The sequence below is a fragment of the Bufo gargarizans genome, chromosome 5 (genome assembly GCF_014858855.1).
Source record: "Bufo gargarizans isolate SCDJY-AF-19 chromosome 5, ASM1485885v1, whole genome shotgun sequence".
Classification (NCBI taxonomy): Eukaryota; Metazoa; Chordata; class Amphibia; order Anura; family Bufonidae; genus Bufo; species Bufo gargarizans.
This window is the reverse complement of record NC_058084.1, coordinates 308,260,344-308,332,432: the sequence shown is the minus strand read 5'-3', so window position 1 is coordinate 308,332,432 and position 72,089 is coordinate 308,260,344. Positions and strand designations below refer to the sequence as shown.

The window sequence follows — 72,089 nt, the reverse complement described above, 5'->3', positions numbered from 1 at the left end:
AGGCCTGATCCTGACGGATTTTCATCAATACCCTCGGAATCATGGAAAGGGGAGGGAAGATGTACGCCAGCCTGAACCTCCACGGTGTTGTCAGAGCGCCTATCGCCAGGGGGTTGTCCTCCCTGTCTAGGGAACAAAGCCTCTGTACCTTGGCGTTGAACTCGGTTGCCATGAGATACTCCTATGGCATCCCCCATCTGAGGACTAACTATTTGAAGATCTCCGGATGTAGTGACCATTCCATGGTCGATAGGCCGCAATTTAGGCGGTGCGTGATGACGTTGAAGGAGCCTCAGATGTGAGTGGCGGATAGATGGGATAAGTTCAGCTCTGGCCACCGCAGAATTACCCCGATCACAGACGGAAGGGGTAAGAATCTTGTGCCTCCCTGCTTGTCTATATAAAGCACGACAGTCCTGTTGTCTAACGGGACTTTCACTGCTTTGCCCCGAATCTGAGGGGCGAAGTGAAGGAGGGCTAGCCGGATAGCACACATCTCGTGGAGATTTGAAAAAAGATGCCACTCCTGAGGAGACCAGGATCCCCGAACTGGGGACCCGTCTATATGAGCGTCCCAGCCTACTAGGGACGCGTCCATGGTCAATATGAGCCAAGCTGGTTGGGTCATAGACTTCCCCTGTGGTAGATAAAACCACCCTGTGGGGGAAAGTTGGGACTGGTTGAATAGGGGGCACAGGGAATCTAGCCCCAGGGGGCTGCCGTTCCGTTTGTTTAAGACCTCCGACTAAAGGGGCCGGAGGTGCTATAAAGCTCAAGGGACTGCATCCACAGTCGCTGACACGAGCCCCACCATCTTCATGAGGGTCCATATGGAGACTCGTTGTGGTACATAAGGGACCCTTACTAGGTCCTGTATCCGCATTCTTCTTTCTGGTGTCAACTGGAGGGACATCTCCAGAGAGTCGACTAAGAATCCTAGATGACGGATAGAAGTCGAAGGGCTCACGTTCGACTTCAGCCAGTTGACAATCCAACCTAGGTGGAGCAGAAGAAAAAATGCGACATGAAGAAGATGGGAAAGTAGAGGCCAGATGTCCAAGTAAGGGACAATGGTCAGATCTTGGAGTCTCAATGCTGCCACTACCGATACTATGACCTTGGTGAAGGTCAGGGGGGCAGACGAGATTCCGAAGGGAGGGGCGGCAAACTGGAGATGTCTGCCTACTCCTAGTATCTGGACCGTGATCGTGAAAAATTTCCCAGCCTTGAGGTCCAGAATGGCCATCACCTCCCCAGAGCTGAGGAGGTGGCTGACCGACCTTATAGTTTCCGTGTGGAATCTGGTCCTCCTTAAAAAGGGATTGAGAAGTATTCAATCTATGATCGTCCGAAGATCTCCCGTCTTCTTGGGAACCAGGTATACTGGAGAATAAATCCCTAGACCCTTCTCCCCTGCCGGTACCTCCTCCAGGGTTCCCTTGGAAAGGTAGTCTTGAACATAGACCTCCAAGATTCTTTGTCTGGCCGGCAAAAAACTGCGAGTAGCAATGAGTCTTCCTGGGGGGAGAAAAACAAGGTCTATTAGATTGCCTATGGCAACGATATTTTGGACCCAAGGATGCGGGATTTCTTGGGCCCATAAGAGTCTGGATAAAAGACGCCCCCTTAGAGGGAGGTGGAGAAGGGGTACGGGAAAAACCAGAAGTGTAACGACAGGGATAGCAGGGCTTATCCAAGAGCCTCAGAGAGGCCCATAGTCAGGAGGTTTGTTTTGCCTCCCTGGTGGGTTTACGGGAGCGCCTAGAAAATTTTCTAGGCGGCCCCCCCCAATCTCTGCGTCCAACCTGCTGTCCTGGCCGGCCCCCGCGGGCTTGTCTACCCCTGCCTCGAAAGGATTGTTGGGGGAGACTCTTCCCCTTTTTATCTGAAAGACCCTCCATAATGGTGTCTAATTCAGATCCGAATAGACGGCCAGGTTCAAAGGGGAGCCCACAGAGGTTATACTTGGACGCATTATCTGCGTTCCAAGGTTTCAGCCACAGAGGTCTCCTAGCGGCAGATACTAAAGCCATTGTTTTGGCTGCCAACTTTAACTGAAGTTGGGCTGTGTCACATAGGAAGTCCATGGCCAAATTGACGGACTTGAAGGCAGCGAGGATATCATCGCGAGAGACACTCTGGTCGACATCCGTCTGGATCTGATTCAACCTGGCTCTGAGGAAGGACGAGACCTCTGTGGCAGCAATGGAAGTTGAGGCGGAAGCGGCGGCAGCCGAGTAACCTCGTCTAAGGGTGCACTCTGTCCTTCTATCTAGAGGGTCCTGCAGGCTAGACCCATCGTCTGCAGGAACCAGAGTGCGCCTGGACAACTTGGCAATTGCCATGTCCACCTTAGGAATGGAACCCCACGATTCCACTAAGGGTTTAGCCATTGGGAACATTTGTTTGAATTTCCTGGTAAGGACTGGGCCTTTTTCCGGCTTTTTCCACTCTGTGCGCATCACAGAGAGAAGGGTCTCATCTGCCCTAAAGACCCGCTGGGTCCGGTAGGCGGGATCGGAAGACTCCCCTACGTCAACATCATGGTCCCCCGACCTGATGGACCTCAGAAGCTTCTGAGTCTTTTCCGGTGGAAAAAAGCCAGAAGTCGATTCTTCTTCCTCAGAAGAAGATGACCCCACAGAAAGGGGTAAAGGCCTATCGGGGCCCCCGCTCACCTCCATAGGAGCTTGGGAGGGAACAGGTAGCCTCTCATTAAGGAGACGTACGACCCCTTGAATGGAATCGTCAACATAAGTTTTGGCCCACTGGTACATGTCCTGCATCGAAGGCTCAGTAGCAGTGGTGGAACGACAACTGTCACACCTGGAGAAAGGGCAGCTCTCATCAAGAGGCGTATTGCAGTCATAGCAAGCCAGGTGTTTCCTCTTGGTAGCTGTTTTCCGTAGCTGATTGGGCTCTTGGGGAGAGGCCATAGCTGAAAATAGAAAGGGAAAACAATTAAAAAATCAAAACATCCTAAAAGAAATAAGGGAAAAACCCTCCATGATTTTTAGGAGCACGAACCAGAGGAGTCAGTAATAAGCTCTGAAAGGCAAAAAAATCCCGTCTGGATAGAGAAATATCACAGAAATGCAGGAGACTCTGGAGCTTGCTTGTAAGAGCAGCGCAGCCAGAGACCGACTGAATGGAAGCAGGGAGCTTAAATAGAGTAGCTCCGCCCAGGGGAGTGGTCTTTGTTAAAATATTCCTCCCCCTAACGATACTGCCATTCATCAGCTGTAGCCTTCCCTAAAAGAGAAGGTTAATGAATAAGTGGTGATCACCACCACACCTCCATCCCCCCTGGAGAAAGAAAAAAACCGGCCGGTACTTTATCCTGAATTTCTGCAGTCAGGACCGAACGGCCGGCCGAGGGACCGGAAGTGACGCCGCGGCTAGGCCCGCGTCACTTCCGGTCATGGCGGCGCCCACCTGTCCAAAGGACAGAAAAAAACACGGTGGGCTGGGGGATGAACCCCTCCCTTTAAGGGAGCTGGAGTTCTTTTATTGGTTTATTCTTTGGGCTCATTAAACATTCCGCCGGTCCTACCAGTCCACGGGGGGCAGTTAACCCCCATCTGTGCTGCTGGTAGGACGTAAGGGAATGAGCACTTCCATAATAGAAGTACTCATTATTATTCGCTTTATAAGACACACTGCCTCTTTTCCCAAATACACTAGGTCTTAGGTGCACCAAACTGCGAACCCGAGTCCCTTACTGCATCTCTTGCTACTCCCCCACATCCCCTACAGGTAGGGCCTGTAATCTCACACCTGTGCCATTATCTACGCTATCGGGACATGTGCAGTGCACTGCACTCTGCTTCCTCAGCAGCACAGATGAGGATATCCTCCTCCACCTAGAAGATGAGACACTTGGCTTAGTTCTGGTGGAGGATGATGTCTTTGGATTGTGCACAGTATTTATCGGTGCTACAGGGGAAGAAGAGTCCGATGCATTGCACATGATCCAATAGTGTAGACAATGACACAGGCACATGGTCAGTCATGCAAAAGGACAAAGGAACTCTGGTGCTGCAAGGTACTCAGGCCCGCCACCCAAGTGCACTAAATACCTAATTTACATATCTCTAAAAGTAAAATATTTTGAAAACCACACAAACAGACACATAAGGTATCATTTTACCCATCAGGGTAAGGACTCATGCACACAGCCGTAGCCATTTTTGCGGTCCGCAAATTGCAGATCTGCAAAACACAGACACAGATACCGGCCATGTGTTCTGCATTTTGTAGAATGGTATGTCCTGCCCACTGTGCTATCCTTGTCCTCAAAACAAACAAGAATAGGACATGTTCTATTTTTATTTTATTTTTTGCAGGGCAGTGGCATGGAAATACGGATGCGGACAGGACACGGTGTGCTGTCCATATCGTTTGTGGCCCTAATTGAAATTAAAGGGCCTGCATCTGACCCGCAAAAACTGGATCGGCTGTCGACAAAAAACACAGTTGTGGGCAGAAGCCCTAAACCCTATCGGGCATTATATCTGGCTCTTTAAAGGCGTTATCCGGGAAAAGATAATGGTGACCTATTCTCCACTGATCGGCTGTTTGATTGGCTCCTGGGACCTTTCTAAGCACAGCGCCTTACATTGTATAGTGGCAGTGCTTGGTATTGCAGCTCAGTCTCATTCACTTCAATGGGGCTGAACTGCAACTAGGCCATGGGACTGATGTACGGTGAGGTCACATGGCCTAGCAAGAGGCTGTAACGCTCACGGAGCACCGGCCTCTTCTAACAGCTGATCGGCGGGGGTCCTGGTTTTCAGACTCCAACAGAGCTGATATTGATGATCTATACTGCTGTAATGGTTGGGATGGTAAATCTATCATTTTTATCTTTGTGCTGACTTGCCTTACTCGCAGTAAACCAGCCATCAGTTTGTGTGTCTTAGGCCTCTTGCACACGACCGTATGGCTTTTTCAGTATTTTGCGGTCCGCAAAAAACTGATCCGCAATTAATACAGATGACGTCCGTGTGCATTCTGTTTTTTGCGGAACGGAACAGCTGGCCCCTGATAGAATAGTACTTCAGTTTTTTTTGGGCGGATCCAATGACCACTTGCATGCTTACTGCGGGGGAATGAAACTTTGCACAAAGATATAAAAAGAGATTGGTGACAGGCTTAGCATTCTGTATTAAAGAATGCTACTATTTTCCATTATAACCATGTCATAATGGAAAATAATAAAATCTACAGAACACCGAACCCAAACTTCAGTGAAGAAGTCCTGGTTTGGGTCTGGGTACCACATTAAATTTTTTTATCAAAACGCATTGCACTTGCGTGGAAAAAAAAAAAAACGGAAGAACACAACACACCCTTAACAAACCCGCATCCTATCCGGCCCTCACCCGCGAGACGCCTTAGGCCCCTTTCACACGAGTGAGTTTTCCACGCTGGTGCATTGCGTGACATGAACGCATAGCACCCACACTGAATTCTGACCCATTCATTTCAATGGGTCTGTGTACATGAGCGTTGTTTTTCATGCATCAGTTCTGCGTTGCGTGGAAAACGCTGCATGTTCTATATTCTGTGTTTTTCACGCAGCCCTGGCCCCATAGAAGTGAATGGGGCTTCAGTGAAAAACGCATTGCATCCGGAAGCAGGTGCGGATGCAATGCATTTTTCACTGAGGGTTGCTAAGAGATGTTTGTAAACCTTCAGTATTTTATTAAAACGCATTGCACCCGCGCGGAAAAAACTGAACGCAATCGCAGACAAAACTGACTGAACTTGTTTGCAAAATGGTGGCAGTTTCACTGAACGAATCCGGAGCCAATACGTCACGCTCGTGTGAAAGAGGCCTTAGGGTCCCCAATGCACGGGCAACATCGGTGCGGATTCTACAGACGGATCCAGACCCATTCAACTTGAATGTGTGAGCATTTGGCCGGTGCCCCCATATTGCGAACCTGCTGCGTGCTGGCCGCAATACTGGCAGGGCCGGGCAATGGCTGTGTGCATGAGCCCTTAGGCCTCATGCAGACAAACGTATTTTCTTTCTGTGTCCGTTCCAATTTTTTGCGGACCGTATACGGAACCATTCATTTCAATGGGTCTGCAAAAAAATAAAATAAACGGAAGGTACTCTGTATGCATTTTGTTTCCGTATTTCCTTTCCGCCAAAAAATAGAACATGTCCTATTATTGTCAGCATTACGGACAAAGATAGTACTGTTCCTTTCCACAAAATACGGAAGTCACACGGATGTCATCCGTATCTTTTCCAGATCCGTTTTTTTGCAGACCACAAAATACATACGGTCGTGTGCATGAGGCCTTAGGTCGAGGGAGGGATCTGCTAAAAAACTATGGCGGGCCATACAAATACCAGCAAAATAGTTGGGATCTGCACGCAAAAATCCAGTTTCTTTTGCCACTGTTACCAGACATAGGGATAGGCACGTTTGATTAGTGGCACCTCCCCCTGCTGCAGCTTCTGTGCTAATAAACCACATATCCCTTCTTGATTCGGTTAAAAAAAAGAATCATGCAGAAATCATCCAAAAATTTAGGCTACTTTCACACTTGCATTCGGGGCTCCGCTTGTGAGTTCCGTTTGAAGGCTCTCACAAGCGGCCCCGAACGGATCCGTCCAGCCCGTTTTTGACGCGCATTTTTATGCGCGTTTTTGTAATAGTAAACGCGCGTTTGACGCGCGTTTGTGTGATTCACTACAGTGTCCTATGGCCACAAACGCCCCAAAAGTCGCTCATGTACTTTTTGGAGCGTCGGGCGTTTTACAGCGCGATCGTACGCGCTGTAAAACGCCCAAGTGTGAACCATTCCCATAGGGAATCATTGGTTTCTCCTTGTTGAGCGTTTTACAGCGCGTAGGAACGCGCTGTAAAACGCTCAGGTGTGAACCCAGCCTTATGCATTCTGAGTGGACGCGGATCCGCTCAGAATGCATCAGTCTGGCAGCGTTCAGCCTCTGCTCCGCTCAGCAAGCGGACACCCGAACGCTGCTTGCAGCGTTCGGGTGTCCGCCTGGCCGTGTGAAGGGAAACGGATCCGTCCAGAATTACAATGTAAGTCAATGGGGGCGGATCCGTTTGAAGTTGACACAGTATGGCTAAATTTTCAAACGGATCCGTCCCCCATTGACTTTCAATGTAAAGTCTGGACGGATCCGTTTGCATTATCATGAACATTATCATTTTTTTTGTTCATGGTAATGCAAACGGATCCGTTCTGAACGGATCTAAGCGTTTGCATTATAGGTGCGGATCCGTCTGTGCAGATACCAGACGGATCCGCACCTAAACGCAGGTGTGAAAGTAGCCTTTAAGGGTTTCTGTCAGCAGGAAAATGGTTATTAACCTGGCTGACATTAGTGATGTACTAATGTCAGCTGAACATAACTATATTAGTGCCACCTCACTGCGTGCCGCCGTTCTTGAGAAAAAGCAGGGGGGCGTTGCTCCTGCTCCTAGAGGCGTCGTTCTCCCACCCCTGGCCACGCCCTGCTACACTTGATTGACAGGGCCAGGCACCATTGGTCTCCTCTTGCCGGCCCTGTCTGCCGTGGAAATTTCGCACCTGTGCCGCCCTGTTTAGTGTTCGGCACAGGCGCAATGAGTGAAGCCGGCGAGCGTCCTTCACTCACTGCGCCTGTGCCGAATACTAAACGGGGCGGCGCAGGCTGGCCCTGTCAATCAAGTGTAGCAGGGCGTGGCCAGAGGTGGGAGAACGGAGCCTCTAGGAGCAACGCCCCCCTGCTCCTAGAGGCTCATTTGCATATTATAAAAGTTCTTTTTTTCTCAAGAATGGCGGCAGACAGTGAGATGACAATAATATAGTTATGTTCAGCTGACATTAGTACATCACTAATGTCAGCCAGGTTAATAACCATGTTCCTGCTGACAGAAACCCTTTAAGTGCATAATCGTTATGGAAAGCTGTGCAAAAAAATGCACCGTGTGAACATGCCCTGACAGAGCACAACGAATGAGCTTATTTTTTTGACTCGGCTACGTTGCGACTTCTGTTGCGACACACGACACACAACCAAAGATCGTTGTGTAGCACTGCAGCCTTTTATAATGAATGTTAATGGGGTTTTGTTGTGACCCATGAGTTGTCATTACCTGACAGTTGCCCAAAATTCAGTGCTGGATTTTTGGCAACTGTTGTTGCAGAAATTTAGATTACTTGTAATACCAAAGTCGTCATGTAGAGCCAGCCTTAGAGCCCCTGCAGCTCCCGGCCTGACCTCCCAGCACTGCCGGGGTCACATAGCATTATATTGATTTATGATGCTAAACCCTTCCCGTTCTGGAATGTATTACCGTAGATGACACTGACATAATGCTGCCAGTGTTATCCAATACATTCCAGAACTCTAAGGGCTGTTTCACACGAGCGGATGCCGTGCGTGGCATCCGCTCCGTGAAAGACAGCCAAGCCCCGTTCCTGACTGCAGAGGCACGGAGCAGTAACATGATTGATAATGCTCCGTGCCTCTCTGTGATCTCTTTACTACGAAATCACGGTGACAACTTTATCTCAATGTGATTTTGTAGTAAAGAGGTCACAGAGAGGCACGGAGCATTATCAATGTTACTGCTCCGTGTCTCTGCTGTCCAGTGCGGGGATTGGCTGTCATTCATGCAGTGGATTACCCACATGGCATCCGCTCGTGTGAAAGAGCCCTAAGGGTTACATAGCATCATAAATCAATATAATGCTATGTGACCCCGGCAGTGAAAAAAGGCGCAAATACATAAATTGCACTATCCCTCAGACAAAACACTTAGGCTGGGTTCACACTTGAGAGTATTTGATATGCACGTTTAACGCGCGTTTTTGTGTGATTGACAGCAGTGTTGTCCAATGAAAATACAGCCCTGTCTATATGAAAGGTGTCTAATCAGAGAGAAATGCAGGTGGGAAATTTCATGTGTGTTGGGAGAGTGGATTGTTTGCAGTCATGGAATTCTCCAGAAGGCGACCAATTGCGGCAATTGTTGCATCTTGGTCAGGCTAGACATTTGCCTCTCACTAGGGTGTGGCCTTTTATTGCCTGTTGCTATGTGCCAAACACGCGTTCGTACGCGCGTTTTTCTGGTCACAAACGCGCAAAGGAACATATTTGCGCATTCCTATGCAATCCTATGGCCGCAAACGCGCGACAAAACGCCCCAAAGAAGCTCAAGAACTTTTTTGAGCGTAGGGCGTTTTTTAGTGCGTTCAAACGCGCTGTAAAACGCTCAAGTGAGAACCAGGGCCATAGGGAAGCATTGGTTTTCATGTGTTGAGCGTTTTACAGCGCGTTTGAACGCGCTGTAAAACGCTCAAGTGTGAACCCAGACTTAGGCCTCTTGCACACGAATGTAGTTTCTTTCTGTGTCTGTTCTGGTTTTTTTGCGGACTGTATGCGGAACCATTCACTTCAATGGGGTCACAAAAAAAACGGAAGTGCATTCCGTTTCCGTATGTCCGTGTTTTCGTTCCGCAAAGGATAGAACATGTCCCATTATTGTCCACATTACAGACAAGAATAGTACTGTTCTATGAAGGGGCAGCTATTCCGTTCCGCAAAATGCGGAATGCACATGGATGTCATCCGTATTTTTCTGCGGACCGCAAAATACATACGGTCGTGTGCAAGAGGCCGTAGACCTATCTGCAAAACAGACGGAAAATACCATGTAAAATCTTAGACAAGGCGCAAACATAATAATCAAATGCGACTACATTAAAATGTTTGCCCAAAACAGGCGCAAATCTTCATGATAAATGTGCTCCAAAGTCTTTGGACATGGAAAAAATATGTTTGTGTGCGTGAGCCCTTGGTTGCTTTTACTAATGAAATTGTGCCTGTTTTGGAGGCTGTTTTTCGCCTATTTTATACTATTTTTTACACTAAAAGTACTTTCACACTTGTGGCAGAGGATTCCATATGCAAACTGACGACATTTGTCAGACGGATCAGGATCCTGATCCATATGACAAATGCATTGAAATGCCGGATCCGTCTCTCCGGTGTCATCCGGAAAAAACGGATCTGGCATTTATTTATTTTTCATATATTTTGCAGTCTGAGCATGCGCAGACCGCAAAAACTGATCTGTTTTTCCAGAACACTCGGGGCCGGATCCGGCATTAATGCATTTCAATGGCAAGTGTTTCGGAATTTTGGACGGAGATAAAACCGCAGCATGCTGCGGTATTTTCTCCGTCCTGAAAAGTCAAAAAGACTGAACTGAAGACATCCTGATGCATCCTGAACGGAATGCTCTCCATTCAGAATGCATAGGGATAAAACTGATCAAAGCCCCTAGGACGGAACTCAGTGCCGGAAAAGAATAACGCTAGTGTGAAAGTACCCTAATTCAGTTTTCTAAGGCTAGTTTCACACTTGCATTTTTGCCTGATCCGTCATGGATCAGCAAAAACGTTTCTGTTATGATAATACAACCGTCTGCATCCGTTCTGAACGGATCTGGTTGTATTATCTCTAAAATAGCCATGACGGATCCATCACTGAAACCATTGTAAGGCCTCTTGCACACGAACGTTGTGAGCCTGGGGCCGTATTGCGGCCCGCATATGGCCGCTTGCAGCGTTTTTCTGTCAGGTATGGGAATACAACCAAACGGAACAGAATGCATTCTGGTACACTCCATTCCCTTCAGTTCAGTTTTGTCCCCATTGACAATGAATAGGGACAAAATGGAAGCGTTTTTCTCCAGTATTGAGATCCTCTGCCAGATCTCAATACCGGAAAAGAAAAACGCAGATGTGAAAGTAGCCTTAATTTTGTGATTTTTTGGGACCTATTGATGTAGGTGCGCCTTTTTTTTTTTGCAAACAGTTTAATTTCTACTCCATCCCAGAGCTGGCCTACCTTTCTTCGTCTGTTTTCAATGGTGAAGTACGACTTCTTTTTTTTTTCATTAACAGTCACACTTTCCGTGAGACATGAGACTTTTCTCCTCAATGATCCAACTTTTTGTGTGCGCAAAAAAATTAGACCTGTCTAATTGATAAATAACCACCAGAGGTCGGACTAAGGGCTCATGCAGTCCGCAATGCACGGGCACGACTGTGGGGCAGCCGCATACGGATCGCGGACCCATCCACTTGAATGGGGTCCATAATCCGCATGCACCACTTTTTTGCGGTGCGGAGCCACTGCCAGAAACACCACGGAAGCACTCCGTAATGTTTCCATTGGGATTCCGATCCGTGCCGTGCCTCCGTTCCGCATCTCCATGGTTGCGGACCCATTGAAGTGAATGGGTCCGCAATCTGTGGTGCGTTGTGCACACAGCCAATGCCCGTGTATTGCGGACCCCCTGTATACGAGACGCAATACGGCCACGGCCGTGTGCATGAGCCCTAATAGTAATACGCCTCTTCTAACTCATCAACTGATTTGCGACTTTTAATAAATACTCGTCAAAAGAAACACAGCCAAATGAAATACGCCTAATTTTATGGTCAAAAACAGACGAGCTTAATAAATGCGCCCCAATTTACTATCCAGAAAAAATGGTAGCACGTGGATGAAAAATACAGTTGTGTGCATGAGGCCTTATCGAGTTCTTCAAAATGGGTTTTACAAGATAAGGCCTCATTCACACTTTAGGGTTTGGTCAGTAATTTCCATCAGTGATTGTGAGTAAAAACCAGGCACAACATTTCAATTGATAAAATTGGGGCATATATGCCCTGCCCCTAAACGCCCCAAACCCGCCCAGAAACACCTACTTATGTGTGGATTTGTGTTAGCCCTGCCCATTTTCATCCCAGGACATAACAGATTGGCCGGGACTGTCTCTAAAAATCAGGCTTCACACACATAAGGTATAAGGGCGATTGCACACGGCCGTGAGCTGTCCGTAGTAACCCGGCCTGGCATCCTGCTGAGAGCAGGAGCGCACGGCGTCATTGGTTGCTATTACGCCGTGTGCTTTATTCCGCCGCTGCACTACAGTAATACACTCTTATAGATCATACAAGTGTATTACTGTAGTGCAGCGGCGGCATGAAGCGCACGGCGTCATAGCAACCAATGACGCCGTGCGCTCCTGCTCTCAGCAGGATGCCAGGCCCGGGATACCACGGACCGCTCACGGCCGTGGAACACGGACATGTGCATTCGGCCTTATACCTTATGTGTGTGAAGCCTCCACTCCTAGTTTTGGCCTCATGCACATGACTGTATGCATTTTGCGGGCCGCAAAAAATACGGATGACGTCCGTGTGCATTTCGTATTTTGCGGAACGGAAAAGCTGGCCCCTGATAGAACAGTCCTATCCTTGTCCGTAATGTGGACAATAATAGGACATGTTCTAAATTTTTGCAGAACTGAAATACAGACATAGGCTACATGCACACGAACGTTGTTTTCGTGTCCGTTCCGTTTTTGTTTTTTTCAGTATGTCCATTCCATAGCCCAGCCCAAAAAAATAGAACAGTTTTAGGCATGGTTACAATGGATCCACAAAAAAAAAAAAAAAAGGATGGCATACGGATATCATGTTTTTTTTGCAGACCGCAAAAAACGCAAAACCCATTCGGTCGTGTGCATGTAACCATACTGAAACAGAATGCACACTGAGTAACTTCAGATTTTTTTGAGGACTCATTGAAATGAATGGTTCCGTATACAATCTGAAAAAAAACCACCGGAATGGACACGGAAAGAAAATACGTTCATGTGCATGAGGCCTTTTGCTCTCAATCACTGATGGAAATCGAAAGTGTGCACTAGGCCTAACCCCTTACTGTTTTGATGTACATTTGCAGTGATCCGCCACTGGAGGGCGACATACGATCTCCCAGAAGCTTGGGAGTGCACAGAGCCCTCTTTCCTGTGGAGAATATAAACAGGAAGAAGGGTGCTGTGGGCGGGGCCTGTGCGGGACTCTGCTCGGGGTGCACGCTGTCACCAGCTTCCAGTCTCGCCGGAGCGCAGCCCCTTGACTGGCACCTTTCATTGCTTCCCTGTGAGGCTGCTGTTTCCTCTGTCCGTGTGCCCGCCTTTCTTCAGGCTGGACTCCCTCACGCAGTCAGTCATGCTGCTGCTGGCCGCCGCCTTCTTAGTGGCGTTTGTACTGCTGCTGTACATGGTGTCTCCGCTCATCAGTCCCAAACCCCTGAAGCTGGCAGGTGCCCATGTTGTGGTGAGTGCAGGCCGAGCTGTGGGTGCCATGATGGTACATAGAGTATAACGTTATACAAAGTAGTGCAGAGCCTGAGGGGAGTAGTAGTCTACTGCCTAGCCGATGATGGCTTCATTTCCTTCCTTACTGTTGTGGGCAGTAATGGAGCAGTCACTACGCCTGACCTGTTTTAGTGAATACTTACATGGAAATGGTCTCTGCAGGCAGTTCGGGCGATGGATCTGGCAGTCTGGACGCAAACTGATGGCATTTGTCAGACCAATCTGGATGTGGATCTGTCTGACAAATGCATTGAAATACCGTCTCTCCGGTGTCATCTGGAAAAAACGGATCTGGTATTTTTTTTATTTTATTTTTTTGCATTTTTAAAGGTCTGTGCATGTCCTGATCGGAAAACCGGATCCGTTTTGCTGCAACACTTAATGCCGGATCCGGCGTTAATACATTTTAATAGAAATTAATGCCGGATCTGGCATTCTGGCAAGTGTTCAGGATTTTTGGCCGGAGAGAACTGCAGCATGCTGTGGTATTTTCTCCAGCCAAAAAACGTAAGGGGAACTGAACTGATGCGTCCTGAACAGAATGTTCTCCATCCATTCAGAATGCATTAGGATAAAATGAATCTAATTTTTTCTGGTATAGAGCCCCTAGGACGGAACACAACACCGGAACAGAAAATCGCTAGTGTGAAAGTACCCTTAGAACTGTATCGTTCCTCAGTTACTCCTACTGGCAGTCTGTGAATACATTGAAAACTGGGTCAGTAAGGTGTGTTCCTACATAGTCTGACGCTGTCAGCGCTGATCCGATAATATCAGACTGAGTAGAGACACGTTAAAGGGAATCTGTCACCTGCTTTTACCATTTTAAGCTGTCACCATCGCTATGTTCACTTAAGTACCTTATTTCCAGCAGTCCTCCGCACGTCATAGTCTACCTTCTAGAAATGCCCCGTCCTTCCTGTCGGCGGCCAGAAAACCCGCGCAGGCGCAGTACCGCCTGCTGCCTGCGCGATCATCAACCTCCTGAGGGCAACAGCGCTCAGGTCACATCACTAGGCTCAGCGCATGCCCAGTGAGACTTTTGAGGCTGTTGCCCTCAGGAGGTTGATGATCGCGCAGGCGTTACTGCGCCTGCGCAAGTTTTCTGGCCACCGACAGGAAGAAGGATGGGGCATTTCTAGAAGGTAGACTATGACGTGGGGAGGGGGCGGAACGGTTTGCCCGGGCTGTGGGAGGTTATTTGAGGATCAGGAGGCGTTCTTGGGCACTGCAGGGAGGTGTCGCTGGGCAGAAGGAAAAAAACGCCCCTCTAGGCACCGTGGAGCCTCATTGGCATATCATAAAAAGCGCTTTTATATCATTTATTTTATGTATAGTGTAGACGTAACCGCGGTTTCAAATGCGTTATTTTCACATCCAGTTAAATAGGTTAGACAGGCCCAGGTTCGATCCATGCAGGGCCCCAATACAGTAAAAAAATTAAAATAAAAATCTATATAATAGCTGGTACAGTATATTGATTTTTAAATAACTGACAGCACCACCTTTTAAAGCAAGAGCTAGTGGGTGCAAAGTCCAAGTACGGCAACTGGATCTTACCCCCTTCAATATGATAAAAAATTGGACTGCACTCCAGACGGTTCCTTGTAGTAAAACGAGTGAAGTTTATTCACACATGTGATGGCAGCAAAAAAGCGACGTTTCGGCTCAACATGAGCCTTTCTCAAGCATTGATACAAGTGTTACAAACCAACATATATAGGTGAACCAATCAAATCATTAAACATATCCACATAATTGATACTTAGTACAAAACTGTGTATAATTTCATATATAAGTTAAAAAGGGACATATCCCAGTGATCATGGATAAAGTGACTAGTGCTATCAGAAAAACAAATATATAATAAGGCTGGCTGTTGCATATAAATACATTTAAAGCCATAAATATGGCCAGCTATTCTTAATATTTTCACTAGATTTATTAATCCATTGATTGTGCACATGTGTTACGGGGTACAATGATGAGCTTCTACCTGGCGGAATGATGTAGCCCACATATGCCATCGTGTTGCTGAGCGCGTCTCTCGGGAGTCATTGCGCATGTCTGGATCGCATACTTGTCATCACTAAGCGTCCTCGCAACTCCAGCTGATTTCCATGCCGTCCGTTCCTTGTTACGTAGCAGACGCACATTGATGACTCGTATCAACTCACGCTAGCTATCCATAATGAAAGGAGCGCATGCGTGCTCGCATGTTTGAGACTATGTCTCCATCTTTATAAAGGGAATTTGGCCAGTATATGTTCTCTTTACTGAATTAAAGTTCCTGCATTTATTATCAGGTCACAGTGGATGGTTTCCACTCAATTCAGCCACGGAGATCGTTCCCACTTTTCCAAGTCGGAAAACTATCCCCTACACTGAGACCCAATGCTGTGAGCACGTCAGTGCCCCCAGCATCATGGGTCGCATACAGGCTGCAACTCGTGACCAAGAGGGTTCTCCTCAAAACTATATATTATAGGCAGTCAAAATGGCCAATCCATATATTCCCATGCCTTGTATGCGATCGAGACATGAAAAGCAGTCTCAGAGAGAAGAGCACAAACAATTACCGTATTTTTCGCCGTATAAGACGCACCGGCGTATAAGACGCACCGGCGTATAAGACGCACCTAGGTTTTTGGGGAGGAAAATAAGAAAAAAAATATTTTTAACCAAAAGGTGTGCTGTGGGTTTGGAACTAGGTGGTCTGTGGATGGCACTATTACTGGGGATCTGTGGATGACGGACACTGTTATGGGGGGATCTGTGGATGACGGACACTGTTATGGGGGGATCTGTGGATGACGGACACTGTTATGGGGGGATCTGTGGATGACGGACACTGTTATGGGGGGATCTGTGGATGACGGACACTGTTATGGGGGGATCTGTGGATGACGGACACTGTTATGGGGGGATCTGTGGATGACGGACACTGTTATGGGGGGATCTGTGGATGACGGACACTGTTATGGGGGGATCTGTGGATGACGGACACTGTTATGGGGGGATCTGTGGATGACGGACACTGTTATGGGGGGATCTGTGGATGACGGACACTGTTATGGGGGCAACTGTGGATGACGGACACTGTTATGGGGGGGGATCTGTGGCTGGCACTGTTATACATGTGTCATCCACAGACCCTCCCAGCCCATAACTGTGCCATCCACAGATCCCCCGCCGCTCCAGTATACTAATATAATATGTCTGATTTAATTAATGGTTATTAAATATGCATCTTTATTCCTAATAGTACCTTAAATCCTAAGCGCTTCAGTAAAATGCCGGCAGGCCGGGCAGCCGGCGCGGCTCGTCACTCACTGACGTCACTTGCCTGCGCCGCCTGCTTCATTCATAAAGTAGGCGGCGCAGGCACGTGACATCAGGGAGTTACGCTGCCGCCCGCCCGGCCTGCATTGTACGGATGCGCTTAGGATTTAAGGTACTATTAGGCATAAAGGGGCATATTTATTAACCATTAATTGAATATGACATATTTTATTAGTACACCGGAGCGGCGGGGCGGGCCTTTAGTACAGTGACTGCACCGCCCCGCCGCTATTGCCGGCCCCAGCTCCTCCTCCCAGTCCCTCCCAGAGTCCTCGCTCGCTTTACATCGCTGCCAGCGATGTAAAACTGACTGCATTCGCCGTATAAGACGCAGGGTCATTTTCCCCCCATTTTGGGGGAAGAAAAAGTGCGTCTTATACGGCGAAAAATACGGTATATCATCAAATGGAAAAAATATATAAATATATATACACTGCGGAACATTGTGGGCTCCTCATCCACCATCAAGGCTCATCATTGCTCTTCCATTTCTTTCCCCGGAATCCCAGTGGATCTGTAACAATACACAAAATTAGTGATAATAGTGACACTCAAAAAAAACATTAACTTTGTTTTACTGATTTTTGTTAATTTTATAATCTTTTTCATTTTTTTTTATATATTTTTTTTTTATCAATGAACTTATCTTCAGTAAGAGAATACTCGACACAATCTAAACAGCGTATCTTAGGCAAACTTATTTCCTCACAGCCCACCTCCATGTCTATAATCAATATTTAAACCGTTAGGTTGCCTAAGATACGCTGTTGTTTAGATTGTGTCGAGTATTCTCTTACTGAAGATAAGTTCATTGATAAAAAAATATATATAAAAAAATGAAAGATTATAAAATTAACAAAAATCAGTAAAACAAAGTTAATGTTTTTTTTGAGTGTCACTATTATCACTAATTTTGTGTATTGTTACAGATCCACTGGGATTCCGGGGAAAGAAATGGAAGAGCAATGATGAGCCTTGATGGTGGATGCGGAGCCCACAATGTTCCGCAGTGTATATATATTTATATCTTTTTTCCATTTGATGATATAATTGTTTGTGCTCTTCTCTCTGAGACTGCTTTTCATGTCTCGATCGCATACAAGGCATGGGAATATATGGATTGGCCATTTTGACTGCCTATAATATATAGTTTTGAGGAGAACCCTCTTGGTCACGAGTTGCAGCCTGTATGCGACCCATGATGCTGGGGGCACTGACGTGCTCACAGCATTGGGTCTCAGTGTAGGGGATAGTTTTCCGACTTGGAAAAGTGGGAACGATCTCCGTGGCTGAATTGAGTGGAAACCATCCACTGTGACCTGATAATAAATGCAGGAACTTTAATTCAGTAAAGAGAACATATACTGGCCAAATTCCCTTTATAAAGATGGAGACATAGTCTCAAACATGCGAGCACGCATGCGCTCCTTTCATTATGGATAGCTAGCGTGAGTTGATACGAGTCATCAATGTGCGTCTGCTACGTAACAAGGAACGGACGGCATGGAAATCAGCTGGAGTTGCGAGGACGCTTAGTGATGACAAGTATGCGATCCAGACATGCGCAATGACTCCCGAGAGACGCGCTCAGCAACACGATGGCATATGTGGTCTACATCATTCCGCCAGGTAGAAGCTCATCATTGTACCCCGTAACACATGTGCACAATCAATGGATTAATAAATCTAGTGAAAATATTAAGAATAGCTGGCCATATTTATGGCTTTAAATGTATTTATATGCAACAGCCAGCCTTATTATATATTTGTTTTTCTGATAGCACTAGTCACTTTATCCATGATCACTGGGATATGTCCCTTTTTAACTTATATATGAAATTATACACAGTTTTGTACTAAGTATCAATTATGTGGATATGTTTAATGATTTGATTGGTTCACTTATATATGTTGGTTTGTAACACTTGTATCAATGCTTGAGAAAGGCTCATGTTGAGCCGAAACGTCGCTTTTTTGCTGCCATCACATGTGTGAATAAACTTCACTCGTTTTACTACAAGGAACCGTCTGGAGTGCAGTCCAATTTTTTATTTTGTGCTCAGGCTGCTCCTCCTCCAGTAAGTGCTGCGGCATTCTCAGTGCTCACCGAGCACAGCGCCGTACATTGTACTCAGCCCATTCACTTAATTGAGCTGCTCCTAGGAACATAGGCCATGTGATCGATGAATGTGTTGTCACTTGGCCTAGGAAAAGCAGAGAGGAGGTTGCAGTGCTACTGCTGATCGGCGGGGGTCCCCGGTGTCAGACCCCCCACAAATCGTGTCTGACACCGTGTTTTAGTATCTAAAACCTGTAATACCCCTTTAACTAGTAACATTTGTCTAGTTAGACAGTTCCACATGAAATGAGACTTTTTCAGCATTGCAGTTTGCGCCAAAGGCTTCAGGAAGATTTCCAAATGGAAGACTCTGGTGCATGGGCTTGGTGGATGAAACTGAATGGTATCTGTCCCCAATTAGCATCCATACCAAAAAAAAGTGTACCCCACCCATCTGTCCGCGCTTCCGCCTCTGCTCCATTCTTGGCTGCTTCCAGTACCTTCAAGACCAGGAGGCGTCTTGGTCCCTTGACCGCTGCAGCCAGTCACACGTGACTTTGGTCCCATTTGGCTTGGAATACCACATCATGGCAGTCATGTACTATTCAAGCTGCTGTGAACGCCGATCATGGAAATTTAACTCCTTAAATGCCGTGGTCAATTGTGGCAGTATTCCCCAGGAGAGCTGAACTGTTCTCCCACGCAGCAATCATGGGGGAGCAGTTTGTTCCTTGTGATTGCCTCAGGTCCTTCAGAGGGACTGAAGCAATCACAGCAGTAGATCCTGTGGAGGCCTGCAGGCTCCCTAGAATCATAGGCTGCAATGATAATTTGGACAAGTGAAAGAAGGGGAAAAAATAAATAAATTGCGAAAATTTACATACAAGGATTCATGTTTCGTGACGACCGGCTCAGGTTTCTCAGGTATTGCTTGTTAAATTTGATTTTGAGGTTCTCTTTGGAGCCAATATGGAACCGTATAGGCAATAATTTCCCTACAGGCATTTGCATACCATAGAAAAGAGTTGGACCCGGACAGTGTCAGATGAATAAGGTTAAATTCACACGTTCGGTGTTTTGTTTTTTGTTTTTTTTATGCAGTTTTTGAAGCCAAAAGCAGGAGTGGGTCAAAAAAAGAGTAGAATTAGTTTGTGTCCTTTTTTTATTTCTAAACCTGACTTTTGACTTCAAAAACTGAATTAAAAAAAAAAACCTGATCAAAACCTGTATGTGGGAATATACCCCTGAGTATCCACAGTCGCCAGCCCTGTATCTAATTCCCGGTCGCTATGAGGCACTCCACATTTTGAACTAGTTTTGATGAATGGCACCTAATGTGCTTGACTGTCATTTTGCATATTGTATACGGTAGTTAACCGCCCTTTTCTTTCTCCAAAATAGGTGACCGGTGGGTCCAGTGGTATTGGCAAATGTGTTGCAATTGAATGTTTCAAGCAAGGTGCTTTTATTACTTTGGTTGCTCGTGATGAGGTAAGATGAAGGTACAAATCTGGAGCGTTATATGTTCTTTATGTGCACTTACAGGCATGTTGTGAGCTTAAAGGGAGTAACACAGAGCTCCCACGGTGGAGATCATACCTAGGCCCCTTGCAGATGAGCGTGTCCGGTAGGGCTGCAACGATTAATCGATGTAATCGATTATATTCGATAACTGGATTCGTTGTCGACGAATCCAGTTATCGAATAATCGCCGATTCGTTGCTATTCGGGCGGGCGGTCGCTGCATCTTTATTTTACCTTTTTACAATGACGCTCCCGCTCCTGTAACAGCCAGGCAGAGCGGACGGCGGCGTAACGTCACTCACTCACGTGACACGCCTGCTCCGCCTCCTTCATTCATGAAGTGGGCGGAGCAGGCGCGTCACGTGATTGAGTGACGTTACGCCGCCGTCCGCTCTGCCTGGCTGTTACAGGAGCGGGAGCGTCATTGTAAAAAGGTAAAATAAAGATGCAAGCATCGGGGCCGGGGCTGTTAGGGGGAAGGGGGAATCTGTCTATGGCACTGCTATGGGAAGGGGGGGAGGATCTGTCTATGGCACTGCTATGGGGAGGGGGGTCTGTGCACTGTTATGAGGAAAGGGATCTGTGCACTGTTATGAGGAAAGGGATCTGTGCACTGTTATGAGGAAAGGGATCTGTGCACTGTTATGAGGAAAGGGATCTGTGCACTGTTATGAGGAAAGGGATCTGTGCACTGTTATGAGGAAAGGGATCTGTGCACTGTTAGGAAAGGGATCTGTGCACTGTTATGAGGAAAGGGATCTGTGCACTGTTATGAGGAAAGGGATCTGTGCACTGTTATGAGGAAAGGGATCTGTGCACTGTTATGAGGAAAGGGATCTGTGCACTGTTATGAGGAAAGGGATCTGTGCACTGTTATGAGGAAAGGGATCTGTGCACTGTTATGAGGAAAGGGATCTGTGCACTGTTATGAGGAAAGGGATCTGTGCACTGTTATGAGGAAAGGGATCTGTGCACTGTTATGAGGAAAGGGATCTGTGCACTGTTATGAGGAAGGGATCTGTGCACTGTTATGAGGAAAGGGATCTGTGCACTGTTATGAGGAAAGGGATCTGTGCACTGTTATGAGGAAAGGGATCTGTGCACTGTTATGAGGAAAGGGATCTGTGCACTGTTATGAGGAAAGGGATCTGTGCACTGTTATGAGGAAAGGGATCTGTGCACTGTTATGAGGAAAGGGATCTGTGCACTGTTATGAGGAAAGGGATCTGTGCACTGTTATGAGGAAGGGATCTGTGCACTGTTATGAGGAAAGGGATCTGTGCACTGTTATGAGGAAAGGGATCTGTGCACTGTTATGAGGAAAGGGATCTGTGCACTGTTATGAGGAAAGGGATCTGTGCACTGTTATGAGAAAGGGATCTGTGCACTGTTATGAGGAAAGGGATCTGTGCACTGTTATGAGGAAAGGGATCTGTGCACTGTTATGAGGAAAGGGATCTGTGCACTGTTATGAGGAAAGGGATCTGTGCACTGTTATGAGGAAAGGGATCTGTGCACTGTTATGAGGAAAGGGATCTGTGCACTGTTATGAGGAAAGGGATCTGTGCACTGTTATGAGGAAAGGGATCTGTGCACTGTTATGAGGAAAGGGATCTGTGCACTGTTATGAGGAAAGGGATCTGTGCACTGTTATGAGGAAAGGGATCTGTGCACTGTTATGAGGAAAGGGATCTGTGCACTGTTATGAGGAAAGGGATCTGTGCACTGTTATGAGGAAAGGGATCTGTGCACTGTTATGAGGAAAGGGATCTGTGCACTGTTATGAGGAAAGGGATCTGTGCACTGTTATGAGGAAAGGGATCTGTGCACTGTTATGAGGAAAGGGATCTGTGCACTGTTATGAGGAAGGGATCTGTGCACTGTTATGAGGAAAGGGATCTGTGCACTGTTATGGAAGGGATCTGTGCACTGTTATGAGGAAAGGGATCTGTGCACTGTTATGAGGAAAGGGATCTGTGCACTGTTATGAGGAAAGGGATCTGTGCACTGTTATGAGGAAAGGGATCTGTGCACTGTTATGAGGAAAGGGATCTGTGCACTGTTATGAGGAAAGGGATCTGTGCACTGTTATGAGGAAAGGGATCTGTGCACTGTTATGAGGAAAGGGATCTGTGCACTGTTATGAGGAAAGGGATCTGTGCACTGTTATGAGGAAAGGGATCTGTGCACTGTTATGAGGAAAGGGATCTGTGCACTGTTATGAGGAAAGGGATCTGTGCACTGTTATGAGGAAAGGGATCTGTGCACTGTTATGAGGAAAGGGATCTGTGCACTGTTATGAGGAAAGGGATCTGTGCACTGTTATGAGGAAAGGGATCTGTGCACTGTTATGAGGAAAGGGATCTGTGCACTGTTATGAGGAAAGGGATCTGTGCACTGTTATGAGGAAAGGGATCTGTGCACTGTTATGAGGAAAGGGATCTGTGCACTGTTATGAGGAAAGGGATCTGTGCACTGTTATGAGGAAAGGGATCTGTGCACTGTTATGAGGAAAGGGATCTGTGCACTGTTATGAGGAAAGGGATCTGTGCACTGTTATGCCCATAACAGTGCACAGATCCCCCTCTCCATAACTACGCCGTCCACAGATCCCCCTCTCCATAACTACGCCGTCCACAGATCCCCCTCTCCATAACTACGCCGTCCACAGATCCCCCTCTCCATAACTACGCCGTCCACAGATCCCCCTCTCCATAACTACGCCGTCCACAGATCCCCCTCTCCATAACTACGCCGTCCACAGATCCCCCATAATAGTGTCGTCCACAATTTGTTTTAATATGGCCTTTGAACATAATTTTTCAAGTAAGATCATATAAACCTCTCTGTTTGGTAATTTTGTCGTTTTTTCCGATTAATCGATTAATCGTAGAAATTAATCGGCAACTAATCGATTATTCAAATAATCGTTAGCTGCAGCCCTAGTGTCCGGATTAGGTCTGGATGCGTTGCATCTGTGTTCAGTTAAAACTGAGCGAGTTCGCTGGCAGTCATTCAGTTTTGACTGCATTCGCGTTCAGTTGTTCCGTTTTTATCGCGCGGATGCAATGCATTTTGCACGCGTGTGATAAAAAACTGAATGTGGTACCCAGACCCGAACCCGGACTTCTTCACTGCAGTTCGGTGTTCTGTAGATTTTATTTTCCATTATAAAAGTTATAATGGAAAATAATAGCATTCTTAATAGAGAATGCGAAGTATGTCCATTGAGGGTAAAAAATAATAAAAACATAACTAGTCTCATCCACTTGATCGCACAGCCGGGATCCTCTTCTATGTTCTTCTTGAAGGACCTGCAAAGGACCTGACGTGCAGTTCTCTTACCTTAGCGGAACAGGTAGAAGCAATATGCGCTGCTGCGGCCTCATTCGGGTGCACTCTAGGTAGGGAAAAGACGAAGAAAAATGCAAAATTAATTAAGTAGATTACAATTTATTTTTTTAATTTATTTTTTTAGGGCATTAGTGACATCTTATTAAAATTTGATACAAAGGTTTAGTTTCTCTTTAAACTCTCATCCACTTAGATGCTGCAGATTTTCTACCCGCGGTTCCACAGCAGAAAATCTACCATCTATAGACCCACGTGGGCGTACCCATAGAAATGATACCTACAGAGGGAAACTGCTGAAATACTCTCTGCGGCCAGTGGACCTTCTTAGCTGTTTTGTAATATATTGGACGGCAGTCTACCAGCGTTCATGTTTTGATAGTTTACTCTTTCACCCTCTGACCCCTTTGTACATTAACGTGGAGTTCTGTTTGCACACACCGTTGTCTGTCTGGAAGTATAAAGCCCTGTAAAAGTATTACAGCCGTAAAAGTCTTGAAATAGTTACTATTCTGTCAAATTTGTTGGGGTAGCATGAAGCCCCAGGGAGACTGAAAAGTGAGTGTCGTTTTTTTTACATATGTTTGACTGTAGACAAGATACCTGTGGGCTGCCAGCTAGCTCTCCTGGCCACCCCTTTATATGTGCAAGCCAAGCATGCATGTGTTCTGAATGAGGAGAGAGTAATAAACCACCGATACACCTCTGGTGGTGGCCTATCTCTCTGGGAACAAAAGGATGGTTCATGTTGGAATCCAACATCTGTCACCAGAGGAGAGTCTGGATAAGATGGTGGTAGATTCAGAAGATTTATCTCTGACATTTATGACCAGCTTTCCATTGGAGGACGTCTGAGAGGGTTCTGTACTGCAATAGTAAATTTACATTCTGGTCATGGTTTAGAATAAAATCCCAGGACTGAAAGCAAAATACAACAATGTTGCGATTTACTCTCCGGTCTGGGAACCCAACTAAACAGAACTAAATGCATTTTGGAGCATTCTGTTCAGTTTTGTCCCCTCTGACAATTAATGGGGACAAAACGGAGGCGTTTTTTTTTCCGGTATTGAGACCCTATGACGGAACTCAGTACCGGAAAACGTAAACACTAGTGTGAAAGTAGACTAAACTAAATTTATCCAGACTAAGCCCAGCCAACTCCTCCTAAACAAAGCTCATGTGCACTAGCGTCAGAGAGGGAGAAGACATGGCTGCAGCCCGGAAGAACAGTGCACTGCTTTTCTATTGTGTTTTCCATGGTCTGATGAAACAAGAGCAAGTAACAGACACATAAGAAGATTGTTACTTTGTGTTGGTTGTTCTCTTTTTGTGTTGGGATTCTGGTTTTAGTTCCCTTTTAACAAAGACTATTGTGTTTACAAATAGTGCAGAATCCCTTAAAAGGGGATCCACAGGCTGTCTAGTATTGTGATCATTCATTCCTGTGACTCCTGAAAATGCACATAAGCTGCTTTACAAAAGTGATCTCTCACTAGTCCCGAAAAGCATGGAAAAAACAGGAGTGTTTCTGGCTGGACTTCACCCTGTATTACCTAATGAGTGAACTACACTGGCCTCTTATCTTTCAGCCAAATATTCACAAAAAGCAAAGCTCTAGGAGCAGATGATTTGTCATTCTGATTAATTTCTTTTTCTCATTTCAGAGCAAACTAGTTCAGGCCAAAAAAGAAATTGAAAAGCATGCCATAAATGATAAACAGGTAAGGATTGAGAAAAATGTAATGTGTATGAAAACCAGTGACGCGTGTAAAACCTTTTTATTTTTTATTTTAATTTCTATACATGATTATCTTGCCCGAGCTGCTAACGGTATTTAGATCCAACAGCCACATGGACCCTAGACACAATAGACTGGAGGAGACAAACTGGTGTAAAGTAGAACTGGCTTAGTTGCCAATAGCTGTGAAAAATGAAAGGTGGAATCTGATTGGTTGCCATGAGCAACTAAGCCAATCAGATTCCACCTTTCATTTTTCACAGCTATTGGCAACTAAGCCAGTTCTACTTTACACCAGTTTGATAAATCTCCCCATTGACTTCTATGGGAGAGTTTTATAGGCATGCTCTGCGATATGTACATGGGTCGTTGTACAGAGAGAGGGTCAATAAACTGACGATCACCTACTGTGAATGGCAGATACTGTGTAACCTATATATCTACATATTGTAAATGGTAGATTTTATGTAATCTATAAACAGATGTTATCTTACATTGTAATCCTGCATGTGATGATAATGAGGACTGGTAAATAGTAATCTCTACAGAACGGGATGTGTCATCAGCCTGTTATTAGGCTTAGTGGCCAGTGTGCCAAAATGCAGGATTTTTTTTTTTTTTTTGAAGAACTTCTGCTATATATATATATATATATATATATATATATATATATATATATATATATATATATATATATATTACACACACTCGCACTCACTCACTCTAAACAAAAGGTCTTTTTTTTTTTTTTAATAATTTTTTTGACCCATTCCCTTTTAACACCCTAATGAGTGACCAGAGATATTTTTACAGTTTTGCAGCATTGTAGAAACACAGTGCTGCAGAATGGTGCGTGATCCTGCGCGGCAGCCTTTAGGCAGGAACTATTTTATTTTTACAGTTTTTTTTTCCTTTATTCTATGTATATAACTAAATCAGAGTGCCCATGCTTCCAATTGTCCACCGCCTAAAGTGGACACGTGCATTGGAACTGGACCATGGACAGAGTAATTAAGTTGGCCTAGCCTGAAGAACTGTTTGTGGTGGTGTGTGTTTTTAATCATGCGGATGGGTGCATGTGTATCACTGGTTGGTAACATGATACACTATGGAAACAAGCCAAAGGCAGTGTGTGCTGCTCTGACAATCATGTGGATGTTGCAGAACAAATCTTCTCCTTTATGACAAGACCATTCCCTAATGACAGTGGCCTTTTTCAGCAGGATAATTTGCTCTTCCATACTCCAAAAATAGTTCAGGAATGGTTTGAGAAACATGAGTTCTAGGTATTGACCTGGCCTCCAAATTCCCCAGATCTCAATCCAGTCAAGCATTTGTGTGATTTGCTGGGAAAGGGTCTGATCCATGGAGGCCCCATACATGCAAGTTGTCTGGGATCAACCCAAAAATAGGTCAATAGTGGAGAATTCCATTAAAATAATAAAAAACTTTTACCTATTAGATACCCTGCTGCTAAAGCGCCACTGCTCCCCACCAGCCCTTGCACTGTGCTTCCGGTCTGATGTCATGGTGGCACACATGACTGCTGTAGCCAGTCACTGGCCTCAGTGTGGGACCAGTTAATCCTGGAAACCACCTCTTTAAAGGGAACCTGTCACTGGGATTTGGGGTATAGAGCTGAGGACATGGGTTGCTAGATGGCCGCTAGCGCATCCGCAATACCCAGTCCCCATAGCTCTGTGTGCTCTTCTTGTGCAAAAAAAACTATTTGATACATATGCAAATTAACATGAGTCATATCTTGTTACCAGAGAAGAGTCATATTTTCAAGCTCTGACTCATCTCAGGTTAATTTGCATATGTATCAAATCTGTTTTTATACACAATAAAAGCACACAGCGCTATGGGGACTGGGTATTGTGGATGTGCTATCGGCCATCTAGAAACCCATGTCCTCAGCTCTATACACAAAATCTTGGTGACAGGTTCCCTTTAATGGATCTGCTGCTAACGTCTTTGATTTGTCATGATTTCTTAAGAAACCTTCAGAGGTTTTGTCAAGTCCATGTTTTGATGGGACATAGCTGTTTTGGCAGCACGAGTGGGACCTACACAAAGTTAGGCAGGTGGGTTTTTATGCTATGGCTGATGTGTGGTCTTGCTTATTTTTCTCTTAGGTAGTGTTGTGTATATCTGTTGATGTGTCTAAAGATTACAGACAAGTAGAAAACGTCATAAAACAGGTAAGATACTTATGTTATGTTGCACTGTAGATTATATTTTTAGGCACATACTGCAGACTTTTGCACACTTTGGGCAGTCTCATTTTGTGAGAGGTTACCCAATATGAAGCAAATCGCAGGGCTTCACACTGCTGGGAACCCCAGTATTTATCTGTAGTCTTTGGGTGGATCTAGCAGCAAGTATTTAAAGGGGTCTTCAGAATTATATATTTTTTGATGACTTATCTCTTGTTAGTAAATAAAAGTGTTTGTAGAGCAGCACCCATGGACGTAAATGGCCACCCCGGTAATGCAACAGCCGAGCCACAACTGCAGATCCTCAGCTGTCGACTGTATAGAAAATGAAGAGCGGTAGCGGCAGCATCTCCGGTGAATCCTTTATTGGATTGTGCCATAAAATTAAGCAGCAGCGTTTCGGCTGCATTCTCCAGCCTTTGTCCAATAAATGATTCGCTGTAGATGCTGCCGCTACCTCTCTCTTCATTTGTTATCCTCTGGATAGGTCATCTGTATCTGATCATGGGGATACAGCATCTGGGATCCCCGCCAATCAGCTGTTTGAGAAGGCAGCAGCACTAGTAGTAGCGCCACATCCTTCTCTCAGCTCACCAGCAGCTGTGCTTGGTATCGCAGCTCAGCCCCATTGACTTCAATAGGATTGAGCTGCACCTTTGCGATGTGACCAATGAACGTGACATCACATGGCCTAGGAAAAGCTGGCGAAGGCAGCAGTACTACTGCAAGCGCCTCACCTTCTCAAACAGCTGAACAGCGGGGATCCCGGGTGTCTGACTCGCACCAATCAGATACTGATGGCCTATCCAAAGGATAGGTCACCAGTAAAAAAAAATGTTTTATTTTTTTAAATTCCATTGCAAACAATGCCATGCCGGGGGAAATTGCATCTTTCCATATTTCCTGTACAAATCAATGGCCAGTTAGTTTTGAAGATGTTCTTTTTAACCACTTTCCACTCTGGCTAATAGATGATGGTCCTGAAATGAGGGCCGTGCTATTTACTTATAATTCCCTAATTGAGTATTTGAATAGGGGTCATCTAAACCATTCAGCCAATTCAAAACACCACTGCCATAACACAGTGGCACTTGGGTATCTAGAAAAGCCTGGTGTTAAGGCCACTTTCACATTTTGTGAATTTTGTTTCGAAGTCAAAGCCAGTAGTGGACCAGAACGTGGATGATGTGCAAGTCTTTCCATTATACCATTCTGTGTAGCTTGCACTCTTAGGCCCCTTTCACACGGGCGAGTATTCCGCGCGGGTGAAATGCGAGTTGAACGCATTGCACCGGCACTGAATCCTGACCCATTCATTTCTATGGGGCTGTGCACACGAGCAGTGATTTTCATGCATCACTTGTGCGTTGCGTGAAAATCGCAGCATGCTTCTCTTTGTGTGTTTTTCTCGTAACGCAGGCCCCATAGAAATGAATGGGGATGTGTGAAAATCGCAAGCAAGTGTGGATGCGGTGCGAATTTCACGCACGGTTGCTAGGTGACGATCGGGATGGGGACCCGATCATTATCATTTATAGTTATAAGGGAAAATAATAGCATTCTGAATACAGAATGCATAGTACAATAGTGCTGGAGGGGTTACACTTTTATTTTTTTTATAACCCCTCCAGCCCTATTGTACTAGCATTCTGTATTCAGAATGCTATTATTTTCCCTCATAACCATGTTATAAGGGGAAATAATCCAATCTACACTAAAACTAACCCAAACTTCTGTGAAGAAGTTCGGGTCTGGGTATCAGTCAGTTTTTTTTAATCACGCACGTGCAAAACACATTGCACCCGCTCAATAAAAACTGAACATCGGAACAGAATCGCAGTCAAAACTGACTGCAATTGCGTACCTACTGGCGCGTGTTTGCCGCAATGCACCGGGACGCATCCGGACCTAATCCGGACATGCTTGTCTGCAAGGGGCCTTAGTCTTGACTTGCAATTTTTTTAATTAATCCTATATTAGCAGGTCGGTCTAATATGTTTGAAAGGAAGCAAAAATCTGCCTGCCTTTAAGAGGAGAGAGAGTGTTAGAGGCTTTGTCCTCATCATGTACAAATCAACTGATCAAAAAAGGAAAACCAATGGGATAGATGTACTGTAACAAAAGTGGCGTTGTTAAATCACAAATGACTGTTTCCAGACTTGTGCAATAATTTGTGACTTTCCCCCCTCGCCTTTGACAGCACCCATGGATAGCATCCGCCCCTCTCCTCAGGACAGGAAACGGGAAGCTCAGCCTCTTTAAAAGGGAAGTACAACCCCCATCATGCCAGTTCTGTTTCCTGTCCTAAGGGACAGGGTGGATGCACAGCACGCTATAGGATGGAGCTGCGGGAGCCCCTGGTGTTTACCCGTGGGAGGAGGGCCTACCCGAGCGGCGTAAGTCTTCTCTGGAAGCCGCTGCTGAAGCCTGGATCCCTGGACTCCCCCTCGCTCCGGTCACTCCCCCATTGGTGTTTCTTAGGTGTCCCCTGCGCGGCGAACCTCTGCGGCCGTAAGTTCGGCTGCGATCCGGCGTTCTCGTGGGAGTGCGGCGCCGTCACTTCCGGATGAGCGGGTCGGCGCTGACATCATTGGTCAGCGCCGAATCCTTGGCTTCCGGTCCGAGCAGTGGGAGGGGGCGTGCCTTGGGCTGGAAGGGGGAGGTGCCGGTACGCGCCCGGCAAAGTTCAAATCCAGCCAGCTCTCGCTGCAGTCTGGTGTTGTGGCCTGCAGTGATCTCCATGGAGGAAAGCCAAAGGCAGAAAATGGAGCCCACACAGCGCGTTGAACCCACTGAAACCACCAACGAAACTTTGGTACCGGTGGGGGTAAGAGGGGGTGAATACCCTGCATTTTTCATATATTACATTTATCCTGATGGGAGTTTTTTATTCTGCGTGCCTAGACTTCCAAAGAGAGAAGGGTGTCAAGATCCAAGGAGCGGGGCTGCGCAATTTGTAAGAGAAGGCTACCATCCGGTTGGGGTAAACCTGCCTGCCAGACCTGCGTGGGCAAATTATTGGAGGATGAGGCCCCTTCTCTCTTATCAAGCCTAAAACAAATGATCAAGGACGAGGTCAAGGAGTCAGTGAAAGAGTCCTTGAGTAATCTGCCTGAAAATCGCCCAGCACTTCTGCTGCTGCCTCTATTCCCCCTTCAAGTGATCAAGAGTTGTTATCGGGGTTAGAGGAGGAGGGAGAGCTACCGTCCTCGGATCACTCCCAGGATGAGCAAATGGCGGGGAGACCCTGTTCCTATCAGAGAACATTAATTCCCTAGTCAGGATCGTCAGAGTTACCATGGGACTTGATGACCAGTCAGAGCCTCAGTCTATGAGAGATACTATGTTTGAGGGCCTGGGTCCTAGGAAATTGAAGTGTTTTGACGTTCACGAGAATATAACTTCTGTAATTAAAAATGAATGGAGGTAGGCCGGACAAAGTTTTTTTTTTTTTTGTGCCATCTGCCCTAAAGCGGAAGTATCCCTTTGAAGATACGGCTTCAGCGGATTGGGATAGAGCTCCAAAGCTAGACGCCCCAGTAGCAAAGATCTCTAAAAAGGCAGCCCTCTCGTTTGAAGACTCAGGAACACTTAAGGATCCGATGGACAGAAGGGCCGAGGTGTATTTGAAAAAGAATTGGGAAGCGATGGCTGGCTCATTCAGACCTGCTATAGCCGCCACCTCAGTGGCCAGATCATTAAGAGGCTGAATGAACGAATTGGAGGAGCAGATAAAGAAGGGGGCACCTGTGGAGCAGTTGCTTGCCTCATTTCCAACCCTTTATAGTGCCATCGATTTTCTAGCGGATGCCTCAGTAGATTCTCTGAAGCTATCAGCAAGAGCCGCTGCTCTTTCAAATTCTGCCCGGAGGGCCATTTGGCTTAAGGATTGGAAAGGAGATTCGGTTTCAAAAGCAAAGTTATGTGCCATTCCCTGTCAGGGTGAATTCCTCTTTGGGCCAACGTTAGATGATTTAAAAAGGGGTTCCCCTCTATCAGCAGCCCTCTAAGAAACCTTTTCGCTCTGACGACCAGATTCAATTTTAAGAGAAGAGAAGCTCCCAGACAACCTGGTAATGAAGGCTAGAAGAAACAAGGGATTTCTTTTTTCAGGTGGAGAGGCCTCAAAAAAGCCTCAACAATGACGCCAGATCCCCGGTAGGAGGTCGGCTCTCCCTCTTCACAGAGCAATGGCAGAAGATCTCAAACAGCCCCTGGATTCTTTCAATTATTTCAGAAGGCTATTGCTTAAAATTCCTGAAAACTCCTCCAGAAAGGTTTGTCTTGACAGACTATCGCTCCAGCCCAGAGAAGCTGGAAGCGTTACATCTGGAGATTTCGGATTTGTTGGAGAAGGTCCTGCAGGTGGTTCCAGCTCAAGAGAGGGGGAGGGGCTATTACTCAACACTTTTTCTTGTAAAAAAGCCAAACTGCACCTACCGTACCATAATAAACCTGAAACTGCTCAACAAATACCTGGTGTACGAAATATTTCGTATGGAGACCATCAGTTCTATAATTCCAAATCTATTTCCAGGCTGCTACATGGCAACCCTGGATCTCAGGGACGCTTAATACCATGTACCAATCCATCCCAATCACTAGAAGTACTTAAGAGTAGCAGTTCAGTTTCCAGACAGACTCCTACATGTACAGTTTCAGGCCCTGCCGTTTGGTTTATCCCAGGCACCCAGGCTGTTCACAAAGATAATAGTGGAAATGATGGCTCATCTGAGAGAAGGATTTGGTTGTCATTCCATATCTAGACTATTTTCTCCTTCTCTCTCAGGAACCAGACCAGTTAATCAGTCTGATTTCCTGGTTCAGGGAGGTTCTAGAGCAACTGGGTTGGGAATTAAATCTCCAGAAATCCAGTCTTGTGCCAAGCCAGTTATGCACCTTTCTGGGGGTACTCCTGGACTCCCATAAACAAATGTGTTCTCTTCCACCACAAAAAAACATCTCTGCTAGTCTCCAGGGTTCAAGACATTATAGCTCGCCACTCCATCTCCTTAAGAGAAGCGATGTCAGTTCTAGGCCTAATGACTGCCGCAATCCCGGGAGTAGAATGGGCCCACTTCCATTCAAGGTCACTTCAGTTGCAGATCCTGGAGGTTTGGGACAAAGATCCCAAATCCCTGGACTCTCTTTTTCCTTTCACCTCAAACGTTAAAAGACTTAAAATGGTGGACGGTGCCTTCCAACCTTCAAAAAGGAGTCCCTTGGTCAAGGAAGGACCCCCTTACTCTGACTACAGATGCAAGTCCTTGGGGTTGGGGAGCCCACACAGATTCTCTACTTCTGCAGGGACATTGGAATCAGGAAATAGTCTCCAAGTCTCACAACTTCAAGGAACTTCTAGCGATCCTCATGGCCTTGAAGAGGCGCCTCCACCTCTTAAAAGAAATATCTTGATCTATTCAGACAACATGACGGCAGTAGCTCACATCAATCGTCGGGGGGGGGGGGGGGACCAGATCCCCAGACCTGATGTCTCTGACCAAAGAAATTTTCGAGCTGGCAGAAGATTTCCTTCCATCGATCAGGGCAGTACACTTAAAGGGGACGGAGAATGTAGACTTTCTGAGCAGACATTGTGTTCAGCAGGGGGAATGGTCCCTAAATCAGCAGATCTTCGACGACATTGCGGCCCTATGGGGTCTCCCGGTGGTAGATCTCTTTGCCACAAGGGAGAACAGAAGAGTGAAGAAATTCATCTCCCTATCTCCATCGGAGCAGCCCACAGCGGTGGACGCATTGGCCCAATCATGGAGAGTAGGCCTCCTATAAAACTACTCCCGAGAGTCCTGAAGAAAATTCTAGTAATTACTATAGCCCCCTTTTGGCCCAGGAGTGTCTGGTTTTCCTGGCTAAGGCCTAGTTCACACGAACGTTTTTTTTTTGCGGGTGTACGGGCCGTTTTTTGTGTTCCGTATACGGTCCGTATACGGAGCCATTCATTTCAATGGTTCCGCAAAAAAAACGGAATGTGTTCCGTATGCCTTCCGTTTCCGTTTTTCCGTTCCGTTGAAAGATAGAGCTTGTCCTATATTTGGCCGTAAATCACGGGTCGTGGCTCCATTCAAGTCAATGGATCCGCAAAAAAAACGGAACACATACGGAAATGCATCCGTATGTCTTCCGTTTCCGTTCCGTTTTTTCTGAACCATCTATTGAAAATGTTATGGCCAGCCCAATTTTTCCTATGTAATTACTGTAAACTGTACATGGCATACGGAAAAACGGAACGGAACAACGGAACGTAAACGGAAACACAACGGAACTCAAAAACGGAACAACGGATCCGTGAAAAACGGACCGCAAAAAACTATAAAAGCCATACGTTCGTGTGAACTAGGCCTAAGGAAGATGTCTGTGGCAGATCCCTGGGTACTTCCTGTCTTCCCGGGGCTACTAGTGCAGGGGCCGGTACTTCATCCACAGTTAGAGAGCCTGCACTTGACAGCTTGGCTGTTGAGAGGCAGATCCTAGAAATGAAGGGTCTTTCTGGGGAGGTAATAAACACCCTTTTGTCCAGCAGAAAGGCTGCTACTTCAAAGATGTATTTAAGGATTTGGAGGGCCTTCCTTAGGTTTGCAAATAGGCCTGTTAATGTCCTAGAGCCCCCGGAATTACCAGTAGTTCTTAGCTTCCTCCAGGAGGGTTGGAATAAAAAAACTTAGACCTAGTACTTTGAAGGTCCATATCTCTGCCTTAAGCTCTCTCTTTGAGTATAAATTAACAGACCACCCCTGGATAAAAAGATTTGTCATTGCAATTTCTAAACTTGCACCCGTCCAGAAGTCCAGAGTTCCTCCCTGGGATTTAAATCTAGTTTTGTCTGCCTTAACTGGGGATTCCTTTGAGCCCATTGAAGATATCTCAATAAAAATCTTAACCTATAAATTATCTTTTTTGCTAGCCATTACATCTATGGCTAGAAGAGTGAGTGAGATATCGGCCTTCTCAATTGAAAGACCGTATCTTAGCATTCAAGAAGATAGGGTTATTTTATCTCCTGACCTTGCCTTCCTTCCAAAGGTTTCGTCATCCTTTCGCCAATCACAGGATGTAGTTTTACCTTCCTTTTGTCCTTCACCAAAGAATCAGAAGGAAAGGGAATTCCATTGCCTTGATGTTAGGTGCCTAATTCGGTACCTTTCTGCCACTCAGGACTGGAGGTCGTCCTCTAAGCTTGTGGTTTCCTTTCAGGGACAGAAGAGCTCCCCTGCTTCCTCACAATCTATTGCCAGATATATTAAACGGGCCATTTACCTTGCATCTTCCTCTAAAGGGGTTCCTCCTCCTGCCGGGTTTGGAGCACACTCAACTAGAGCGGTGTCTACATCCTGGGCAGAAAGAGCTTCTGCTTCTATTGACCAGATTTGCAGAGCTGCTACGTGGAGTTCTTCGCATACCTTTTTTAAGCACTATAGACTGCAGCTTACTTTACAGGAGGGTTTAGGGTTTGGGCGTAAAGTCCTCCAAGCAGTTGTCCCACCCTAGATGATCTTGCCTAGATATCCATGGGTGCTGTCATAGGCGAGGGGAGAAATATGTGATTACACTTACCGGTAATAGTTTTTCCCTGAGCCTATGACAGCACCCGCCTAGGACCCTCCCAAAATATGAAGAAAAAATAGTATTTTTGATAAAAATATAGTATAAATACACTTTTATTTATAATTAGTTATAAAAAAAAATTATATATATCGTTTGATTTTTTGATTTTTTATTATAGATATATTGTGTCCTGTGGGGTAGTCTTTTGTTTCCTTAGTTCTTGAAATAGGACTGGCATGATGGGGGTTGTACTTCCCTTTTAAAGAGGCTGTGCTTCCTGTTTCCTGTCCTGAGGAGAGGGGCGAATGCTATCCATGGGTGCTGTCATAGGCTCAAGGGAAAACAATTACCGGTAAGTGTAATCACATATTTCAGAGCTTCTTGACACTTTGCTAAAGTGCTAAGAAAAGTAGTAGGCTTAGAGGGATGGGGCACGGCCTCCCAAAGTTCTAAAGATTTACTATCATTAGTGCCATAACCTGGCTTAAATGATAACTCAAGTTTGCACCAGCCACTAGGTGGCGTAGATTTGAATTTCTGGTGCATGGAGCACCAGAGATGCAGCTAGTATTTATTAATCAGTATCTGCTTCTTAATAAATTAGGCGCATTTCACTCCGGCACACACAAGATCGAGTGGCATATGAAATGCTAGTCTTGCTAATTCTCCCCCATTGTCTTTTTAACAGAGTCTAAGGAGCTAATTCAGTCTATCCAGATTTCCCAAAATTCTGGCAAGCTATGCTGGTTCCCTAACTTGGCATTAGCATAGCTTGCTGTGCCAAGCTCTTTACGTAGCACCCATGCACTGCTATGAGAGAGCTACTTGAAACAGCAGAATGCTGGCACACTCCACCGTTTTTGCCTACCTGGTGGTCGGGGCTTGGTCTCATCTCGCTTTAGTAATGGCAAGCGGAGACAACCCCTTTAAATATGATTGAGATGAGATCGAGAAGTATACACTGCTAGTGATGCTTAGTCAATGTCAACACAAGCAAGTTGGTGCACCTTTTTATTTTAGGTTCTGCAGCAGAACATATATTGAGGCAAGGTCACATTAATACTGGATGGCATCTACAGTTGCCGGCATACAAGCTGCCACATTGACTTGTAATAGTCATACGGATGCTAGACATTCTAGATGGGGGAGAGATCTGGTGATCAAGCAAGCCAGGGTAGCGACTGGACATCCTGAAAAGCACATTGTGTAGTACAGGCAGCATGTGGGTGAGCATTATTTTGTTTGAACACAACGTCTCCTAACTGAGTAAAAAAAAGGCGGTAAGATTGGTTCCACGAAGTCCTGGACATACCGCAGGCTGGTCAATATTACCTCCACATACCAGATGGAAACGGATGTGGTGTTGGTCCTGTGTGTGTCCGTACTATGCATGAGGACAGTAGGCACTTTACAGCCCTCCTGTAAACTATCATGTGCTTCAATGGCAAACAATAGTGCTCAGTAATGAAACCAGTTTCTGCCTTGGTACTAATGATGGCTGGATCAGAGTTTGCAGAAGGGCTGGAGAGCGTCTACTTCCATCATGCATAGTGCGGAGACACAAAGGACCAACACCAAATGTCACGATGTGAGGCACCATTAGCTATGCCCGTTGCTGTCTGTTTTTTGTGGAGGGAACATTGACCAGCCTTCACTATGTCCTGGGCATTGTGGAACAAGTCCTACTGCATTTTTTGCCTGTTGGGAGACGCACTATTCCGGCTACACAACGTGCTCTTCATGGCATTGAGCAGCTCCCCTCGCCAACTTGATTGCCAGATCAATCCCCCATCTAGGATGTCTGGGACTGGATGGGGCGATGGCTCTCCTACGACCAACAGCCAACAACCAACTTGACTGAACTACAGGTCCAAGTTGAGAGCTTGGAATGACATAGCACAGGAGACTATCCAGCATCTGTTTCACCATGCCAGAGTGGTAGCCTGTATCACAGCAAGGGGAGATGCCACTCTCCCCTTGCCTCAACATATACCCAAGTTAAATTGTGCACCACCATAGTTGTGTGATCATTGACCAAGTACCACTAGCAGTTTAGACGCTGAGCAAAAATATAAACGCAACACTTTCGATTTTGCTCCCATTTTGCATGAGCTGAACTCAAAGATCTGAAACCTTTTCTACATACACAAAAGACCAATTACTCTCAAATATTGTTCACAGATCTGTCTAAATCTGTGTTGGTGAGCACTTCTTTTTTTGCCGAGATAATCCATCCCACCTCACAGGTGTGGCTTATCAAGGTGCTGATTAGACAGCATGAATATTGCATAGGTGTTCCTTAGACTGGCCACAATAAAAGGACACTCTGAAATGTGCAGTTTGATCACACAGCACAATGCCACAGATGTCGTAACGTTTGAGGGTGCGTGCTATTGACATGTTGACTGTAGGAATGTCTACCTACCAGAGCTGTTGCCCATGCAATGACTGTTCATTTCTCTACCATAAGCAGTCTCCAAAGGCGTTTCAGAGAATTTGACAGTATATCAAACCAGCCTCACAACCGCAGCCAACGTGTAACCACACCAGCCCAGGACCTTCACATCTAGCATGTTCACCTCCACCTCCATCATCGTCTGAGACCAGCCACCTATACAGCTGCAGCAACAATCTGTTTGCATAACCAAAGAATTTCTGCACAAACTGTCAAACAGTCTCGGAAGCTCATCTGCATGCTCGTCGTCCTCATCAGGGTCTGGAGCTGACTGCAAGTTGGCAAATGCCCACATTCGATGGCATCTGGCACATTGGAGAGGCATTCTGTTCACAGATGAGTCCTGTTCAGGGCAGATGGCAGACAGCTTGTGTGGCGTCGAGTGCGTAAGCAGTTTGCTGACGTCAACGTTGTGGATCAAGAGGCCCTTGGTGGTGTTGGGGTTATGGTATGGGCAGGCGTATGTTATGGACCACGAACATGTGTGCATTTTATACCGTGACGAGATTTTGAGGCCCATTGTTGTGCTATTCATCCACAACCATCACCTCATGTTGCAGCATGATAATGCACGACCCGATATTGCAAGGATCTGTACACAATTCCTGGAAGCTGAAAACGTCCCAGTTCTTTTATGGCCAGCATACTCACCGGACATGTCACCCATTGAGCATGTTTGGGATGCTCTGGATCGGTGTATACAACAGCGTGTTCCAGCTCCTGACAATATTCTGCAACTTTGCACAGTTATTGAAGAGGAGAGGACCAACATCCCACAGGCCACAATCAACAACCTGATCAAGTCTATGCGACAGATGTGTTGCACTGCTGCTGGCCACTGTGCACATTTCAGAGTGGCCTTTTGTTGAGGGCAGTCTAAGGTAGGGTTGGACGATATCAAAAATATACCCACGATAACGATATTAAGAAATTTATCGCGATAACGATATATATCGCGATAAATGCCCATTTAGAAGAAAAAAACACATGGGGGCAGCCACAAGGAGACGTTGCACTGTATGGGGGCAGCCACAAGGAGACGTTGCACTGTATGGGGGCAGCCACAAGGAGACGTTGCACTGTATGGGGGCAGCCACAAGGAGACGTTGCACTGTATGGGGGCAGCCACAAGGAGACGTTGCACTGTATGGGGGCAGCCACAAGGAGACGTTGCACTGTATGGGGGCAGCCACAAGGAGACGTTGCACTGTATGGGGGCAGCCACAAGGAGACGTTGCACTGTATGGGGGCAGCCACAAGGAGACGTTGCACTGTATGGGGGCAGCCACAAGGAGACGTTGCACTGTATGGGGGCAGCCACAAGGAGACGTTGCACTGTATGGGGGCAGCCACAAGGAGACGTTGCACTGTATGGGGGCAGCCACAAGGAGACGTTGCACTGTATGGGGGCAGCCACAAGGAGACGTTGCACTGTATGGGGGCAGCCACAAGGAGACGTTGCACTGTATGGGGGCAGCCACAAGGAGACGTTACACTGTATGGGGGCAGCCACAAGGAGACGTTACACTGTATGGGGGCAGCCACAAGGAGACGTTAATTGCATTAATCATTGGTGGCAGTGGCCACCGGGTCCCCCTCCCATCATTGGTGGCAGTGGGCCCCCCCTCCTCCCTCCCCAATATTAATCTTTGGAGGCCACAGGGTTGTCCCCCTATCATTGGTGGCAGTGGGCAGTTCTGATCGGAGCCCCAGCAGTGTAATGCTGGGGCTCCGATCGGTTACCATGGCAGCCAGGAAGCTACTGAAGCCCTGGCTGCTATGGTATGTTAGTAAGCAGCATTATACTCACGTGCGCCGTGGCCGCCGGGCGCTCCTTCTTCTGTCTGTGCGGCGCATTGCTAATGCTTATAGCATTAGCAATGCGCCGCACAGACCTATGAGAAAAAGGAGCGCCCGGCGGCCACGGCACACGTGAGTATAATGCTGCTTACTAACATACCATAGCAGCCAGGGCTTCAGTAGCTTCCTGGCTGCCATGGTAACCGATCGGAGCCCCAGCATTACACTGCTGGGGCTCCGATCGGAACTGCCCACTGCTGCCACCAATGCAGGGACTTAAGAAAATTCCTGGCACCCGACCTCTGAGAGGACGCTGTGATCCCCGCGCTGGGATTAATTGCGCGGATCACAGAGTCCTCTCAGAGGTCGGGTGTCGGGAATGCGAGTCACAGTATTCCTTCCTTCCCTCCCTCACGCCGGCCGAATGGATAAGAGCGCCGCCGCAAGCTACAAGTACTCTGTAAATGTGCCGTATGGTTCATGCTGGGGCGGGCGGCCGCGGATTTAGAAGCGGTCAGCACACATGACCGCTTCTATGATGTCACGAAATACCGCGGTATTTAGGAAATGGCTATCGCCATATCGCAGTTTTTTTAATACAGCGGTATATCGTGATACCGGTATATCGCCCAACCCTAGTCTAAGGCACACCTGTACAATATTTATGCTGTCTAATCGGCACCTTGATATGCCACACCTGTGAGGTGGGATGTATTATATCTCGACAAAGGAGAAGTGCTCACTAACAGATTTGGACAGATTTGTGAACAATATTTGAGTAATGGGTCTTTAGTGTATGTAAAAACTGTTTCAGATCTTTGAGTTCAGCTCATGCAGAATGGGGGCAAAACAAAGTGTTGCATTAATATTTTTGCTCAGTGTACTTTGTCAATCTCGCCTTCAAGATGACCTTTAACCACTCCTGACATGCCTGTTTTACCAATTCTGGAGCACCTATTCTTATGACTGTGTTGTGCCATTCCTTTATTATTCCTGCTAGAAGTCATGAATGAATTGCCAGCAGTCTGCAGTAAGGGTACAGAGGGGTGGTAACAAGTTGGAGGGGTGCACCAGCACAGTCTGAAAATGGCAGCGCTAATTAGATAGTGAGTCTGTGCAGGTATACCCCCCCCCAACTGGTTAATACCCCTCTGTACCCTTGCTGCAGACTGCTAGCAATTCATTTATAACTTCTAGTAGAAATAATATAGGAATGGCACATCATAGAGCCATAAGAATAGATGCTCCCGAATTATTGCATGGGGAATGCGTGAAGCTATTAAAACAGGCATGTCAGGAGCAGTGAAAGGTTATCTTTAATAAAATCAAGTGTTCCGGGGGTTCTTTTTCATTTTCCGGTAGTGTAGTTATGTTTTTTATCTATTATGCTCGATGTCTGGCTGGTGATGCACTTTGTTATAAATTACCCATGCAGACCCAGCTTAGAAGGCTTGTTACATGGGTGGAAAAGTTACATGGGTGGTGAGTATTGCATTCATTTAGTAGAAAACCAGTTACACCACTTTTGGGATGTACTTTACATTGGACAAATTTCATTGCTTACTGATATATCTGTAGAGTGTGCAAGCAGTAAAATTCAGCTGTGTTGTTTATTTCAGGCTCAGGAAAAACTTGGTCCAGTGGATATGTTGGTGAACTGTGCTGGAACATCAATAGCTGGCAAATTTGAGGAAATCGACATTGATCGTTTTTCAGTAAGTTTTGTTACTTGAGGCATATTCACACATCCTACAGTGGATGTGACACCTATGAAATGAAGGGTAAAATGTATTTATTACTGACCCTGTAATTCATTTAATTAGTGAGCTTGTTGATCCTTCTCTTTTTTTTTTTTTTTTTTTTCTATTCAGAGAATGATGGAAGTGAATTATTTGGGCAGTGTGTACCCCAGTCGTGCAGTGATCTCTACTATGAAGGAGAGGAGGATGGGAAGAATTGTATTTGTTTCATCACAGGCCGGACAGCTGGGGTTATTTGGTTACACCGCTTACTCTCCAACAAAGTTTGCACTCCGAGGCCTTGCAGAAGCACTACAAATGGAGGTATGCAGCCAATCACTTCTAATCCATCATGTGCTGCAACAAGAGGTTGAAACAATTTGGGGGCAAAATAGCTACTTTCTTCCAGAAACTGTGCCATGTGGGCATGGGCTATGTTTCTGATATTGCACTTTCTCGCCCAGTTCCCTTGGGGGACACAGAAGACCTTGGGTATAGCTCATCTCCATAGGAGGCGTGACACTAAGTGAAAACTGTTAAGCCCCTCCTCCACAGCTATACCCTCAGCCTGGAGAGAGAGACTGCCAGTTTTTGCTTAGTGTCCAAGGAGGCAAGACACTCTTTTCTCCTTGTTTTAATTTTTACTTTTTTCTTTTCTTTTTGTTCCAGAACATCAGGGACAACAGAGACGCACTAGACCTCTCTGTTTCTCCCGGGGTCGAGCTGCGCCAGTGCCGGTCATCCGCACTGCTGCCTCCCCCACAGAAGGCAAGGTGGATCAGGGCAGCCCAGCTCCCCTACATCCCGCCAGCACAAGGGTCGCCCGCACGCCAAGCCCCTCTTCCAGCGTCCTGCCACTACGGTGCCAGTAGCTGAAGGGGCGACCCTGCTGGAACGGACCGAGGGTGAAGACGGCTATGGTGAGAGATTGGCTTCTCCAGCCCTACGTCCTCACCCCACCCCGGTCTCCTGCGTGCCTGACCCCCATACTGACAGGGCCTCTGGACCCTTTTGTCCCTGCTAGCCCTAGGCTGGCCCCTGGCTGCCACAGGGCGACATTTTGCTCCCATAGGACATTGGCACCCTTCTTCCTGCAAGAAGAATGCCTGGGGAGCTGCAGAGGTTCGCACCTAGCTGCCCCTGACGTAGGGGTTAGGCAGGCTTCCCACCCTCACAGACCCGGTCTCAGGGTCCCCCTCCCTCTTACCGGCCACTGCTTCAGGGCCACAGGGCCCGCGCCTTGCTGCCCCTGACCCATCACGGGCACCGGTCCGGTCAGCACTAATATTCCGGTGCGGCCGGGCGCCGCAAAAGATTTTAGGCTCCGCGGCTCCCGCGGCGGTCCGCCATTCCAGGCCCCCTTACTTCCGGCCGGCGGGGTGGGCTCCCGCGGCCAGCGAGCCACCATTCCAGTCCCTGTCTCTTCCGGCCGGCCGGGTGGGCTCCCGCGCCGGCAAACCGCCATTCCGGGCCCCTGTCTCTTCTGGCCGGCGGGGTGGGCTCCCGCGGCCGGCATTGGGCTATGCCCCAGCAGGTGGCGGTCGGCGGGGCTCCACTACTTTGGTCCCAGGCTTCGGCCTGCTGGGCCGCAATCCCGACCGGCCCGCGGGGTGGGCTCCCGCGGCCGGTTTGAAGCGCCGTTCCGCCGCAGGTCCCGGCGGTATGACGGGCCGGGGGCCGCAATTTAGCCCCCGGCTTCGCGGCCTACTAGGCCGCAATATTCCGGTCTCTGGTGGAGGGGGCGGGAACTTCTCCAGGCGCGAATTTTCCCGCCTGGAGGTTCCTCCGCCCCCAGGGGATCGCACGCCGCCCTCCAGGCCGGATCCCTGTTAACCCTTTGGGTGCAGGCTGGCTCCCAAAATTGGGTCTGTATAGTTGGCCCCCCTTTTTTCTCCTGTCTCTCAGGGCCCCTATATGGTGGCTCCCCTTTAGCCTCAGAGGCTGAGTTTAAATAATAATAAAAAAAAAATAAAAAACAAAAATAATGAAATAAAAAAAAAATAATAGATCATGATTTCTATTGGGCTGCGCTTGACGCTGCAGCCTCATCAGTAATGCTGCATGTCTGCATGACCTTTCCACAGGCGGCATGGTGTTGCGCTCCCAGCCTGCGTCGCTGCTAGGGCATTTCCCCTTTTAGGCGGTTTTCTTGCCTCTTCCAGGATACGGCGCTGGCCAAGTGCATTCGGCCCTCTGTAGGCAGCATTCATCATCTCTCCAGTTATGGTGCCTGCCATGTGCATCCCCCCCCCCTCCTAGGCGGGCTACTGCACTCTCCCTGGCTGACCATGTGCATGACCCCCTTCTTAGGCGGAATGCTGCACCTTCACCGGATACGGTGCTGGCCTTGTGCACGACCCCCTTCCATAGGCGGAACGCTGCACTCTCTGGATTTGCTGCCGGCCATGTGCGTGACCCCCTTCCGTGGGCGGAACGCTGCACTCACTGGATTCGCTGCCGGCCATGTGCGTGACCCCCTTCCTGGGCGGAACGCAGCACTCTCACTGGATCTGTTGCCGATCATGTGCATGACCCCCTTTTTTAGGCGGGATACTGCACTTTCACCGGATACGGTACTGGCTGTGTGCACGACCCCCTTCCATAGGCGGAATGCTGCACTCTCGCTGATGTGCTATGATGTACTTATGTACTATGTTATTATGCTGCACTCTCGCTGATGTGCTATGATGTACTTATGTACTATGTTATTGTGCTGCACTCTCACTGGTTGCGCTGCCGGCCTTTTCTTAGGCGGTATGCTGCACTCTCATTGGATTCCCTGCCGGCCTTGGGTATGCCTCCTTCCCTCAGGCAGCATACATACATCCCTCTGTCTTTGGGTGTTTCCTCGCAGGTACGTTGCTGGCCACGTGCATGTACCCCATACATGGCAGGGTGCTTGCACTCTCGCTGGATCCGCTGTCGGCCATAGGCATGACTCCTCTTCCGTAGGCGGTGTACGCACTCTTGCTGGATTCGCTGCCAGCCAGGGGCATGCCTTCCTTCCTCAGGCGACATGCACGCGTTCTTAGTGACTGTGTTTGTCTCTCGCCAGTACGTTGCTGGCCATGTGTATGACTCCCATGCATGGCGGTGTGCTCGCACTCTCCCTGGAGGAGATGCTGGCCATGTGCTTTACCCCCCTTTTTCTGGGCGGTGTGCTACACTCTCACCGGATACATTGCTGGCCATGAGAATGGCCCTCTATCATGGGTGGAACGCTTGCACTTCCATTGGATACGGTGCTGGCCTTGTGCGTGACCACCTCTCACTTCAAGGGCAGAATTTGGCACGCTCATGGGATTCACGGCTGTCCTTATATGGCTGGGCTGGACTTGTACATGTCCCCATTCATTGGCAGAGTAGTTACTCTCTCGCTGAGTTCAGTGTTGGGTGTATTATTGCACACTCATTTAATGCTAGGATACCCTGTGCATGTTCCCCTTTCACTAGGTGGACCTCCTGCGTTCCTGCTGGTTTATAGGGTATGTCCTGCTTCTCTGAAGTGGGTTCGGCCTTAGGCATCACTCCCTTTTGGGACGGGTCTTTGCACTCTTGCCAACTGTAGTTGGCCAGGTACAATTTCCCCCCTTTCGGGGTGGACTGTTGCGTTCCATCGCATGCTATACTGGTTTTGTGCATAACTCCCTTTCAGGTTGCACTTTGCGATTCCGTACATGCTGTGGCGCTCTGGGACGAGCCCCCCTTTTTTCTAGGTGGGTTGGCCTTCTCGCTGCTTGCGGGGCTGCTCGTTCGTATGCCTCACCTGCTTCCTGCGGCATACCTTTGTTTCTTGGGAGCCGATGCTTGCCGCCAGCCTTGCACTCGTCCCTAGGGAGTTCATTCTGTCCTCTTGACCGGACAGGCTCTATTTCTCTCTGCTGCACCGAGCTGGGTGGTGCTCATTCATTTAGTTGGCCTTTCATTCCAGGGAGTGTTCGTGGGTCCTAGATGCATGCCCTTTGCGTCCTTCTGCAGCATTGCTTCCCTGCGCTAGTGGTCCCATGGTCGAGAGTGCTGTTGTCTGCGGCGCCTCTCGAATTCTTCATTGGCGCTGGCAGGACTGCGGTTCCCTTGCCTGCCGCAATTTCCTCCTCTTCGGATGCAGTGTGGTATGAGTCCTTCCTCTTGGCGCCGACGGGGCTAGTTTTGTCGACCCTTCTGCCCGTGTTACTGGTCTGCGCCTGTTCTCATTGGGTTTTCGCCTGCTTGCCAGGCGACTCCAGCGGGTTCACTGCTGTCCACTCCTGGCTGTGTCTCGTCCAGGATCTGTCGTAAGACTTAGGGTTTTTTGTCTGGGGTTCTGTGGGAAGCTGTGCATTCCCCACTCTGAAGTTCTTTCCCCATGGTTCTGTCTTTTAGTTGAGGTGTCAAGTGTCGGCGCTGTTCTTCCTCTTCCACCGTTCCCGGCCCTCTGGGCCTGCCAAGACCTTCTTCCTCGGAGTGGCTCTTTGGTTCCTCTGTACTGTCCTTCGGTACCGCCCTGGGGACTATATCCTGAGCTCTCGGCGCTCCAATCTTGCCCTTGGAGCCGTTACAGGAGTTCTCTCTATCCTTCTGTCCTGTACGGTTGTGTTCCGTATCAGTCGTGTCTCTGACTGGTGCCGGCATGGCCCCTTTTTTTGTTACGAGCTTTCTGTCTTTTCCAGGACAGGGCTGTTCTGCATCTCTATTCTTCCTTCCTTCCTTCTGAAGGTGGTGTTGCCTTCGCTTCAACACCTCACCTATTTGGACGTTGTTTGGGCCTGGCCGTTTTTTACTTGGAGATCTCCGACTCTTGCAGTCGTTCGGCCTCTTGGGTTTCCAGGAGGTCTGTGCATAGGGTTGGCAGACTCCAGGGTGGTTTTCCTCCGCTTGATCAGATTGGCTATTGCTGAGGTTACCGCACCTAGGGCAGGATTCTGTCTTTGGTGTCGCCGTTCCTTTCACCAGAGCGGTCGGTGCCTCCTGGGCCGGAGGCATTGGGCTTCGGCCGTGCATTTGGGCACGGCGGCCACAGGTCTGCCTTGCACGCCTTACTGAGTTCTACAGGGTGCATACTGACTTTGGCAGATGCTGCCTTACCCCGCCTGGGTTTACAGGCGGCGGTTCATTGATGCCTTTCGGGTGCTTCGCCTTGGTGCTGTGGTCCCTCCCCCTTTTGGACTGCTTTTGAACGTCCCAAGGTCTTCTGTGTCCCCCAAGGAAACTGGGCGAGAAAATGAGATTTTTGTATAACTTACCAGTAAAATCTCTTTCTCGCTCTTTCCTTGGGGGACACAGCACCCACCCATTAATTGTTTTTTCTCTGTGCGTTTTCCGAGTTTTTGTTACCCGTTGGGTAGTTGGCTTGTTGGTTCCTTGTTGGACTTTGCCTTTTCTCACTGCTTGGACACGCAACTGGCAGTCTCTCTCTCCAGGCTGAGGGTATAGCTGTGGAGGAGGGGCTTAACAGTTTTCACTTAGTGTCACGCCTCCTATGGAGATGAGCTATACCCAAGGTCTTCTGTGTCCCCCAAGGAAAGAAAGAGAAAGAGATTTTACTGGTAAGTTATACAAAAATCTCATTTTCTCATCCGCAATATGGACAAATATAGGTCCTTCTCTAGAATTGGGAGAACAGACACAATGACCTGCAAAAAATCCCAATTTGTTCATGGCCCCATAGAATTGAATTAGTGTGTTGCCTGCTTAAAAAAAAAATTAAAAAAATGCATGATGACAAATCTGATTGTGTGCATGAAGCCTTACTCAGAAATTCTGCTCCAGAATCATATAAACCAATATATCACAGAGCTCATCTTCTACCCCTTTATCATATCAAGCTGTCAGATAGGATGACTTAACATCTGACAGATTAATGGCTGTTTTTGTAAATAAATAATCACTGGTCAGTGGCGGCATCAGGACCGGAGTGCTGGAATCCTCTCCATTCTGAGCACATACCCTATAGTACATGTATTCATGAGCTGCTATACCTTCTCTTAGGAAGAATGCTGTGCTTAATCAAGAGACCCCAAACAATTGAATGGGGGTCTCTATCTCTCAGAAAGGGCAGCATAAACCTGGTGACATTTCCCTTTTTAAATGTGAAGATTATTCATATACAGCGAGTCTTGTCCCATTAGGTTCCTGCCTTCATTACTAGTAAGTGACCGCACCTTTCTTCTTTCTAGGTAAAACCGTACAATGTTTATGTGACTGTTGCTTATCCTCCAGATACTGATACACCTGGGTTTGCAGAGGAAAATAAGTCTAAGGTAAGCACTTTGGGGGTCATTTACTATTAGAAATTTTGAGAGAAAGGAAGTGCTATTGGCTCAACCATATTGTCCAAAAGATGATGGGTGCTCAGCCCCTCACTGTCCTGCAGCAAATGGACAGATGGCGGGAATAAATATTGTATGTCAGATTTTATTATGATCCCAAGATAAAAACATGTAAATATGCAATAGTTGAAATGATATTTGATAAAGTTGCAGGTACCATATAGATTGTAAATATGAATTAAAACAAGTGATAAACCGTGGTTGCAACCAGATGGAATCTAGATTTGCATATGTAAGCTCTTCAATCCATATCCATGTGTGTCCCCGCAAAAAAACTTTCTCCCAAAGGATAAAAGATGATTTTTCCTTAGTACCTTTATTTGGGAGTCTTTTATATAGACCCCTAGAGGTCAAAGAGCTTCATATGCAACGTCCATCGGACAGTATGCTTCACTTAGTGTGTGGTAACAATGGACATGGTAGTCGCGCTCTCTCTCAGCTGCTACCAAACCAGTATATGTCATGTATTCAAAACTTCCCATTTGGGAGTGCTGTACTTTACCAGTCAGATGTCTTAACTGTATTAGTTTCTATAGTCTGGACTGGCTGGAGAACACTGGTGCAGAGCGGGATCCAGTTAACTTATAATGTGAAGTCCAATTGCTCCTTTGCTCTTCCAGGACCTGCAGAGTATCCCACGTGGTTTACAGATTCCCCATGTGACTTGGGAGGCGGGCTGAGCTGTTCAATCCCGTACTCTTAGGCTGGTTTCACACGGGTGTTGCGGGAACATGCGTGATTGCAAAACATTGTAATGCGTTTTGCACGCGCGTGAGAAAAATCTGCATGTTTGGTACCCAGACCCAAACGTCTTCACAGGTTGTGTAGATTGTATTATTTTCCCTTATAACATGGTTATAAGGGAAAATAATAGCATTCTTAATACAGAATGCTTAGTACAATAGCGCTGGAGGGGTTAATTTTTATTTTTAACTCTCCTTAATCCACTTGGTTGCGCAGCCTGGCTTCTCTTCTGTTTTCTTCTTTGTGTACAGAAAAAAGACCATGTGATGACCGGAGTGACATCACCACAGGTCCTTTTCCTGTACTCAGCAAAGAAGACAGAAGAGAAGCCAGGCTGCGCGATCAAGTGATTAAGGAGAGTTAATTTTTTTTTTTAACCCCTCCAGCGCTATTGTACTATGCATTCTGTATTAAGAATGCTATTTTCCCTTATAACCATGTTATAAGGGAAAATAATAATGATCGGGTCTCCATCCCAATAGTCTCTTGGCAAACGTGTGTGAAAATCGCACCGCATCCGCACTTGCTTGCGGATGCTTGCGACTTTCACACAGCCCCATTCACTTCTATGAATAAACGCACAATATAGAGCATGCTGAGATTTTCCCGCAACGCATAAGTGATGCGTGAAAATCACCGCTCATGTGCACAGCCCCATAGAAATGAATGGGTCCGGATTCAGTGCGGGTGCAGTGCGTTCAACTCACGCGTTGCACCCGCGTGGGAAACTCGCCCGTGTGAAAGGGGGCTTACAGCTTCAAAAGGTATCCCATATCACGTCGGGGAGAATGTTATTGAATCCTCCAGCGTTTGTGATGTTGGAACTGCAGTCTTATTCCCTCACTGTTTGTGTTTGATACCAGACGCGTTTCAGGGTTAGCACCCCTTCCTCAGTGGGCCTCTGTGAATGCACCCTTAATTTGGTATCATAGGAATACAATGGGTCATGCAAGAGCCCCAAGTACATGCTTTCTTGAAATGTAGAAATGACCGTAGAAACTTGGCGCACCAATATCTTGGGACAGATATATTCTAGGTATATGTAAATTCACTTACTGTTGATTTTTCCAGCTTGAAGGTTTTTTTTCAAAGTATCTGCTATTTCAGTAAAATATTTTCTTTAGCATGACTCCTGCTAGGAGCTGTTTTGTGACAAAAAGTATGCATATAGCTACTTGGAGTAGGTGCCCCAAAATATAACCAAAGCTTTCCTGTGACAATCTTCCTCCTAATCCTGCACTCTGAGGACCGCTCCATTTGATGTACCAATGCTCGACCAGAACTTTCCAACACCTTTCCCTGTTCTTGAATGACGGGCCCTAAGATTTCTGAGCTGGTAGCGATGATGCTGGGGAAACCAGTTACACCAAGTGAATCCGCCCTGCCCATGGTGCACTGAAATGTTATTTGCATACAAATACAAAGCATTTTCACTATTAGAGGACAGGATTTGCAATGCTGGACCCCTACCATACATGGCGGCATGCTTACCTTTGAAACTGATTTTGGAGGTTACACTCCCTTTAAGAAAACCAAAATACTTGTTCTAGGCGAAGCACTATGTACTTGTTTGCTGACTTCAATATGAAGAATTGTACTTTGTTTCCTTTCCCTAGCCTTTGGAAACTAAGCTCATTTCTGAGACCTCAAGCCTTTGCCAACCAGACCAAGTGGCCAAAGTGATCGTTAAAGATGCTGTAGTAAGTATATGGTAACGTCTATGTGCACAAAGAGCTGTCCCAAATGTTGGGTCCACAGATATCCTACATCTATAGACTGTGATTGAGGCCTGAATAATTTAGAGCATATGATGGTCAAACGTTATAGTAGACTTGTCATTGCAGTGCTCCAGACTAAAAAAAATACCTGGTAGCCATTGGCTCCTGAACTGAAAAATTTAGGAGCCAAATCTAATTTTGTCGCCAAATCGAAACCGAATCAAAATTTTGGTATCGTGACAACGCTACTCCGATCAGATCGGCATAGGGTTGTTTTGATACCAAAATTTTGATTCGCTTTCGTCACCATAAAGTATTGCGATACTCAATACCGCGCAAAAAAAAAAAAAAAACACCAAAAAAAGCCGTGTGCATTTTACATATTATGAAATGTTCGGCCCATAATAGAGCAGTCCTATCCTATTTTTTGGGGTGACAAGGTGACTAAAAAATGGTGAATGCTCACCGCATAGGAGATATTTTTTAATAATTTTATAGTTTGGACAGCGCTATGTAATATGTTTATTTATTCTTTATATATTTTAGATGTAAAATTGGGAAAGGGGGGATTTAAACTTAATATTTTAGGGTACTTTCACACTAGTGTTTTTCTTTTCCGGCACTGAGTTCCGTCCTAGGGGCTCAATATCGGAAAAGAACTGATCAGGCATATCCCCATGCATTCTGAATGGAGAGTAATCCGTTCAGGATGCATCAGGAGGTCTTCAGTTCAGTCATTTTGACTGATCAGGCAAAAGAGAAAACTGCAGCATGCTACGGTTATATCTCCGGCGAAAAAAACCTGAAGATTTGCCTGAATGCCGGATCCAGCATTTTTTCCCATAGGAATGTATCAGTGCCGGATCTGGCATTCAAAATACCAGAATGCACCCGCACTAAATCCGGACCCATTCACTTCTATGGGGCTGTGCACATGAGCGGTGATTTTCACACATCACTTGTGCGTTGCGTGAAAATCGCAGCATGTTCTATGTTGTGCGTTTTTCACGCAGGCCCCATAGAAGCTAATGGGGCTGCATGAAAATCGCAAGCAAGTGCGGATGCGGTGCGATTTTCACTCATGGTTGCTAGGATGAAAGTCTATTCACTGTAATATTTTCCCTTATAACATTGGTGGCGTAGTGCGCCCCCCCACACCCCAGTTTGAGAAACATTGGTGGCGCAGTGCGCCCCCCCAATACAAGAAACATTGGTGGCGCAGTGCGCACCCCCCCCCCCCCAACACCCCAGTATAATAAACATTGGTGGCGCAGTGTGCCCCCCTCAATATAATAAACATTGGTGGCGCAGTGCGCACCCCCCCCCCAACACCCCAGTATAATAAACATTGGTAGCGCAGTGTGCCCCCTTCAATATAATAAACATTGGTGGCGCAGTGCGCACCCCCCCCAACGACCCCAGTATAATAAACATTGGGGGGCGCAGTGTGCCCCCCTCAATATAATAAACATTGGTGGCGCAGTGCCCCCCCACCCCCCTCAATATAATGAACATTGGTGGCGCAGTGGGCAGTGCCAATGAGGGTTAAAAAAATTAAATAAAAATTACCTCACCTCACCAAAAATTACATCACTGTGCTCATCACATGATACATCACATGATTCATCACCATGGTAATGGACCATGTGATGAGCTCAGTGACATCACCACAGGTCCTGAAGCAAGAACAGGAGACCGGCAGCTACTCGATCAACTGGAGGAGGTGAGTTAATTTTTTTAAATTATTCTTTAACCCTCATTGGCACTTCCCACTGTGCCACCAATGTTTCTTATACTGTGGGGGGGGGGGGCACACTGTGCCACCAATGTTTCTGATACTGGGGTGTTGGGGGGGGGGGGGGGAGGGCACACTGTACAGGGAGTCTAAGAAAGAATCGAATGAGTCACTAACTAAGTCGGATCTTTAGTTCTTTTCACCTGTGACTCATTCGATTCTTTCTCCCTGTACTTGTCAGTGACTCAGAGCTGCTAGTGCTCGCCTTGCCTTGCCTCAGCTCTGATTGGTTGGTGGGCGGGGAGGGGAGGGGCTGGCAGAAGCAGCCTCCACTCTAGGATCAGATTACACTCCTCCCGAGCCCCTCCCCTCCCTGCTGCCAGCGTCTCTACTGTTGTGTGCTGTGACCGAGCTGACTCAGACTGAGAAGAACTATCAGCTCCTGTGCCCGCCGCTGTTCAAATGCAGAGCTGCCGCGGAGGGTCTAGTCGCAAATGGCGACAAGACTAAAAAGTCTTGTCGCCATTTGTAAATTCTAAGTCGCATTGGCGACCATTTTGGTCGCCATCTGGAGCCCTGCATTGTCACTAGAGCTATGTCATACTTAAAGGGAACCTGTCACCTGGATTTTTGGTATAGAACTGAGGTCATGGGTTGCTAGATGGCCGCTAGCACATCCGCAATACCCATTCCCCATAGCTCTGTGTGCTTTTATTGTGTAAACACGATTTGATACATATGCAAATTAACCTGAGAGTCAGAGCTTGAAAATATGACTCTTCTCTGGCCACACAAGTAACATATGACTCGTTTGTGTTAATTTGCATAAAAGGCGGGAAGTACAAAAATGCATAATACTTATTGAATTTGTCTGCAAATGAAATTAAGTGTAATTTATATGTTTAGGGTAATACAATAAACATTTAGAAACGCTCAGTGAGGGTAGCATAGTAGAGGTGACAGGTTCCCTTTTAAGGCTATGAGAATTTTGATTCACATCTCACTGCATTTCCACAGCAAAGATTTGAATTCCACAATGAATATCTCACGGACAAAAAAACAACCCTATAAAAAAAAAATAACTTAATTAAAAATGCAAAAAACGACGCCTAGAAGTAAATTGAGAGAAAATATAGATAGAACAAGAAAACATGCCCAAGATATATAGGCAAATCAGCAATTCCTATGCAGGTATATCAGGTCTTATTCTGGACAGCAACATATACCGATAACATCAGTGCTGTGAGAGGTAGCCACCATGTTGTGTCAATCGCGTGGTTCCTTTTTTTAATTCCCTGTTACGTTTCTTAGGGTTTTATTCAAGATGAAACCGTCGTGCAGTTGGGATTGGTGTGATTCTAGCCCTATTGTGCCCCTCAGGCTATCCCTCCCTACAAGCCTAGCATCTAGAAAGGAATGACCCCTCTTCTCAGTGGCTGAACCCTTGTACTGTCGCCTATAAGGCCCTGACATTTCCTTAATGCCGTTGTGGAAAAGCAAGTCCCAACGCATTTCCCCAATTTGTAAATAACTGCGGAAAAAAAATTGAGATGCTGTGGATTTCAAAATCTGCACTGTAGGTCAACTTATGTGAGCGATTTCTCCCATGTGTAGATGATGATATTTTTAGAGTCTTAAACTCTAAAGCCTTAAATGCTAAGCCTTCTAATGTTGTAAAAAAATAAATAAAAAATTAGCAAAAATATGCCAACATGAAGTAGACATATGGTGAGTGTTAATAACTTTTGTGAGGTGTCACTATCTGTCGTAAAAGCTTTCAAATTTAGAAAATTTACCACAAACATGAACCACGATGTTGCAAAAAACTTTCTCAGAATTGCTTGGATAAGAATAACTTTGGCATGATTTTAACCCCTTAAGGACCGGGCTCATTTTCACCTTAAGGACCAGGCCATTTTTTGCAAATCTGACCAGTGTCACTTTAAGTGGTGATAACTTTAAAACGCTTTGACTTATCCAGGCCATTCTGAGATTGTTTTTTCGTCACATATTGTACTTCATGATACTAGTAAAAAAAAGTCAAAAAAATTAATTTTTTTGCATAATAAAATACCTAATTTACCAAAAATTTGGAAAAATTAGCAAATTTCAAAGTTTCAGTTTCTCTACTTCTGTAATACATAGTAATACCCCAAAAAATTGTGATGACTTAACATTCCCCATATGTCTACTTCATGTTTGAATTATTTTGGGAATGATATTTTATTTTTTGGGGATGTTACAAGGCTTAGAAGTTTAGAAGCAAATCTTGAAATTTTTCAGAAATTTACAAAAACCCAATTTTTAGGGACCACTACAGCTCTGAAGTCACTTTGCGAGGCTTACATAATAGAAACCGCCCAAAAATGACCCCATTCTATAAACTACACCCCTCAAGGTATTCAAAACTGATTTTACAAACTCCGTTAACCCTTTAGGTGTTGCACAAGAGTTATTGGCAAATGGGGATGAAATTTGAGAGTTTCATTTTTTTGCCTAATTTTCCATTTTAACCCATTTTTTCCACTAACAAAGCAAGGGTTAACAGCCAAACAAGACTGTATCTTTATTGCCCTGACTCTGCTGTTTACAGAAACACCCCATATGTGGCCATAAACTACTGTACGGCCACACAGCGGGGCGTAGAGTGAAAGGTGCGCCGTATGGTTTTTGGAAGCCAGATTTTGCTGGACAGTTTTTTTGACACCATGTCCCATTTGAAGCCCCCTGATGCACCCCTAGAGTAGAAACTCCATAAAAGTGACCCCATCTAAGAAACTACACCCCTCAAGGTATTCAAAACTGATTTTACAAACTCCGTTAACCCTTTAGGTGTTGCACAAGAGTTATTGGCAAATGGGGATGAAATTTGAGAATTTCATTTTTTTGCCTAATTTTCCATTTTAACCCATTTTTTCCACTAACAAAGCAAGGGTTAACAGCCAAACAAGACTGTATCTTTATTGCCCTGACTCTACTGTTTACAGAAACACCCCATATGTGGCCATAAACTACTGTACGGCCACACAGCGGGGCGTAGAGTGAAAGGTGCGCCGTATGGTTTTTGGAAGCCAGATTGTGCTGGACAGTTTTTTTGACACCATGTCCCATTTGAAGCCCCCCTGATGCACCCCTAGAGTAGAAACTCCATAAAAGTGACCCCATCTAAGAAACTACACCCCTCAAGGTATTCAAAACTGATTTTACAAACTTTGTTAACCCTTTAGGTGTTGCACAAGATTCAATGGAAAATAGAGATACAATTTCAAAATTTCACTTTTTTGGCAGATTTTCCATTTTAATATTTTTTTTCCAGTAACAAAGCAAGGGTTAACAGCCAAACAAAACTCATTATTTATGGCCCTGATTCTGTAGTTTACAGAAACACCCCATATGTGGTCGTAAACTACTGTACGGGCACACGGCAGGGCGCAGAAGGAAAGGAATGCCATACGGTTTTTGGAAGGCAGATTTTGCTGGACTGGTTTTTTGACACCATGTCCCATTTGGAGCCCCCCTGATGCCCCCCTAGAGTAGAAACTCCATAAAAGTGACCCCATCTAAGAAACTACACCCCTCAAGGTATTCAAAACTGATTTTACAAACTTTGTTAACCCTTTAGGTGTTGCACAAGATTCAATGGAAAATAGAGATACAATTTCAAAATTTCACTTTTTTGGCAGATTTTCCATTTTAATATTTTTTTTCCTGTAACAAAGCAAGGGTTAACAGCCAAACAAAACTCATTATTTATGGCCCTGATTCTGTAGTTTACAGAAACACCCCATATGTGGTCCTAAACTACTGTACGGGCACACGGCAGGGTGCAGAAGAAAAGGAATGCCATACGGTTTTTGGAAGGCAGATTTTGCTGGACTGGTTTTTTGACACCATGTCCCATTTGAAGCCCCCCTGATGCACCCCTAGAGTAGAAACTCCAAAAAAAGTGACCCCATTTTAGAAAGTACGGAATAGGGTGGCAGTATTGTTGGTACTAGTTTAGGGTACATATGATTTTTGGTTGCTCTATATTACACTTTTTGTGCGGCAAGGTAACAAGAAATAGCTTTTTTGGCATGTTTTTTTTTTTTTGTTATTTACAACATTCATCTGACAGGTTAGATCACGTGGTAATTTTATAGAGCAGGTTGTCACGGACGCGGCGATACCTAATATGTATACAATTTTTTTTATTTATGTAAGTTTTATACAATAACTTCATTTTGAAAACCAAAAAATTGTTTAGTGTCTCCATAGTCTAAGAGCCATAGTTTTTTCAGTTTTTGGGTGATTATCTTGAGTAGGGTCTAATTTTTTGCGGGGTGAGATGACAGTTTGATTGGCACTATTTTGGGGTGCATATGACTTTTTGATCGCTTGCTATTACACTTTTTGTGACGTAAGATGGCAAAAAATTGCTTTTTTTACACAGTTTTTTTTTTTTTTTTTTTACGGTGGTCACCTGAGGGGTTAGGTCATGTGATATTTATATAGAGCCGGTCGATACGGACGCGGCGATACCTAATATGTATACTTTATTTTTATTTATGTACATTTTACACAATGATTTTATTTTTGAAACCAAAAAAAATCATGTTTTAGTGTTTCCATAGTCTAAGAGCCATAGTTTTTTCAGTTTTTGGGCGATTATCTTGAGTAGGGTCTCATTTTTTGCGGGATGAGATGACGGTTTGATTGGTACTATTTTGGCGTACATGCGACTTTTTTGATCACTTTTATTACCTTTTTTGGGAAGTAAGGTGGGCAAAATTTCAATTTTCTCATAGTTTTTATTTTTTTATTTTTATGGCGTTCACTGTGCGGGGAAAGTAACATGACCATTTTATAGATCAGGTCGTTACGGACGCGGCGATACCTAATATGTGTAGTGTATTTTATTTTTTTAATTTTTATTCAGTGATAAATGTTTTTTTTTTTTTATCTTAACTTTTTTCACTTTTTATTTGATTTTTTTGACCCAGACCCACTTGGTTCTTGAAGATCCAGTGGGTCTGATGTCTGTAAAATACAGAACAGAACCTATATTGGTTTCTGCACTGTATTTTACTTACACTGAACAGGTCTATGCTTTCAGCACAGATCTGTTCAGCACCATGGACAGCAGGACGCCTGATCAGGCGTCCTGTTGCCATGGGAACCTTCCCCGTCTGCTCAGTTATGGTCAGAACTTCGCAGACGGGGAAGGGTAAGGACGGGGTTCTGGGGGGGCTGTCTGGGGGCTCTCTCCTTCTCCCATCGGGGGGCTGCAAAGGCACAGCAGCCCCCCGATCGGAGAGGGAGGGAGCTCCCTCTTACTGTTAACCTTTTCCATACAGCGGTCCGTACGGACCGCTGTATGGAAAGGGTTAAACGGCTGACATCGCATCAACGATGTCAGCCGTTTATACCAGGGTGCCAGCAATGTGCTGGCACCCTGGTATACCCACTGTACACCAACGATTATGCAATGGGAGGCGGGCGGGGGATCGCGATCCCGCCTGCCGCACCGCCCGCCTCCCGCAACGCCCCCATTGCATGCGACACCCCCCCTGCACCACCCGCCGCCATCAAATCGTGCAGGGGTGCAGGGGGGGGTTAACAATATTGATTTCGGGCACTCTGAAGTTTCTGATCCCCGCGGTCAGGGACCGCGGGGATCAGAAACGGCAAAAAGCGCAGCAAACCGCAGGTCTGAATTGACCTGCGGTTTTCTGCGATCGCCGATACGGGGGGGTCAAATGACCCCCCCCTGCGTTGTTACGGGATGCCGGCTGAATGATTTCAGCCGAAATCCCGTTCCGATTAACCCCAGCGGCGCCGGAATTAAGATTTTAAGTTAGGACGTACCGGTACGCCCTTGGTCCTTAAGTACTCGGGAAATAGGGCGTACCGGTACGCCCTATGTCCTTAAGGGGTTAATCACATAAAGTGACAAGTGTGTCGGGAAGGTGAAAAATTAGATCTGGAAGGTATTAAAGGGGGTATTCCCATCTAAACATTTGGGGCATATCTCTAGGATATGCCAGAAATGTCAGATCGGTGCAGGTCCCTCCTCTGAGATCTGCTTATTTCAAGAACGGGGCCCTTAAAGAAGGAGAACACACTTGGCTATTGGAGGTCTCATAGCAGGAAATGGAGAGCAAGCCATGAAAGAATGACCACCTTCATTCCCCACTATGGGACTGCTGGAAATTATTGAATCTGGCTCTGCTATTTCTGATACTCCTGCAGCAGTAAACAGAGGGTGGCCACGAATGTGGCTGCTGTCCCTTCATTTCGTAGGCCCTGTTCTCTAGATAGGTGGGACCCACACCTTTCTGACATTTGTGACATCCTAACGATATGCCACACATTTTTAGATGGGTGGAAAAACCCTTTAACAAATGAATATACGTACCTCGCTCCCAGAGCCACTCCTGGTCTCCATTGACTGCTTCCCCCCCCCCCCCCTTTTCCCCTCTGACACCGGTGTGGTGGTGTGGTGCCCGGAGTGGGGTAAGTATATTACCTGTGAGGGGCCCAGCACGTGGGGGGGGGGGGGGGGGGGAGCTGTTTGAGAACGTGGATAACCCCTTTAATTACTTCCAGGGTAACCATAGTTAGTTGAAAATATTGTAACTTCAGACCAGAACTCCATAGAAAGGTATACAATACACATATAATGTATACTAATTACATATAAATGTCCTGGAAACTGTAAATCACTTTCTGTTCAGAGAATAGGAGCTTCTGCAGGGTCCAGTACAGTACACAGCAAACGAGTAAAATTAAAATGGAGTCACCCTCACCTGGTGTCCAGATACACAGCTCACCCTAGCATGGGTAAAGGGCAGTACCGATAGAGGTGTACCGGGGTACCAGAGTACCGTACTGTAATGTAGAGACGCTACTAGACAGGTGTATTATGAGCCTTTCTAATGTCTGCCTAAACGCTGTCTAAAGTGGTGCACCTAAGACAGGGCTGGCTTGGCTCTCCAGTTGTTGCAAAACTACAACTCCCAGCATGCCTAGACTGCTTACAGCTATCGGCCTACAGCAGGGCATGGTGGGCATTGTTTTACAACAGCTGGAGAGCTGCAGGTTGGCTAGGGTTTTATACACTTTTTATAAACCTAGGGTTTATACATCCCCCTCCCCTCCAGCCACACAGTATACAGCCCCCCCCCCCCACAGTATACAGTCCCACACACAATATACAGCAGTTTACAGTATATTGACATTTCTGATGTAATCTTCACACAAAAAAGCTCCACAGTTAACTTCTGCAACACTCCTGCTAGGGCCTGTGATGACCTCATAGCCATGTGACCAGTAATTGCTAGGTTACTGGTCACATGGTGATGATGTCATCTAAGGTCCTAGATCACAACGTTAAAGTACACAGACAGCTTGACACCCGGGGCAGTAGCTAGCAGGGCTCAAGAGGCAGCTGCCTTGGGCCCCCCAGGAGCAACTGGGCCCGGGGCAGCTGCCCCTTGGTAAAGACGGCCATGAACCTAATACTGATGACCTCTTCTGAGGATAGGTAATCAGTATCAAAATCTTTGAAAACCCTTTAAAGGGAGTCTGTCACCAAAATTTGACAATATGAACTGCTTACGTGGCGCTCTAGCACAACTACACAAGATTCCAATGGTACCTTTTGTTGTATTCTTCTGACTTTCACTAGCTGAAAAAACATAGTTTTATCTATATGCAACTGAGGGCTCGCAAGTGCCCAGGGATGGGGTTCTTGTTGTAGGTGCCCAGGCTGCTCTGCCGCCTTTTCATATTACCCCGCCCTATAGGGCCGTTTCATCATCCCAAGTACCGGCCGAGATCCAGGGCGTGCGCAGTTCAGTGCCGGCCTGGGCATACGCACTACGATGCCCATTGTAGGGAGCGGCATCTCTTTGTTGTGCGCATGCGCCGGCGGACAGCACTAAATCAGCGGCAAGAGGGCTGGCCAAAAAAGCAAGCAGGGGGACTGGAGGCAAGCCGAGCGAGGGAAAGGCAAGTATATCCACGTTGCAGCGCGCATCCCCGAGCCAGTGGTGAACTGTGCATGCACCACATCTCGGCCAGTACTTGGGATGATGAAACTGCCTTATAGGGCGGGACCAGCAAGAGGCTGGGGTGGGGTAATATGAAAAGAAGGCAGAGCAGCCTGGGCGCCTACAACAAGAACCCCGCCCCAGGGCACTTGCGAGCCCTCATTTGCATATAGCTAAAACTACAGTTGCAAGAAAAAGTATGTGAACCCTTTGGAATTATCTGGATTTCTGCACAAATTGGTCATAAAATGTTATCTGATCTTCATTCACAACAATAGACGATCACAGTCTGCTTAAACTAATAACACACAGAATTAAATGTTTTTATTGCACACACCATGTAAATATTCACAGTGCAGGTAGAAAAAGTATGTGAACCCCTAAACTAATGACATCTCGAAGAGCTAATTGGAGTGAGGTATCAGCCAACTGGAGTCCAATCAATGAGATGAGATTGGAGGTGTTGGTTACAGCTGCCCTGCCCTATAAAAAACACACACCAGTTCTGGGTTTGCTTTTCACAAGAAGCATTGCCTGATGTGAATGATGCCTGGCACAAAAGAGCTCTCAGAATACCTACGATTAAGAATTGTTGACTTAAAGCTAGAAAGGGTTATAAAAGTATCTCCAAAAGCTTTGCTGTTCATTAGTCCACGGTAAGAGAAATGGTCTATAAATAAAGCTCAGCACTGCTGCTACTCTCCCTAGGAGTGGCCGTCCTGTAAATATGACCGCAAGAGCACAGCGCATACTGTTCAATGAGGTGAAGAAGACTCCTAGAGTGTCAGCTAAAGACTTACAAAAGTCTCTGGCATATGCTAACATCCCTGTTAGCGAATATACGATATGTAAAACACTAAACAAGAATGGATTTCATGGGAGGATACCACAGAGGAAGCCAGTGCTGTCCAAAAAAAAACATTGCTGCTTGTTTACAGTTTGCACAAGAGCACCTGGATGTTCCACAGCAGTACTGGCAAAATATTCTGTGGACAGATGAAACCAAAGTTGAGTTGTTTGGAAGAAACACACAACACTATGTGTGGAGAAAAAGAGGCACGGCACACCAACATCAAAACCTCATCCCAACTGGGAAGTATGTTGGGGGCATCATGGTTTGGGGCTGCTTTGCTGTGTCAGGGCCTGGACGGATTGCTATTATCGAAGGAAAAATGAATTCCCAAGTTTATCAAGACATTTTGCAGGAGAATTTAAGGCCATCTGTCCACCAGCTGAAGCTCAACAGAAGATGGGTGTTGCCACAGGACAACGACCCAAAGCAAAAGTAAATCAACAGAATGGCTTAAACAGAAGAAAATACGCCTTCTGGAGTGGCCCAGTCACAGTCCTGACCTCAACCCGATTGAGATGCTGTGACATGACCTCAAGAAAGCGATTCACACCAGACATCCCAAGAATATTGCTGAACTGAAACAGTCCTGTAAAGAGGAATGGTCAAGAATTACTCCTGACCGCTGTGCACGTCTGATCTGCAACTACAGGAAATGTGTAGTTGAAGTTATTGCTGCCAAAAGAGGTTCAACCAGTTATTTAATCCAAGGATTCACATACGTTTTCCACCTGCACTGTGAATGTTTACATGGTGTGTTCAATAAAACATGGTAAAATTTAATTCTTTGTGTATTAGTTTAAGCAGACTGTGATTGTCTATTGTTGTGATTGATCACATTTTATGACCAATTTGTGCAGAAATCCATATCATTCCAAAGGGTTCACATACATTTTCTTGCTACTGTGTGTTTTTTCAGCTGGTGAAAGCTAGAAGAATACAACAAAGGTACCATTGGAATCTTGTGTAGTTGTGCTAGAGCCACGTAAGCAGTTCATATTGTCAAATTTTGGTGACTGACTCCCTTTAAAATTACGTCTCAAAGTAAGCCAAGCTAGAGTTAGATAAGTGTCTATCCCTTCACCAATTTTATCATCCAGTCTGAGCTACTGTGATAAATCTACATCTAGACAGCCTGTCTGTTCACACAATTTATAGGATTAGTAAATTGGGGTAATTTTATGTTAAAGGGTTTCTGTCACCCCACTAGTCGTGTGTTTTTTTTTTTTTTTTTTTTTTTTTTTTTTTTTTGGGTACTTATAATCCCTATACTGCGATATATCAATACATGATGTTATTAATCATTTTGGTTCAGTAGATAATGCAAAAAACTGACTTTCATCATATGCAAATTACCTGTCTACCAGCAAGTAGGGCGGCTACTTGCTGGTAGCAGCCGCATCCTCCTCTCATAAAGACGCCTCCTCCTCATGTTGATTGATAGGGCCAGCGAACGCGCTCGTTCTCTGCTGGCCCTGTCTGTATGAAAACTCTGGCGCCTGCGCCGTACCTGTCTTCAGTCGGCGCAGGCGCACTGAGGGGAGGAGGCTCGCTCGGCCGCTCCATCCTCAATGCGCCTGCGCCGATGACGTCACATCTACACCCGGCGCACTGGGGAAGGAGCGGCCGAGCGAGCGTCCTCCCCTCAGTGCGCCTGCGCCGACTGAAGACGGGTATGGCGCAGGTGCCAGATTTTTAATGAGCGCGTTCGCTGGCCCTGTCAATCAACATGAGGAGGGGGCGTCTTTATAAGAGGAGGATGCGGCTGCTACCAGCAAGTAGCCGCCCTACTTGCTGGTAGACAGGTAATTTGCATATGATGAAAGTCAGTTTTTTGCATTATCTACTGAACCAAAATGATTGATAACATTTATGTATTGATATATCGCAGTATATTGATTATAAGTGCCCCAAAAAAAAGACTTTAGTGGGGTGACAGAAGCCATTTTAAATGCGGTTTCAATTTACAATGGTCTAGGGCCTTTGTGTATTAAAAATACTGTATCCTGGGGCCATTGTAACTCGTAGGCTCACTGTACACTGACATGCACAGCTTTTTCCTTTTAGTGTACCACAATACTCATTGCAGTCTTACTGCCCTAAGCTGTAGCTTTATAGTAGATCAGATGCATATATTTTTTTTCAATATATCCCTTGAGCTAAAGTATTCTGTGTTTTTCAAATTAAAATGTACCCACATTGGGAACCTGACGTGTGTTTTGTCACTGAAAACTAATGTTTTACATAATTTAAGAGGGTTATCCCACAAACTTAAATATTAGTTATTTGGAGTAATGCACACCATCTCTGTATCAATGTAAAAACACTGCTCTCCAGTGTGGTTTTTACCTTTTTATATTCTCATTCTTGGGCCTCATGCACACGGCCGTGCTGTTTTTTGCGGTCCGCAATTTGCGTAACGGGCGCCGGCAATATAAATGCCTATTCTTGTCTTCAAAGCACGGACAAGAATAGGACATGATAGATATAGATATAGAGATATTATATATATATATATATATATATATATATATATATATATATATATATATATATATATATATATATATATATATATATATATCTCTCTATCTCATCTATATATCTATCTATATATCTATCTATCCATAACAAAGGTCAGGCAGCACTCAATATGCAGCTGAAGCTGTAGCGGTGCCCGCAGTGATCCCTCGTTCCAGGACCAATAATATAACACAGAAAAATCCGCGGCACTCCTTAAAGTAGAAAAATGTGCAATTTATTCACACATGTCAGCAAACATGTGCTGACATGTGTGAATAAATTGCACATTTTTCTACTTTAAGGAGTGCCGCGGATTTTTCTGTGTCATATATATATCTATATATCTATATATCTATCTATCTATCTATCTCTAATCCTTTTCTTAAGCGGGGCCACGGATGCGGACAGCACATGGCGTGCTGTCCGCATCTTTTGCGGACCCAAACAACGGTCGTGTGCATGAGGCCTTACTAACATTTTCTGGAGGACTTGTCTCTTGCCTTTTTGTGGGTGGGCAGCAGCTCCTTACATGAGACAATCCGTCATCTTGCTGCAGTCAGCTCTTTTTAAACCCCTTCCTCCCCATAAAAAATAGTCCCTCACACACCGCCCTGGTGATTTCATTAATAAATAGCACCTGTTCTATGTCATTCCCTCCTTCAACTTCTGTCACCAGTCTAGAGAGCGATACTGTATAGATACAGTATATATTTCTATGAATTTAGAAGTAGGAATGGATGGTGTCTAGGCTGCGTCACTTCACTGAGATCACTACGTCTGCACTGAGGGAAGGAGCAGGGAAGCTACTGAGCAGGTCAGTCCACCTCTGAATGCAGGAGAAGGATGGACACTGGGGGCACTGTATTTATATGGCCTCTTTATTGTATAGTAATTTTCGTGGGATAAACCTCTTGTTTTACTATTTGCAGCAGGGTAATTTCAACAGTTCTGTTGGTTCAGATGGGTACATGCTGGCATCGCTAACGTGTGGTATGTCACCTGTCACCACTATAACCGAAGGCCTGCAGCAGGTGAGTTACCATGTCACTTCATTTATTTGTGAGACCTAGATGACCTATATAATAAAGGCCGCCAAGTATTAAAGTAGCATGCAGTACAGTCAAAATTTGTATATTTTGTTTTTGTTTCCCCCCCCCCCCCCCCCTGAAAAGGTAAGAGTAAAAATCTTTTTTTTTTTTTTTTTTTTTTTTTAAAGAGAAGCTTTGACTTCTTATTTATAGATCTGTAAAAATCCTATTTGGATTTTTGTATCTTTTTTATTTTTTATTGCTACAGTGCATCTGTCTTTACAGTCTTTTGTATAATATACACTTTTTTTATTTTTTTATTTAGAAACTTGATGGTGCATATATTTTAGGCTTTCAGGACACATTTTAAGGGCCATAACTTTTTATTTTTTGATTATCCTTAAAGGGAATCTGTCACCATCGACCTCCCTATCCAACTGTTTTCATAGCTGTGGCTCACCTGATTAAAACTGTTTTTCTTTTGTCGATCCGAGGCTCTGTTCCAGAGTTATGACACTTTTTTTTCTTAATATGCAAATTAGGCTTTTGGTGCAATAATGTGTTCACTATTATTTTTGTTGCACCCAAGATCCACTCCTTTCTATGGCCATCCCCTCCCTCACTGCTTTGATTAACAGGGCCAGGCGTTGGCAAAGCAGCCACGAAAGGGCTGGCCAGAGAGAGTAGAGTTTGGGTGTAAAGAGCAATAGTGACGCCCTCATTGCATATTAAGGAAGAGTATCCTAACTTAGGAAAGAAGCCTTGGATCAATCCAAGATGTTAAAGCCATATGTATTACAAGTGGATTTGACTAAATTTCACCCATCGCATTCAAAGGAAATAAATAAGCAGTGAAAAATCAGAAAATTGACATTCTGCATATTTCAAAATTGACACCATGTGTCAATTTGTGTGTAATATTTCTGTAGTGGATCAGTGAGATTTGTTAACATCTTGGCAACATCTGCCATACTTATACAGCGGAGGTCGGAGCTTTAAACATGATGCCCACTCATAAACTGATCCCCTTAGCTGGCAGTTGACTGATGTGTAATACTGCAGACACATGCCAGGAGACAGACATTTAACCCCTCAGATGCCACCAGCAGTAGTGACGATGGTATCTGTGGTTAGGGGGAGGGGGCTCTCTGTTTCTTCCAATCGGATCCCCTATGGCAAAATTGTGGGCTTTCGATCAGATGCTGTGGCAGCCTGGAGCCCTGTGAGGACTCCCATGCCCGCCATAGTAAACTGCCTGTTAAAGGGGTTGTGCCTTATTTTAACATTATCCCCCATCAACAGGATAGGGGATAACTGATCTGTGAGGGTCCAAACGCCTGGTACCCCCACCAAACCAGACAGTGGAGATACTGTTCCCCTGTCCCGATGGAGCGTTAGGTTGAGCATGCACTCAATGCCGCTCCATTCATTCTCTATTTGACTGCTAGAAATAACAGACTGTACTCTATCTCCGGGAGTCAGAGAGAAAATGAATGGAGCGGCAGAGTTCATGCTCAACCTTCTGCTCAGGAAAGGGAACTAGAGATCCCAACAGTCAGTTATCCCCTATCCTGTGGATAGAGGATACCTTGAAAATTTGGCACAACCTCTATATGCCCTGCGTGAAGCGATTAGAAATACAATACACTGCAATGGGAAACTATTGGGAGTCTATGGTATAACCGATCTAATGATCACGTGTATAAGTTACCTTGGGGGACTGAAAGTGAAAAATAAATAATGAAAAACACATATTACAAATTCAAATCATAATCTTGACTTTTTTACATATAAAAATAAACAAAACCCCTAATAATTGGTATTGCTCCATCAGAAAATGTCCATACTATTTTTAAAATGGTCAAAACACAGTTTTTTCTTTTTGTTCACCTTGCTCCCTCCACAACATTTTATAAAAAGTGAGTCATATGTACCCCCAGATGGTACCCATAAAAACATGTTCTGTATTAATAAAATAAAAAGCCCTGGCATAGCTCTGTGGATGGAAATTAAAGGTTTTTATTTTTTAAGTAGTAAAATATGAAAATAAGGTATAGTCATACTGACATATAGAATACGTTTCTTATTAAAGGGAACCCAGGTTCCCTTTAACAGATTTGCCCCGATCAGCTTGCTAATTGACTTGCGTTCTCATTCTAGGTTGTCACAATGGGACTTTTTCGAACAATTGCATTGTTTTACCTTGGAAGTTTTGACAGCATTGTCCGTCGCTGCATGATACAAAGGGAGCACTGTGAGAAAGAAGCGAAAACGGACTGAATTTTAACTGCCAAGAACTTAATTCATATGCTTGCTGCTAGAGAGCACACGACCCTCCCGCTCACGTCGTCTACTTTACCCAACATGGCACTTATATGTGTAAAGATCATGAAAGTGCATTTTTGATAACTGTTTGCTGGCAACCAGCATGATACTATGCAAACTGTCTTGAAAGGCCTATACTTTTATTTTTTTCCAAGTGACTTTTGTTTCAGAAGAAAAACAAGTGACCTGGATGTTGTGCATACTGCGCTACTTCACTCACCATGTTTGCCCCAACTGCCTACCCTTCTGTTCTTTTGGAGTCGCTATTTTGTATGTCCAATAAGTTGTCCTGACCTGATCCAGGACCCAAGTTTGTGTCTTGTAGACCAGTGACAGAGTTTAGTCAAGTTGCTGGTGTGCAGAGTAAGAAAGTTATGGTCTGTCCACCCTCTCGTGCCTGAAAAAGATGGCTCTGGAAACCAGTTTTCCAGAGCCCAGTGTCTGTGCTGTGACGGTCTGTTGTTTGTCAAGGGTATGGTCTTCTTCACCTGGTAACTTGGGAGGTAGTCTAACTCTGGAAAAAAAAAAAACAATGGCAACTATATCACGTGCATGCGTAAAAAGATGATGCTACAGATGCTTGTTTTGTATGATTTCAGAAGAACTTGCGGTATGTATTTCAATCTGCTGTAAGTTTGAGTATTTTAGAAATAACTTTCCCTATACCAGACGTTGACACGCTGTTTTCTGTGCAATAGTATTTAGCTCTTAGTTTGCTTTCTACCTCTGTGCACCCTCAGAATACCAAAGATACAATGAAAGAAGCACGAAGGGTAGGACTATGGAGAAGCCGGGCATCCTTTGCCAAATGGGTGCTCACCTTGGTAAGTTGTGCAAGAGGCACAACAATCTAGAAGGCCTTCAGAAGTGTCCACTACGGGCTCCTGCACGTGCAGGCTCCATTCCCAGAGTTGAGGCCGATCATGAAAGTGCGGTGGCGCTGCTCATTTTAGTCGCACAAAAGTTGTATTAATTTGGTTTATTGAAATAAGAACAGCACGTTTCGGGGCCAAATGGGCCCCTTTTGGCAGGTTCAATTCAATTGAATTGAACCTGACGAAGGGGCCAGTCTGGCCCTGAAATGCTTTGTTCTCATTTCGGTAAATCTGATTAACTTTTTGTGCCACTGAGATGAGCAGCGCCGCTGCACTTCCATCATCCTGCTACAGATTACCAAAGAGGTACCCCAGGACTGTCTGTTTTCTTGATTGTCTGTTAAACCAAGAAGTCGGAAGAGACTGGTAGTAGAGCTGACTTTCCTTTTTTGAAGTACATATTGGATACTATAGCACCACAAATGAATAGAGTTTGGTGATTTCTTTTACTTACAACTTATCTATAGGGTAATACAACTGTGCAGATGCCTTTTTAATATATATTATAATTTTTACTTTACAAGTTTTTCTTTTTAATTTGCCACCTCTGTACAGTGCTATCTCTGGAGAAATCCATACTTGCCTCCCACTGCCTTCCAGCTCTGTGTCTCCCAGGCTGTGTTCACCGGACTTTCAGTCTGTCGACTTTCACACAGACTGGGTCACACGTGCCATTGTAGCTAGTGACTGGTCTCGGCTGTGACGTGTATCCAAGAAGCATGTGACTCGGCAGTGATGTCCGCTTAGGTAGACCTCACTACTAAGACCAGTCATTGACGGCACACGTGACCCGGTCTGTGTGGAAGCTGAGAAGACGAGGATTAAAAGTGACGAGGATTAAAAGTCCAGTAAAAAGACCCTGGAAGCCACAGAGCGGTGGGGAGCGGACGAGTATGGGTTTCTCTGCAGGTACTGCTGTCTAGGTGGAAAATGTATATATTAAAATAAAAACTGAAGATTACTTGTGTAATGCTTAAAATGCTAATTCTTTGTGATTGTGAATGTAACATAGTATCTGTGTCTGCACAGCAAGAATTATTAGCACTATTCAGGGACCTTTCATATTGTATTAAATGTGAAGGTATCTGGGAATATCCAGAGCAAGTACAGTGTGTCGACATGTCACCATTTTATCCCTCAATGCCATTGTTTCTGGTAGCGATGATGACCTAGCTTACAAGGAATTTCACATTCAGCTCAATATACATAGAGCATTTATCGTAGAATCTGTGCTGAAACACTGCAAAAGAGTAGAGTACAATGCAAGTGAGTGAGATTTCAAGAAATCCCATTCATAAATGGTGTAGATAATCTGCATTGTATACTAGGCATGGAGTGGATTTAAAACAAAAACTAAAGGTGGCTTTAGATAACAGATTATTGGGAATGCTCGTTCATGACCATCTACACATGTAAGGCTACTTTCACACTAGCGTTCGGCTGTCCGCTTGTGAGCTCCGTTTGAAGGAGCTCACGAGCGGACCCGAACGCCTCCGTCCAGCCCTGATGCAGTCTGAATGGATGCGGATCCGCTCAGACTGCATCAGTCTGGCGGCGTTCAGCCTCCGCTCCGCTCGCCTCCGCACGGACAGGCGGACAGCTGAACGCTGCTTGCAGCGTTCGGGTGTCCGCCTGGCCGTGCGGAGGCGTGCGGATCCGTCCAGACTTACAATGTAAGTCAATGGAGACGGATCCGTTTGAAGATGCCACAATATGGCTCGATCTTCAAGCGGATCCGTCCCCCATTGACTTTACATTGAAAGTCTGGACGCATCCGTCCGAGGCTATTTTCACACTTAGCTTTTATATGCCAATATAATGCAGACGGATCCGTTCTGAACGGAGCCTCCGTCTGCATTATTATGATCGGATCCGTTCAGAACGGATCCGATCGAACGCTAGTGTGAAAGTAGCCTAAAGGTGCCGCCGATGAACAAGTGAAATGCTCATTCATCTGGTGAGCCTGTCATTCGTGCAGGCACCTAAATGATTGTTTCTGGGCAGCAGATCCTTCTGTCCAAACAGTGATCTGCTACCCAGAAACGGTGCAGCTGTTTGAGGATGAGCGATTCCGATAGCCATTACTCGTCCTCCTATTGTGGAGGTGATTGCTACATGTAAATGCAGCACTTCACCCCCACTGCATGAGCAGCCGACTGTCGGGATGGAACACTTCCTTCCAAACAATCGGCTTGTCCTCGGCGCGCGTAAATGCGCCTTTCTGACTGCAACCTAATATACCTGGAGTCCGTTTGGCCTATACATGTCTAATGTGTATGACATTACTTGGTAAACATCTACGGTATTTTTTATTTCTTGTTAAACTGTTTTGCTGTGACTGTAAAGATTTTTTTTTTTTATTTCCATATAAATTTCATATTGTTGCATTTGGCACATGCTCTTTAAAGGGGTGTCTTAGCAAAAGGCATTTCTCATGTAGAGAAAGTTAATACAAGCCACTTGTATTGTGATTGTTTGTTTATGTTGCCTCCTTTGCTGGCTTGATTAACTTTTCCTGCCACCGCTGTAGCCTATGCGTACTCCCGCGGTCCCGGCCACCAGAGTGTCCGAAGCATTTTCCTATACGATACAAGCACGGCCACCAACACTGCTGGACGGCCGGGTGGTCATAACCCCTGGAAACGAGCAGTGTTTAATGTGATTGGAAAAGTGAATCCAGCCAGCAAAGGAAACAATATAGTTAACAACAATACATTAGTAAGTGCCTTGTATTAATATTCTCTGCATGATAAATGCCATTTGATGAAGCGAGACAACCCCTTTTTAAAAGCAAACTTGTGACCTTGAGGAAATTAACAACTTCCAACTGTGTCCAAAAGTGAGTGTATAAGAAAATCATAGTTTGAGTTCTTGCATATATTAGCATTCCTATTGATTACCATATGTACAGAGAGGTATTTTCTGCTGGGAGCCTGACAGAAGTGATGAAGTCAGCTTTTGGACCACGCAGGATAAGAAGTCATTTGCATCTCTGAAGAATCAGCCTTCACGATACTATGTTGTGTCTGCATTTCAACAATGAGCACTAAATTGAATAGCTGTACTAAATGATGTGAAATTAAATTTGCCTTGCTATCAAAGTCGTTGAATAAATGAGGGCTTCAGATGAGGTCATCAATATACAGGACTGGTGTATATATTGTACTCTGAGGAACGTGGGAACAAACGTTTGTTGCATTTTTTTTCTTTGTACTTGACTCCTATTTTCATTAGAACCTCCACTTTCAGTTTCATTCGTCTCTTATAAGGGCTATCCTGACTTAATAGAATCAAGGCCTCTCCGCAGGATTAGGTTAAACCGCCCCAAATTGAAGGAGACAATGTGGACAGGTTTGGCAGTCACAGAAACGGTTGTGGACAGCTACGTCTGTATTTCACTGTCGACCACCTTGGCTGCCACACATTTGTCATATTATAGAATGGAGGAGTACAAGAGAAAGCTGTGTTTGCATCTTATTGTTAGAACATTTTCTTGTGCCAAAAATCTGTTAAATGCTTCACTTTTGGCATTACAGGGTTTGCTAGTTTTTTGAAATTCATATGTGTGAAAATTAAACACCCGGGACCCCCGCCGATCAGCTGTTTGAGAAGGCAGCGGCGCTCCAGCAGCACCGCGGCCTTCTCACTGTTTACCGCCAGCCCAGTGACTTCACGACTAGTATCAACTTTCCTGGGCGGGGCTAAGCTCCATTCAAGTGAACAGAGCTTAGCCCCGCCCAGGCAAGTTGATACTAGTCGTAACGTCACTGGGCCGGCGTTAAACAGTGAGAAGGCCGCGGCGCTGCTGGAGTGCCGCTGCCTTCTCAAACAGCTGAGCGGTGGGGGTCCTGGGTGTCGGACCCCCTGCTGATCAGATGCTGATGATCTATCCAGAGGATAGATCATCAGTGTAAACAAAGTGCAGAACCCCTTTAACAGTGACCTCACAGTACCCTGCTGCCTTAACAGTAACCTCCACAGCAGTTGCCCCTTCAATAGTGTCCCCTGCCCCCTTAACGGTGACCTCCACAGTGTCTGCCCCTTTAACAGTGACCTCCCCAACACCCTGCCCTTTTAATGCTAGGGCTACACGACGACATGTCGTGCGACATTTTGTCTCAAATTTTTATAGTGTTGGGCATGGTGTTGCACTGCGACATGTGACATTATAAAAATCATTTTAAAAATTGTTGCGCGACATTGGTGTGACATCAATGTCGCAATGTAGTTGTTGCCCTATGTGTTGTGTGACTTATTGTCACGCGACACATGTCGTTGTGTAGCCCTAGCCTAAAGCTGACCTACAGCAGTGAGAAGGAAAAATGGCTGGGTTGTTATGGAAACCTGGAGTAAAACTGTGTGTATGTGGAGACTAAGGACTTGCGAGCTTCTATCAGCTAATAAGGGACATGTGACCGTGTGTATGGCAGTTGGGATATGAAGAGAAAGACTTGCAGGCTTGTATTGCCTAATGCAGGTTATTTTTGGGGAGTATCTCAGGAACAGTACATCCTAGAGAGCTGTGACCCCCCACATGATTTATTTCCAGGTAGCAAGGGATATGTATACCAAGTTTTGTTGAAATCGATGGTTGTGTTTTTGAGTGATCGCGGAACATATGTATATACGTCCTTCTTTATATATACACACTCACCTAAAGAATTATTAGGAACACCTGTTCTATTTCTCATTAATGCGATTATCTAGTCAACCTATCACATGGCAGTTACTTCAATGCATGTAGGGTTGTGGTCCTGGTCAAGACAATCTCCTGAACTCCAAACAATGTCAGAATGGGAAAGAAAGGTGATTTAAGCAATTTTGAGCATGGCATGGTTGTTGGTACCAGATGGGCCAGTCTGAGTATTTCACAATCTGCTCAGTTACTGGGATTTTCACGCACAACCATTTCTAGGGTTTACAAAGAATGGTGTGAAAAGGGAAAA

At 45.8% G+C, this 72,089-nt stretch overlaps 1 protein-coding gene across 1 annotated transcript; it reads left to right on the top strand.

Annotated features, from left to right (window-relative positions):
- The first annotated feature begins 12,889 nt into the window (after positions 1-12,889).
- Positions 12,890-66,833, top strand: KDSR (3-ketodihydrosphingosine reductase). Its single transcript, XM_044294415.1, has 10 exons — positions 12,890-13,173; positions 20,017-20,106; positions 25,155-25,211; positions 27,367-27,432; positions 40,885-40,980; positions 41,137-41,328; positions 47,160-47,243; positions 49,673-49,756; positions 63,845-63,946; positions 66,104-66,833. The coding sequence occupies exons 1-10, from the start codon at positions 13,066-13,068 to the stop codon at positions 66,221-66,223; spliced, it is 999 nt and encodes a 332-aa protein (XP_044150350.1). The 5' UTR covers positions 12,890-13,065; the 3' UTR covers positions 66,224-66,833.
- The last annotated feature ends 5,256 nt before the right edge of the window (positions 66,834-72,089 follow it).

Excerpts from the sequence above, each read along its gene's own strand:
- KDSR (XM_044294415.1), top strand. The coding sequence starts at position 13,066 with ATGCTGCTGCTGGCCGCCGCCTTCTTAGTGGCGTTTGTACTGCTGCTG. Across the intron at positions 20,107-25,154 it reads CTTTGGTTGCTCGTGATGAG|AGCAAACTAGTTCAGGCCAA; the intron begins GTAAGATGAAGG and ends TTCTCATTTCAG. Across the intron at positions 40,981-41,136 it reads TCGACATTGATCGTTTTTCA|AGAATGATGGAAGTGAATTA; the intron begins GTAAGTTTTGTT and ends TTTTCTATTCAG.